Source organism: Crinia signifera, chromosome 2 (assembly GCF_055691185.1).
Source record: "Crinia signifera chromosome 2, ASM5569118v1, whole genome shotgun sequence".
NCBI lineage: Eukaryota > Metazoa > Chordata > Amphibia > Anura > Myobatrachidae > Crinia > Crinia signifera.
Genome location: NC_139218.1, coordinates 73,843,216 through 73,915,304, shown reverse-complemented (window position 1 = coordinate 73,915,304; position 72,089 = coordinate 73,843,216). Strand labels below are relative to the sequence as shown.

The following is a 72,089-nucleotide window of genomic DNA, read 5'->3' as shown; positions in this document are numbered from 1 at the left end:
ATGGCCACCGCTAAAAGTGAACACTGGCAGATTGGTGCCAAGAGGGAGACTGAGGCAGGACGAGTCCTACTCCTCCCGTGATTGGTGCTCGGTGCCGGCGCGTGACGTAATGACGCACGGCACCGGCCGCTGCAAACTAAGCACTCTTGGGAACGCCGGGGGGGAGGGGAGCCGGCGGTGCAGCACAGGGGCCCGGGAGCCAGGAGGAGGATGCGGTGCACATAATTGAGGCTGACGCCGGCTGAAATAAAAAAATCGGTACATTCGGTACAATTAGAATTTGCCGGTACAGTCTGTTAAAAACCGGTACTGTACCGGCAAATTCGGTACAGTTGGAGGGTATGATAATACTGTACAATATGTTTACTGTTCTGGGCTTATGTTACTAAGCCATCCACCAATTTCTCCTATGGAGACACAAGTGAAAGTAAGTACCAGTATCCAACAAAATTGCACATGTGCTTGTCCACTCGATAGTTCTGTGCAAATGTTGCAACTGGTCAGGCATTCGAATTCGCCCATCCAGATGTGTCAGTTCCTGCATCCAATGAACATGCGACCAGCACATCACTCATACACACAGTGTCGTAACTAGACGTTTTGGTGCCCTGTGCCTGAAAGGCAAGTAATGCTCCCCCGTTACTGGAAATAGAGACAGTGCATGCTGCAAGCACTCGCTAAAAATTGAGGGGTATGGCTTCATGGGGAATGGGCATGGTCACATAATAGTACCAATTCACATTACACCACACAGTACTGTCCATTATTCACACAGTGCCAATTGTACACATTGCTCCAGATAGAGAACTTATACAAATTGTATTAATTGTACAAATTGCTGTTACACTCAGGGCCGTAACTAGAGGTAACCTAGCCTACACAGTGGAGAGGCACCAGGCAGGAGAGGTGTGATACCCACTCTGAATCCTGCACCTGGAGTAGAAAAGGCGCTGGCGGGGTGCAGATTTCCCAAATCCCATTAAAATCAATGGGTGGCCGCTGATTAGCTGAGAGAGCCACCTGTCATGGCTCGCAGCCAATCAGCGGATTGATTTCAATGGGACTTTTGAAATATCCAGCCCACCCGCTGCTGCCTGTTCTCTGCCGCTTCTCTGCTCCTCTGTGCCGGCCTCTTGCTTCGCAGTAGAAGGCAGCAGCAGGATAGCACATAAAGTATGCACCCCTCCTTGCGCTGAAGACTGCGCCGCCGACACCCTCGTGCTGCTGACTCCATAAACACTCCTGCACTGCCAACACAGCCAACCACACACTGAGGATACCACTTGCACTCCTGAACTGCCAACAGAGCTTCCACCCTGCAATGACAACACTGCCGGTCAGGGCCGGTGCCACCACTAGGCAGCTCTAGGCATTTGCCTAGGGCGCCGGCACCTGGAGGGCGGCAGTTCGCCCCTCACCCCCAGCACTGTGGTACCTGTGTAAAAAAAACTTCCGTCCCCGGCGTCCCTGCTGAGTGCTGGTGCGTGCAGGGGTGTCCGTGCCGCCGTGGGAGCCTGCGGCGCTGTTATTGTGTATAAGCTTGTCGCGCCCGGCGGGGTCCCTACAGTGAATAGAAAATAACTAGCGCTATGCGCGCGGCGGTGCGGGAAGCGCTAGTTATTTTCTATTCACTGTAGGGACCCCGCCGGGCGCGACAAGCTTATACACAATAACAGCACCGCAGGCTCCCCCGGCGGCACGGACACCCCTGCACGCACCAGCACTCAGCAGGGATGCCGGGGACGGAAGTTTTTTTACACAGGTACCAACCTTCCCCCCCCCCCCACCCCGACTCGCCTGGGGCGCTCCGGTGCTACTCACCTGCTGCCGGTACTACTTCACTGTCCACACCATTGTCGAACTGAGAACACTGCTGCCACCCTTGCAGTAATAGTGTGTTCATCTGGATGCTTGGAACTTTTTAATCCTCTGTCTACATGTTAAAATATAAATAAACAGGGAGCTCTACAATACACATTAACAATGTGGCGTGAGGAACAACTGCGGCTGTGGAGAGAGTTATCTCTCTCTAAGCATGGGAGGCCCCTTATAAATTTTGTCATGGGATTAACAAACTTCTGCCCTTCGGAACTGTGCCTGGAACATGTTAATAAATGTTTCTATTGTTGCCCTTATTATATTATGATAGGCATATTGCCACATTTAGATGCAGCCACCCAGTATTCAAATGTTAACAGCTGTAGAATGTCTCACCCATTACATTGTTATTAGCCTACTAATCTCTTGCTGTTTATACTGTACAGTGATTGCTTGTGGACCAACTGAGGATTGTAGTTATACAAAAAAGCCTGGTAATGGTTATGTTGAATGGTTGTGCAGTTCACGAGTTTCTTACATACTATATATCAGGGGTGGGGAACCTTTTTTGTGCCAAGGGCCATTTGTATGGGGAAAAAAGCCTTCGGGGGCCATATGTAAAAATGTATCTTACAAATTTTCCTGCTGCAGCTGTCCCACGCTCCGGCGGCTGCCGCTGAATAAGACTGACAGTCTCCGGCTGCTGTTGATAAAGAGGAATCTCGCGAGTACTACCAACCTCTCGCGAGAATTCCCCTGTACTTGACTCCCTGCAAAGCTGCCAGGCGGGTGGGAGGGCCACTCAGACCGGCTACAGGGGCCGTATGCGGCCCCTGGGCCTGAGCTTCCCCACCCCTGCTATATATTGTATTACAAGCCACGATATATGCATAGTACATAGTATGGAATGTTGCATGAATATTCTGTCAGTGGTTCTCAAATTGTGCGCCGTGGCATATTGGGGTGCCTTGGGTTGGTGGTCTTTCATGGGCCTTGGGTTGGTGGTCCAGGACCAATTCAATTTAATTATGGTCAATATAATAGGCGCACATGGGTTTATATTATAACCTCTGCTCCATGTCCTTTTTAATATTACTCTTTTAGGTGATATTATTTTTTTTATAATTTTATCACTTCCCCCTTAGCTATTTTTCCTTATTTTTGTATTAAAAGGGGTATCCTATGAATAGGCACCCTCATATTGGAAATGTGGGAGATGAAAACTATTGTTCCACCCTATCACCATGTTCTATAACACATTTGTTTATTTGTTGCATTTAATAGTGTGTTTTAATATGAATATCTCGTCATTTATTATCCCCGAGTTTTTTAAATGTATATTACCTGTTTGTATTTCATTATTGCTCACATGCTGTAATACAGAGCTTGAAAAAAGAGGGACTTATGCTGGCCACACATCAGTCCAACTTCCAGGAGCACATCAGCCAGCAGCACTGCAGCCAGAGGCACCGCAACCAGCTGTGTGTGAAGTGAGTGGGGGTTTAGGGGTGGCCAGCCTTTACTGTTGGAGCTGTTCTCATTAATTTGACAGGCTTAAGCTCCGCCCCCAGATGAGTAGGGCAGTGGCGTAACTAGTAAATTGGCGGCCCCCTGACGATTTTGGCAGGGCTGCCCCTTCCCCTCGCCCGCCTTACCGCCCACCCAATTAAAGTTAAACACGACCCCCCTCCCCTCTTCTCCTCCTCACCCCTCCGCATGCCGCCGCAGATCGCCTCCTTGTGCGCCCAGCTGTCAGTCTCCTCCTGGCTCCATCTCCTCCTGCGGTCCCAGCTGTCAGCCTCCTCCTGGCTCTGTCTCCTCCTCCTGGCTCCGTCTCCTCCTGCAGTGTTAATGAAAACTGACCCTCACAAAATGGCCCGCAGACCGGTGCCCACACTTGCTCAGCGTCTAATACTGGGCTATTGTTACGCCACTGGAGTAGGGAGCTGCAGTGCTGCATGTTATGTGGTCAGCGTTAATGGTGGCTGACAATGGGGTCTCTGGGACATGTGTCCAAAGTCCTACTTCAGAAGGCCATCCATGTTGGAGGAAGGGACAGTCACAGGAGAAAGTTATTACAGTGTCCCAGCAGGGGGCGGGGCTACCCGGCCTTGCTTCCAGCAGTGCAGTAGAACATTGGGCATAGAGCATTGTCTGTAAATCGGCGGACTTGCAGACAACTTCATTGGATATGCACAATAAATGTATAATGAATAAATAATTTTCACAAAGATAAAATAATGTTTTTTTCCCCATAAAAACATTGTACCCAAAATTATAAATTTAAAAGAAAAAAATCAAATTATGTAAAAATTAGATAATTAAGTTTTTGTCTAATTTGAGAGTTAGGACTGGGAAGATGAGGAGTCAGGATTGGAGGGGGGTGGGTCAAAATTTAACAAACCCCCCCCCCCCTAAAAGAAAAGTCTAGATCCGCCCCTGTGTCCTCATAAGTGACAGGGGAAGTGAGTGCAGGTAATGGCTGTCCCGGTGAAGGTTACTCACTGTGGGGGTCTCACACCCCGGATGATTGAGCATCCAGCAGTGGAGGAGTTGGTCCCCGGGAATCTGAGAGAGGGTAGGCCGGTACAGCGTGGTGTGTGATGGTGTCTGGCGCCATCTTGGGTCCTGGGGTCTAGCTTGGAGACTGGTGCGAGCAGAAGCACTTTGAGTTGCGGGTGAGTGACGAACCGGCTGTGAGGTATACAATCCATCCCCGCCAGGCTCCTATTTGACTTATACCTACCTCTACAAGATTCCCTGCGGTGGGTGCCATACATGGGTACCATTGCAGGTTGAGAAATTGAGCAATAATACCATTTATAAATATATTATTAACGGCAAAGTACTGCATCTTTACATATAATCCCTGGATTATTTAAGTGGGCTGGATCAAGGACTATGGGACTTATTCTGATTTGGTCGGTTTTTCCCGTACGTGGACGGTGATCGTAAATGCGCCTACAAAACATCCGCCTGTTTTTGACCCAAAATGCACAGTGCGTTCGCCAATCGAGCGGTTGTAGCACCGTACATTTTTGGTGCACACCCCCGTGTACGCCCATGTTTACGCCCAGTTTCCCTTATTATTCCGGTTGCTCCCCTAAAAAAGCCCCCATGCCGCCCACAATGTCCTTACTCTTGCGAAAAGGTTTTTACGCACGGAGAGACCCGTCCGTGAGCGGTGTGAGGTCGCCGCACCTGCACATTGCGAAAGCTACACATGCGCAGATGAAAAAAAAAACCCGGTCCGCCTATTTACGGTCCCACCGTAGCGAGCAGAATAAGGGCCCAGAGTAACACCTTGTGCATTTAAATGAGCAGTTTGCATTAGCTACCTACCAAAGAACCAGTGGTCGCCATCAGGATATCGCCTGCTCTTGCTAAAATAGAGCAAATCAATCTACAATATTTCAGCTGCATATCAACTATTGGAGGGTATTTGCCAACAATCCCGTTATCCAGAAAACATCAGTGGAGCAATTTCCCAATTGATAGTATGAAATAATTTCCTGTTATGGATAATTCTGTGACATTTGACTTAGAAATCCTGCAATATACCACTTGATGTCACACATGTGACACGTCCCCCATCCTTTATTTTTAATTTTTATGTATTTGGTTGTATATTATCTTCAGTTATTATATTGATTTTTACATTTATCTTAATTAGAGTTAATAAACTATTATTTTATATTACTGTCTAAACTATAATCATTCAGCCAGCGCTGGCATACTTGGCATTAACCCTCTTTGATGACTGCAGGTACGCAAGATTCTTATGGTCTGTGAGAATGGTCACCTAAAACTTAGCTCTCTCCTGCCAATGCCTCCAATCCTCAAGTGCAGACTTAATGGCCAGGAGTTCCCTGTTACCGACATCGTAATTACACTCGGCTGAGGAGAACTTTCTTGAAAAGAAAGCACACGGATGCAGGAGACCGTCTTCCTTATCCACCTGGGAGAGGACGGCTCCAATCCCAATCACCGGAGCATCCACTTCTAGGATGAAGGGAAGATCCGGGATAGGATGGCGTAATATCTTGGCAGAGATGAAGGCTAACTTTAACCTCTTGAATGCTTCCACAGCGGAAGCAGGCCAACAAGAAAGATCCGCCCCCTTCTTGGTCAAAGCTACAATGGGCACCACTATGGAGTATATTCGCCCTTTGGACAGCTTGGCATGGGGAAGGAGAGTTATAGCACAATCGTAATGCCGATGAGGTGGCAAGGTATTGGCCTCCTTTTTAGACAAAACATCAAAAAATGAGGCATACTGTACTGGAAGACCTGGGGTCATAGGAGTGACCACGCGAACAGGGAGGTCGAGACAATTTGACATACACTGTTTTCCCCATTGTATCAACTCTCCCGTCTCTCAATCAAATCCGGGGTTATGTGTTCTTAACCATGGTAAGCCTAAGACTACTGGGGCTATAGGACAATGAACGACATAATTATTAAGATTATTTTCCTGTATGATTAACCCCAATGCTTAACTCAAGAGGTATAGTGCGATGAGTTATAGAACCCCTAGGCAAATGGTTACCGTCTAAGCCACAGACCGAGATCCCCGAAGAGAGTGAAATGAGAGGAATCTTATGATCATGAACCACCTCTAGATCAATGAAACTCCCCGCCGCCCCACTGTCCACAAAAGCTTGACATTCCCAACTATGTATCCACAATCAAGACAAATCGGAAGTAATTAAGAGTTATTGGGGGGTACTACTGATAGGCCTGAAAGGATGTCCCCCTGCACCATCAGGCATTGGAGTTTCCCTGATGCTCTGGACAGGCATTCACCAGATGTCCTCAGCCCCCACAATAGAGACAGAGTCCCAGTGAACACCAACAAGCCTTCTTTTGGGAAGACAAACGGGTCACCCCGAGCTGCATGGGTTCCCCAAGGTCAACACACTGTTCCTCAGGAGTACTGGCACTCTGGGCACGTAGCGAACTCCGCTCCGAGCGTCTCTCTCGGAGCCGCCGGTCGATGCGAATAACCAGCTGCATGAGCTCGTCCAGTGAACTCAGAGCTGGATATTGCACCAGAGAATCCTTGATATGATCCACCAGGCCTAGCCGAAACTGACTTCGCAGCGCTGGGTCATTCCAGCCAGAGTCATTGGTGAAATGTCGGAATTCAGAGCAATAGACCTCTGCCATATGACGGCCCTGTTTAAGGGACCGGAGGTGGGTCTCAGCTCAGGCTGCCTTATCCAGGTCATCATACAGGATGCCCCTTGCTTGAAAGAAGGAATCCACAATACGGAGGGCTGGACTGCCTGCCCTCAGACCAAACGCCCACATCTGTGGATCCCCCTGGAGGAGGGAAATTATTAAACCCACTCTCTGAACTTCAGAGCCAGAGGAGAGGGGCCGCAACCGAAAATACAGTTTGCATCTCTCCCTAAAGTAAAAAAAACTGATTCCTATCCCCAGTGAATCAATCAGGAAGATTCATTTTAGGTTCCTTGACCGGAGCAGACATTACCGGCACAGTCCTCGTAACCTTTTCTTGCAACTCCACCCTTAAAGTGAGGTCTTAAATTTGCTGGGTTAAAAGGTGGATCTGGTCAGCAAATATCTGATTCCCTGGATTGGGATCCATAATGAAAACTGACAGGGAAGGAAAGGGCTTTTTGGCTGGTTATAATGTTATGACTCTGGGGAAAACCACAGAACCAGAACCCTAACTCCGTTGCCTCTAGCCATGGTCGGCTGGCGCGTGCCGCCAGCTCTTATGTAGGTCTTATGTAGGACAACGCATCCGTCGAGGTGGAGAGATGGCAAGAGGTGAAACTAACTAATGACCACACAGGACGGGATACCCCCAGAGTCTCCAGGGGAGCAACAATGCTCAAACGGTGACACACTAATACAAACGACCAGGTGTAACAATACACAAGAAAATATTGGGGGTTAGTGCTGAGCTTTGCCCTGGTGTGTGTAAAATTAAACATAAATTGTATCTGACACAGTGATGCAATATAACAATGCTTTTACTGAGAAGTATCGAAAATGAATAAAATACAAGCAAGGTTGTAACACAATGATTGTAGTCTGCAACAGTGGTTTAAATGATATAAATACTTCTAGACAACTTTCTCCCCAAAAAGCTTGCGCACCGGGCTTGCTGCCCGTCTTGCCAAGGTGATTGGGGGTAAGCAGGGCGATTCCTTTGTTCAAAGTAAATTGTCCCAAAAGTTTGGTTGATGGTATTGCAAATGCAGAAAGTCTCTGTCTGAGTGCGGCGTCCCGCTGCTCAGGCAAATGTCAAGATTCGGGTACCCCTTTAAACTTGCCACGGTGTGGGTGCGGGGTGCGGGTTTTCGGAAGCGTTTACTGGTGGTGCAGCCTAGGGTGTGCCAGTGTGCAGTCAGCCTGTCAAACATGTTACCGCCGCACGCGTGTGGTGCCCAGAGCGTGTAACGGTCCCGGTGTCTTAGGTGTGTGCACTGGAGCGGGTGACAGGATCACCTCACCTTAACCGATAGTTTCGGTGTGTGCGTGGTGTCCCGCCGCCCGACTGGGAGCCCTCCTGCCTCTCGTGCAGTAACAAAACACAAGATGATACTGTAATAATAATTGCTGAGAGGCAACAATGCACAAAGAGATGACACCAAAAGATCAAAGAATAACAAGGATAGCAACTCCTGACTTATCTCTAAAGATGGTAACGGAGACCAGCACAGGAGCTCCTCCAGGCGGAAAGACAGAACAGCTGCAAGACTGCGAGCAAGTGCAGGCACAGGGCTGGACTGGAACTGTGGACGCTGCTGACAGGCTTGACTTGGAATCGGGAACACTCTAGACCACTGGTGGCCAACCTGTGGCTCTTGAGCCTCATGCGGCTCTCCCCCTTGTAAAGTGCGGCTCCTGCTCCCACTGCTGCCCGCCGCCCACCGTCTGTCCCAGTCCCCCCTGCTGCCGGTTCCCTGAATCCCTTCTCCTTCTGAGGGGAGGAGAGCGCGCATCTCTCCTACCCCTTACTGTGCATCCTTGTGACTGGGCCGTCCGCCAATCAGAGCTCGTGGGCCAGCAGCCAATCAGGAGCTGGCCAGTGAGCTTTGATTGGTGGGCAGCCCAGTCACAGGGAAGTGAGGGGGAAGGAGACGCGCGGTGTGCTGTGCTCTCCTCCCATCGGTGACATGACAGGAGGACTGCAGGGGGACACCAGACTGTCCTCTCCCCGCCTGGTAGCAGCAGCAACAACGGTGAGTGCTGCTGCTGGGAAATTTGCACTGTGGAGGCATAGCAGTTTGTGGCACTGTGGGGGCATATCAGTTTGTGGCACTGTGGGGGCATAGCAGTTTGTGGCACTGTGGGGGCATAGCAGTTTGTGTCACTGTGGGGGCATACCAGCTTTTTGGCACTGTGGGGGCATACCCGGCACCGTGTGGTGCATACCTGGCACCGTGGGGGGCATATGTGTATCTGGCACTATTGGGGGCATATGTATATATGGCACTGCACTATTGGAGGCATATTTGTATCACAACCACCCAAGGGGTCAAAATAGACTACGCCCCTGCGCATGATGTCGGCTCTTTAGCTTGACTACCAATATTTTTCGGCTCTTTACCTCTGACTGGTTGGCCACCCCTGCTCTAGACAGTACAAAGGCACCAAGAACTATAACCGCGGCAGCGTCTAACAAAATGTAATAAAAACATTTATACATACCAATGTCACATGGAATAATAACCATCGCAATCCCTCCTCGTTCTACTAATTCTTTTTATCCAGATGCACTGAATTGCATTTTAGGAGAAAATATCTAAGGGGTAAATTTACTTAAATTTTCTTATTTATTTATTTATTTACCACCTTCTAAAAGATAATACAGTGGATAGAATCTGATTATATGCAGCATCCCATCTTCAATAGAACTCCCATCTTAGTAAAAGTTGAAATGATTGACGAGTTTAGTGGTAGTTATACCCCTTTCACACCACACAAATATAGTAGCTCGGGTCGACCCAAGTCGGGGTGCATTGTAAAAGGGCCATGTCAAATATACCAGGTCAAGCAGCCCGGCAATCCGACAAGGGATAAAAGCACCCAGGGTGCTGGGCAGTGTCAATGGGTAACCCGGGACGAGCGCACCAGGTCCCATTCACTTCTATGGAGGACGCAGCAGCGTCCTCTCAGTGCTGCCTCCTCACCCGCCCCAGCCTGATACAACGCCGTCCACCCCGCCGTCCAGATGACATCAGCGACATAGCAATAAAGCGAGTCACTGTGAGCAGCAAACAGCTCAAATGCTCCGTCACTCCTGGGACGGACCTGTGTCCAAATCCTGGCTGCGACCCGGCATTTGCGATGTGAAAGGGGTATTAGCAGAACTTTGACATTTTTACATTTCTGCCATGCATATTTTCAGGTAGACTTCCAATGATAGGTTCATCACCCTTTTATGGGGACAGTTTGCTATTTACTTGACAATCGCATTACTGCAAGAAGAACAATACTCAGCGCAGACTCGCTTTTCATGCCTTCATTTCTGTGCCTTACGGTTTTTGCAGATTGTTTGTAAGCTTATATTTTCATACTTGTCTTTTTACAGTAAATATATTCAGTGCTTCTGGCTGATAGTGAGTTAACCCGCTGTACTGTATGTCCTTCATATGTAAATAAGCTTGTGCATTAGTCCTGAATTACTGTAGTTCTCCACATAGCTTTTCACAGTTTGTTGTAGCAACCAATGTTCCTGTTCTATGAATATACAAAACTGAGGAAGACATGGCAGCAGGTTCAGCAGGTCTCCCGTGGCTTGAGGAAACAAGGCAGCAGATTCAAAATCTACAGGTAAAGGAAGATTCAAAACAATGTAAACTGACAATTTACAACTGCTCTGGGCAGCACGGATGGTGTAATGGTTAGCATTACTGCCTCACAGCACTGAGGTCATGGGTTTCATTCCTACCATGGCCCTAACCGTTCGGAGTTTGTATATTCTCCCTGTGCTTCCGTGGGTTTACACTGGGTACTGCAGTTTCCTCCCACAATAAAAATTAGACTAATGGGTTAATTAATTGGCACCCAACAAAAATTAACCCTAGAATGTCTGTGTGTGTGTGTGTACATGTGGTAGGGAATATCGATTGTAAGCTCCACTGGTGCAGGGACTGCTGTGAATGTTCAATTATGCTCTGTAAAGCGCTGCGGAATACGTGTGTGCGCTATATAATAACTGATAACAAATCAAATAAGAAATAATAATGTTATTCTACAAAATTATATCTGCAAATGCAGCTTTTTTTTACATTTTCCCTAAAAAGTGCACTGTGAATCATTTTGGAACTGCAAGAATAATAGTGATTTATTAAGAGTTATTTATCTAATACACACAAGTAACATAGTGGTGGTAGCAGCGGCGTTGGGAGGTGGCGGAGTATAGATGCACATAATCAGATTATTTTTTATTTGTGAAAAAAAACAGATTTGGTTGCAGAGTTTCATCTCAGGGACTGGCATTAATTGCAAGCTTTGTCCGATGCAACTATCAGTTATCTCAATTGTGGATTGGGCAAATTTTATCACAGCACACCTGCATTCTCAGATAACGGATGGTGATATTTTATCAGAAGCCAGTTAGTCTCACAGTAAAGCTGGGTACACATATATACAATCCAACCGTTTGGCTGACTGTACTCCCGTCGGACCGTCCACAAACAACAGCCGATCACGCGCGTACACACCTGTACAATTTTACTTGCGACGTCCGATGTACTCCCGTCCAAACAGTCGCAAGAAAAAGATTGTACCACCGTACACACTCTCTCGATTTGGGCTTTTGACACGATATATATGAACAAAATTATCATAATGGGCTGGGTTAAGGGCATACCAAAACAAAGAGGCGTGAGTACAGAACCTAAACAAAAGTGACGGGGTACGCGTCTACTAAACTTCAGTATAGAAATGCCGGTCTGGTCCCGCAGTTAAATTTGAGAGGCACAAGCAGACAGACAATAGCCCTTAAAATGGCCAAGGATAATACAAGGCACAGTTGCTAATATTTCAATATGCATTACATAATGTGACACACACGGAGCACCAAACTTCTATAAAGCCGGGTATGCGACTAGTCAGTTTGCGGTAGTCACCCTGCCAAACGTCTATAAAGCCGGGTATGCGAGTATAGTCAGTTTGCGGTAGTCACCCTGTAGTCGCATACCCGGCTTTATAGCAGTTTGGCAGGGTGACTACCGCAAACTGACAAGTCGCATACCCGGCTTTATAGAAATAATGAACTACAATAGTTACAATATAAGTACATAGATTGCATTCATGAAGTTGTAATGGCTGGACGAACATGCATATTAGATGTAAATGTGTAGCAGCAAATGATATCAGAAATAAAAAGGGGAGATTTATGAGGTGAATATACTGAACACAGTTTATTTAATCAGTAATAGTGCAATGTTACAATGTTGTCAAAACAAGTCTAGATGGTAACAATTGGAAGCAACACATGTAACAATGTTAGATAAAAGGGTATGTGCACATATAATGTCTGAAAATGGTGAATGTTAATGTGGCTATTACAAAACAATATGCATTACATAATGTGACACACACTATAAAGCCGGGTATGCGAGTATAGTCAGTTTGCGGTAGTCACCCTGTAGTCGCATACCCGGCTTTATAGCAGTTTGTTCTGAACATGAATTTCCCAGACATGGTACACATTGGGCCTTATTCTGATCGGTGCGGATTTCGCCGCATGCGGTCGTCCAGCCGATGGTTATCGTCTGCGCATGTGCAGAATTCGCCGCACGTATTCCTTACACGCCGCACAGGGGGCGTAGTGGGGCGTGAGGGGCTACTTAGCCTCATTACCCTATGCATACGCCCCGCGTTTCATGGGCGTTCCCATGCAAACGCGGGGCGTATGCATAGTAATGAAGCCGTGACGCGTGTGTAGGGGGCGGGCATCTGACATCGCCGGATGTCAGCTGCCCACCCCCATACATGATTTCACACGGACAAGTGTCCGTGTGGTCTTGGGTGGCGGGACCTAGTGGAGCGTGCGGCCCTGCATTCGATGTTCGGCGACCATCGAATGCAGGGGCTGCTCCCAAGACGGAGGAGGCGTATCCCCGTCCACTTTCATGCGGATCGCCACATATCCGCGTACGGACGGAGGTGGCGATCCGTATGGAAGGCGGGGATTCGCCTGCACGGTCGTGGCCGCATATTCTGATCGGGCCGCACCGATCAGAATAAGGGCCATTATGTTACTCTGTGGTATCATGGGCAGCTTCTCATACCTCTTCACCCTGATGATCTGGTCCCTCATGGGCTTGATGTTCTGGAAGCTCTGCTGTTTCACCAGCATTTATGAATAGGCGCCTGCAGGGAGAGGAGAGCATCCCTGCGATGTGCTCTGCTGGCTGCATGAACAGTCAGTCAGACTGAGCTGCGCAGAGGGGAGAGTATCCCCCATTAAAATATATGTGGAGTGCTGGGGAAATGGAGGTTTCTCCCTATACCCGCTGTGTGCGGCCCGTCAGTCATACATGACGTCAATAATCTGCTAATCCTGGCTGTTCTGCAGTAGCATTACACCGTCTAGGGTATACTGTAGCATACACTCCTATACAATTGTCCACTGCTCACTGATATAAGGTGATGGGGCCAAGGACGGTCAGTGGTAGGTTTTTTAGGGAAAACTGTTTTACATAGCAGCTGTCCCCATTTTAATTGATCCAAAATACTGTATCCATCCACACAATGTGAAGCAAGTCTTATACCAAAGCACCAGGGAACAGCAGAATGACACAAAAATGTTGTGAGTCCTATTTATCAAGCGCTGAGAAGTTCCCTTACCCCCAAAACAATGCCATCTTTAGATAATTATCCATTGTAGGATATTAGCTACCTTTTTCGCAAATTGTTTGCTGGAGAAGGATTTTTTGCTTCTTCCCTGGCATACGCTACCTGACTTATCACTGCGCCAATTACAGCTAGTTCTCAGTTGCGTCCAAGGGCAAAACAAACTGCCGGTGTACTATATTCTGCACATGGGTACCATTAAGACTGCAGAGGTCATTACTTATATGTCCAGGGTCTCCAGCACCGAGGGCGACGAGTCCACCTCGATCTCCTTCCTGTGGAAGTCCTCAATGGTGGGGTCATACTTCTCTGTGAATGATCCGGTCAGAAACTGGACAGTGAGGGCGTCTAGGGTCTGTGTCCCGTCTAGCGTTTAAAAGGTGCTCTGTTCTTAACATGAATTTCTCAGACATGGTACACATTATGTTACACTGTGGCAATGTAATGTGTAACATAATGTGCACCATGTCTGGCAAATTCATGTTCAGAACAGAGCACCTTTTAAACGCTAGACGGGACACATAGTGCTCGGGCATGAGTACCGGAGATGCAGGGTAGCTCGGGCATGAATGGCAGGCTGTAAGCGGTGGGAAGGCAGAGCGGTACCTGGGCAGCTTACACTATGTTGCATCAGCCGGCATTCCTCTGTGCCCCTGCATCCGTGCTGCCTACTCCGCTCCTCCGTCGCTGCACCACGGTCACTGGTGGGTGCTCCACGACTATGGGAACCGGGGCAGCGGCGCTCTCACTGTGACAGGAAGTCTGAGGCGACTGTTTCCCGACTATACGGGCGCCTCCATAGTGTAAGCTGCCCGGGTACCGCTCTGCCTTCCCACCGCTTACAGCCTTCCATTCATGACACGCGCTACAGCTACCGGCTATACTTGTAGGTCCCGCTTGCAGGTCAGAATATGTGTTACCAATAATTGTAGCTGATGCTGTGACTGATCTAGTGTCAGTCCGGTTTGTTCAATAATATATACTGCAGTTATTACTACTATTAGTGGAAGACGCTATTAAATGGCTATAACTCTGTTCAGCGGTTTTCAATATGTGAACAGTCCCGGGTGCACTAGACAGTCAAATATTTCGTGGGTATCGTGTATAAAGGATCCCATGTACCAAGGCAAATTACGTATATTTTATAATGGACGCTTACATTTAGCTGTAATGATTTAACAGCTATGCGGCTTGACACTAAGCAGCATTCAGACAGGTTTGGTAGTATACCCTATCAGTTATCATTAAGCGTAATTTCTGAGGCAAATATTATCACAATTTAATGTTATTATCAAAACGTTCTCATATACAACAGTACATCGATTGTTAAAATAAAAGAAAGAAAAAGGACAACATTTTACTCCTTGATATTGAGCGGCACACATCCACCCACTTCCCTGGGCAGCCACTAGGAAGTATAACCTACTTTCCCAGGTGTCCAAGAGAGTACCCCGAGATTCAACGTAGCAGCTGCTGGGGGTTTATTGGGGGAACTTAATCTAAATTCCTGTTAATGTGGCTATTACAAAACAATATGCATTACATAATGTGACACACACGGAGCACCAAACTGCTATAAAGCCGGGTATGCGACTAGTCAGTTTGCGGTAGTCACCCTGCCAAACTGCTATAAAGCCGGGTATGCGACTACAGGGTGACTACCGCAAACTGACTATACTCGCATACCCGGCTTTATAGCAATTTGGCAGGGTGACTACCGCAAACTGACTAGTCGCATACCCGGCTTTATAGAAGTTTGGTGCTCCGTGTGTGTCACATTATGTAATGCATATTGAAATATTAGCAACTGTGCCTTGTATTATCCTTAAGGGCTATTGTCTGTCTGCTTGTGCCTCTTAAATTCCTTTATGTTGTGACAGCCTGATATATCATGAGCAGCGGAGCCGCGGCTCCGTGAACTATATTTACCCTGTCACCTCCACACATGATTTATTCATGTGTGCGTTCTGAATGCAATGTACTTATTATAGTGTAACTATATCTGTAGGAGAGATCATGTAGCTATGGAACGCCCACATGGGCGTTCCAGCTTTGGCAGTATAGTCGCAAGGTCGGCAGCATATCGATCGAACGTGCGTACACACTGCACTTTTGTTCCGATATGAGGCCGTCCTGTCGGATGAAAATTAAACTGCAAAGAACCATCGACCGACCGAGTATGGACGGTCAAGACAGTTTTTTGCCGTTTATCGCTCGTACGGGACAGTGTACACACATATACAATTGAACGGCTGTCCGACCCAGAACGGAAGAACGGCCCGACAATTGTATATATGTGTACCCAGCTTGGATTGTGGGGAAATCTAGAGAACCAATAACAACACCACACAGATTAGGCCCTGAATGGAATCAAACCTATGAGCTCAGTACTGTGGTGAAGCAATAGTACAACGATAATACAAGTAATAGGGCAATTTACTGGTTGTTGCAAAATACATTTTAAAACAGAATTTAACATTTAATATGTTTACATAGTTGTCCATACACATTGGGGGCGAGATGTACTAAAGGGAAAATGCGGTAAAACCCCCGTTTTACCGCATTTTCCTATGTACTAAAACCCGTTCGCCACGTCACCGCAGGGCAGGGTATCGCCACCTTTGGGTGGCGATACCCTATAGAAGCCTATGGGCTTCTTTTCGCCGCCCGCCGCGTCGCCGCAACCCCGCCGCCTCGCCGACCCCCCCTTTCCCCCCTCCCTTGGGCTTACCTTCTTGCAGGTCCTCCTGGACCCCGGAAGGTAAGCCCTTCCTCCCCCTAGCAACGCAGCCGGACGTCCTTCCGGCTGCAGGGGGAGGAGGAAGCGCCGGGGACAGCTTGCTTAGCTGTCCCCGGCGTGAAAACTGCAGAAGCCGGCAGGGAGGTGACGGAGACCCCCCGCAGACCACAGTACAGGTATCGCGGGGGGCCTCCGTCACCGCATCGCGATGCCAGCCGCATATGTTAGTACATATGCGGCGGCATCGCGGCAGGGGGGGCGCGAAGGGCGGCGATGTATTTTAATACATCCCGCCCTGGATGTTTTTTTTCCTGCGTGTATGAATAACGATTATAGGGAAAACCGATGGGCTGAAAATTGCTCAGTACGTACACACTGAGCGTTTTTCACCCGTTTTTGCGATTTTCCGCGGGGTGGATGGCTTTCCATAGCGGGATGCTTAGGAAAGCCGTCCACTCCCTTGCTCATCTGCTGGTAATACCAGCACATGAACGGCTGGCCCAGCGATGGTGCGGGAAGCGCACATCACCGCTCACCGCTCATCGCTGCCCCGTACACACTGGGAAGCTCTCAAGCCGAAAGTCGCTCAAACGAGTAAACTGAGCGGCTTTCAGCTAAAAGTTGTCCAGTGTGTATGGGCCTTAAAAGTTAATTATCGGGCACAGTATAAGTAAATGTTTACACTCCTATACATATTCCCACGTCCTTGCCCGCAGTGGACAATCCACCTATTATGTTATGTCCATTACATTGAAGATGGAATGTTGCATATAGCAATCAATCAGATTCAACTTTTTTTTAGCACCTTCTAGAAGATAATAGATAGAATCTGATTGGCTGCTATGGGCAACATCCTATCTTTGGGACTCCCTGCCCGGCCTGCTCTACTGAGAAGAGCAGCGGGGAATAGATTCTGTGCCAAACGCACAGCGTCTATTACCGGAGACAGGGGCTGTGGGCATGGCCAGCAGCTCACAGAGCTGCTGACCATGCCCCCACCTCAGCAAAATTGGGCATGGCCTCACGGGAGGGTTTTGATAATAGGCCACGCCACACCCCTTGACCACGAGGTCATGTCCCTAAATTTTGGGTGCAGGACTCACGATTTCAACTTCCCCAAGGTTGAGAGGTATGGCTTAACTGGCGTAATTGTACTAACAAAACATGTACCTTAGTGTGTTTTCTTTGTGTGTTTGAGAATTTAGATGAAAAAATAACATCAGAAGGAATGTTGACAATGATTAAACATTCTCCCTATAGCAGTATATAAAATAAAAATGATATTTACTGGATTTCACTTTCCAACGCAAACAGTAGTCTCGCAGTTTCTCTGTATGCCTTCCCTTAAAGAATAATTTCACTCAAACTCGAAAATTCACATTTGAGTGAATTAACATAACACCGCTGCTTTTCATTTTTAGAAGCTTCACTAAATCTACCTCTAGGTTTTGTAGGATTGAAGTGAGTGTGGCAGTCCACCATCATTGTCCGCACTGCCAGATTAACTATGAAACATAAACATAGTCCTATTATTATTGCCGTATGGTGATGACCATCCACCCAGCTGGCCACATGTCTGCAGTCAGTATTAAAGTGCACTTCTGTCTTCATCAAAAAATTCAGCATTTGTTAAGAGTGTCATTAGCCTACGTGCCCAATTACAGGGCCGCTGAGACACATTGCATGATAACCTTTCTGGGAAACAACTTTGATTGTGAACAGTGGGTCTAATTCAGACCTGATCGCAGGACAAAATGGGCAAAACCATGTGCACTGCAGGTGGGGCAGATGTAACGTGCAGGGAGAGTTAGATTTGGGTGAGTTATTGTGTTTCTGTGCAGGGTAAATACTGTCTGCTTTAATCTTACATTGAAATTTTGATTTAATCTTGAAAACTCCTCAGTCAAATCTAACTCTCTCTGCACATGTTACATCTGCCCCACCTGCAGTGCACATGGTTTTACCCATTTTGAGAACAAATTTGTCCTTAGTCAGGTCTGAATGGGATATGGTCATTGAGTGACCAGCAAGTAGGTCGACAAGCATTAAGTCAAAACCACTAGGTCGACATGCCGGAAGGTCGACATGATTTAAGGTCAGCATGCAGGAATGTTGACATGGGTTAGGTCGACAGGGTCCTTAGGCCAACAGTCAAAAGGTCAACATGGGGTCCACTAGGGCATGGTGGGAGAATAAAATAGTGTGCCGAGCGTAGGGAGGCACCGTGCCCGAAGCATGGCGAGCGTATGCGGTGCTACGTTTCAGTGTCCATGTCGACTATAAAAAAAAACATATCGACCTATTGACTATCGAACTTCCCCCTGTCGACCTTCAGTCATGTTGACCTAGTGGTGTCGACTTAATACTTGTCACCCTACTTGCTGGTGACCCTATGATCCATACCCGTCTGAATTAGGCCCACAAAGTGCCGTGGCACACTCAGTCTAGTTTTGCTCAGCCAGTCTAATTTATCCCAAACATGGGAGGAGTATGAGTAAAAACAAAGGATGAGAAACATGCTCTGGTCCAGGTACAGTAGTTTTGTTGATACATTCTCTAGTTCCATTAACACATACTTACCCAGTCTCCCGAAATGGCTGGGAGGCTCTCAAACATCTGGTGGTGCTTTGAGGGAAAAGGGGTAATGGCTACGATAAAGCAATCGCGCAGCCATGCCATCTCCCTCAGCTTCTTGCTATGCATCCCACCCTCTTCCCGCCTCTTATGTCAAGCCACGCCCCGGCACCTCCCATTGCCTCCATCTTAACTTTGAATGAAGATAAATGCTCATTTTTTTGCTTATTGTTTGTTTTGCAACTTCATAGGAGTGGAGAGAGTTTTCAGACAAATTGTGTGATGCCGTACAGCAGCAAATGAATGAAAGTAGCATTAAATTCTTCAATGATCTGTCAGAAACAGAGAAGTTTTTTGTTCTGGAAAAAGCAGCAAAAGTGCTACACTCAGGTAACCGTTAAGGAATTATCATTATTTCTATCACCGAGAACAGAACTACACACTGTATATATCAGCATACATCCGCATAGCATACAGTATGTGGGCTTTCATGTGCACTCAGAGGCTTGTAAAACATTTAACCGCACAGGGGCGAATTCAGCTGGTGTGAAATCATATCTGTCTCTGCCCCCTTGTGAGATCCCACCTTGCAAATGGTTTAGCTGCATCCGTGAAGCTATAGGCACAATAATTTGATTTACGCTCACCGTCAAATGTTTTTTTGCCTCGGGCCCCTGGTCTTCGCAGCCCCAGTGTAGCTCAGGACTTCCTCGGAGGCAGCGATCAAAACAGCTACTGCTGACCTGTTGCTGACGTCATCCTCCCTCCCCTACCAGGCGTAAGCATGACTGCTTTTTCCCTGACACTCCCAGCATTTTGTTGAGCGCGCCCACCGTTTTTGTGGGCACGCCCATGAAACGTTCGTGATCCACCCCCAGATGGCCACTCCCTGCATTCGGATTGCAAATAGAAAACGCTAATGTGTAGAATGAGCATACATCACCCACTGCTTCCAATAGAAATCATGGGTACTCAGAGTGAGGTAGGGCAAATACAGCTGTCCTGGGTCTTGGCCTGTCTGGGGGGCCTGGGACAGCTTAAGAGGTAGCGCAGCAGTCACCATGTGGGGTTTCACAAGAAACAATGTGCAGAGCGGGGAATAGCAATTAGCCAAGCAAGTACAGAAGTCATCTGATGTGCCAGTGGCCCTGGGTGCTAACGGACTTCAAGTAGGACACATTGGGCCTGATTCAGAGTTTATTGCTAATTAGGGATTGCTAATTAGGGATTTCACAAATTGAGTGATTATCACATGACTGCGCGTGCTTTTCGTACTCATCACGCATGCATGAGCCCCATTAGCGACAGAGAATGCTTATGAATTGTAAATGCAAATCAGAAGGCTGACTGGCAGGAAGCAGGTGCATGGGGGTGTTTGGTGGATCGTAACCGTCCCTTTTCTGGGAGTGTCAGAATAATTTCAATAAATGTTAATAAATAAATATTATACCTTCCAGGCACCATCTACAGTCAACTAACTTCTAGCATCAGCTCCTGTTTGGAACAGAATATACACAGCTATGTTGCTCAGCAACTGCATGATGGTAACATTCTAAGGAGTCAGTCAGATCTGGTGGCTTCTCATATCCAGGATGGAGTCGTGAGTGGAGATTTTTTCTTTTGTGTACACAAATTCATGTAGCAGGTAGTTTCAAGTAGAGAGTTCACATAGTCTTGGATGAACACTCTGGTACTTTATTAGATGGTCACTGCAGTTCAGTGGTGCTCCAGCAATATTTTGTGCAACACAGACATGTGCAACTCAATTACCAGGTCTTGACTTAACCAGGAAGGGAAGGAGCCACCACCTGAACTTCAGTAGGTTAACACTCTCCTCATATGTGGCAGTCTTTCACTCATCATCCCAAATAGGAAGACTGGCACTTCTATTCAAATCATATTAAGATGAAGTAATCCTAGCCAAAAAACATAAAAAATGGCTGGATGTTGCATGAGCCAAGACAAACACAAGATATTCCTGCTAAGTAATACCCAACTATCTCTAATGACCAAGAGGTTCCAAGTCAAACAGCACACAGTGGCAGGGCATGGCACATGGTTCCATATTATGAGGCTGGTGTGCAGACTCTTCTTCACCAAAGTATACACAGATGTCTTTTCCATCATGCCTCGGACCCCATTTTTGTTCAAGGAAGCCAGTGCTCATTGGCAAGAAAATAATGCCAATAAATAAGACTTCAGAAATTTCATCTAAGGGCAATCAGCCTTAAGATCTTTTATGGCAGATCACAATTTGTTAGATGGTAGTGTTTTTTGAGTAATAACAGGTCCCGAAACTTGGATCTTTACATAGGATACGGAGACCAAGGGGGGTATGCAATGTGCCGCCGCTATTTCCGACGTGGGAAATAGCGGTGGCTCCCTATTCAATGCTGTCATTAACGATAGCATTGTTGCGGGATCATGGCAGAACGGGCCCGACGTTCTGCCGATAACGGCCGTGGATTGTCGTTATCCGGGTCGCAGATCGACAATCCAAGGCCGTTTTGTGACCACGCCCCCTTTGTGCCCATCGGCAGGCGGGACATTGAATCCCGCCTGTCGTTATGCGGTCGATCTGACCGCAAACGGGCCAGGATCACGGCTGTCGGAGGGGATCAACAGCCGTGATCCCAGATTGCATACCCCTTCAAAAGGCAAAGTGCAGAGTGGCACACACCATCATCTCCTCTCCCCAAAAAGGGTTGAATGAGCAAATCAAAGACCAAATTAATGTTCATTGTCTTTTTCAACTCAAACGGTGTGGTTCACAAGGAATTTCTACCAACCAAATTGTCAAAGGTGCATTTTACATGGGAGAAAAAGGGTCCTCTGCGTCCCAAGGAGATTGCAACTACCTGGGTTCTCCATCACGACAATGCAACAAGTCACACATTGCTGCAAGTGAGGGAGTTTTTGACTAAGCACAACATGACAATGCTGCCTCAACCATCCTACAGTCCTGATCTTACCCTGGCTAAATTCTTTTTTTCTCTTCGGCCTTAAAGGATACCATTTTTAGATCATAGACAAAGTAGACGTTTGTCACGACAAGGGCACTCAAGAATGTTATTGCCTTCCAGGAGGTGTACCAAGCTTGGCAGACACGCTGGCAATGGTGTATCGATGCTCAAGGGTCATACTTTGCGGATTATTAACCCTATGTTTCTGAATGTTCAATAAATAGTTTTTCCCAGGTTTAGTCTCATTACTTTCTAGACAGACCCTGTATATTACGTGAAGGTTAAATTACTGCATTTACATGTAGCCCACAAATACTGGGAAACTTTTTTTTTACACTGCAATTTAGAATGTAGTTTGGATACACCCGTTTATTTCTAAATGCCCCCCACCTAAAGTACAACATGGTTTTACCAACTTAGAAACAACCCCAATGTCTGTAGTGTTATTGCATTTGTAGCATTTGTAGCAGAAAATGTACTTTATCTTATAAGGGGCCATACTTATCCTTACAGTGGTATTAATTGAGCATTCCACATTTATACTAACATAAATAAATAGAAAGGCATCAAACAAATGTACATGTGCTGTAAACTCATATTACATTAGAGCAGAACCCTTTCATAGAAACCCCCCACCCTTGCAAGTCTCCTATTATATACCAGTGTTTCTTTTACAGTATCTTCTCGCCACAGAAGAATATGTTGATACTAGGTGATTCATCGCGCCCTACGGGCGCTCTTCACACCGGCGTAAGGGGCTACGCCCCTTAATTTGTGAACATTTGTATTGTGAGAAATATGGTTAGAATTGTATGAAAGATGCCCTGTATTGCAGCTTCTGGCAGTGGGTGAGGGTCCAGCGTGGCAGCACAGGAGTACCGGACGGTGGCCCTGAGTCAGTGTCTCCTCCTACTGGGTGGGAGTTAGGGTGCATGAGAGCAGGAGGCTGGGATATGAGGCATGGTAGGGGTATGTGGGCAACACAGCGTCAGCGATTACCCAGTGGTGGAAGTTACGGTTCAGGAGAGCAGGAAGCTGGGTAGTGATAGGGGTGTGTGGGCATACGGGGGACTAAAGAGGGTGGTGGACACTGTGCAGCTTCTGCCAGTGGGTGAGGGTCCAGCGTGGCAGCACAGAAATACAGGAGTCAGTGTCTCCTCCGACTGGGTGGGAGTTAGGGTGCATGAGAGCAGGAGGCTGGGCGGTAAAGCATGATAGGGGAATGTGGGCAACACAGGGTGAGCGGGTCTCCACTGGCGGAAGTTACGGGGCAGGAGAACAGGAGGCAGGGCAGTGTCCTCCCACATTGATGGCAAAAGTATTCAACATCGGCAATAAACCATCGATTATTTGAAAATCATTGATGGTCGATGGGCATCCCTAGAACTGGAGGAGGGTGGGGGACAGTATGCAGCTCCCGGCAGTGGGTGAGCGTCTCCTCCCACTGGGAGGGAGTGAGCGTGCATGAGAGCAGGAGGCTGTATAATAGTGGTATGTGGGCAAGACATTGATAAAAGTTGTGGCGCTGGTGCAGAGGGCAGTGGGGAAACCTGCAGTGCGGCAGCCAGGGCCGGATTTCCCACCTAGGGGCGGTACCTGCTTGTGGTGGTACAGGATCCCCCATTGTCACGGGGGTACGTGAAATGCGGGAGCGGGGGCCGCGGTGGTCCGCTGGGGGGTGGAATTGCCGGAAGGGGGTCTGGGGGGTCTGCAAATTGCGGGAGGGGGGGTGGTGTGTGGGGATCCGCGGTAAGCGGGAGGGGGCGGGGGTCCGCAAATCGTGGGCAGGGGCGCGGGGGGGCTTGAATCGTGGGGAGGGGGGTCCGCAAATTGCGGGAGGGGGGTTGTCGGGGTTAGTGAATTGCGGGAGGGGGGGTTGCGGAGGTCCGTGAATTGGGGGAGGGGCGCGTGGGGTGCCGTGAGTCAAGGGGGGGTGGTGCGGGGGTCCGTGAATCACGGGAGGGGTCATGAATCGCAGGAGGGGGTGGTCGTGGGGGGGCTGCGAATCGCAGGAGGGGGGGTGTGGGGGGTTGCCGTGAATTGCATGAGGGGGGCGTGAATCAAGGGAGGGTGGGCGCAGGGGGGTGGTGCGGGGGTCCGTGAATCGCGGGAGGGGGCATGAATCGCGGGAGGGGGGGTCGTGGGGGGTTCCGAATCGCAAGAAGGGGGGTATGGGGTGTGCCGTGAATTGCGTGAGGGGGGCATGAATCGCGGGAGGGGGGGTCCCCGAATGTGTGAATTACGGGGCGGTGGCAAATCGCGAGAGGTGCCGAGGGGGCCCGCAAATCGCGGGAGGGGGGCGCTACGGGGGGTTTCGTGAATCGCGGGAGGGCGGGTCGTGGGGGGTTGCGAATCGCAGGAAGGGGGGTGTGGGGGGTGCCGTGAATTGCGTGAGGGGGGCATGAATCGCGGAAGGTGGGATCCCCGAATGTGTGAATTAGGGGGCGGTCGCAAATCGCGAGAAGTGCCGAGGGGGCCCGCAAATAGCGGGAGGGGGGCGCTACGGGGGGTTCCGTGAATTGCGGTAGGTGGCGGCGCGAATTGCGGGAGGGGGGGGATGCCGTGAATCGCGGGAGGGGGGGTCGCGGGGGGCCCTTTTAATGCCGGGAGGGGGGGTCGCAGGGGTCCGGCGAATCGCGGGAGGGGAGGATGCAGGGGTCCTGCGAATCGCGGGAGGGGGCTCGCGGGAGGGAGAGGTCGCTGGGGTCCCGCGATTTGCGGGAGGGTCGCGGGGGTCCTGCGTTTCGCGGGAGGGGGTGGTCGCTGAGGTCCAGCGAATCGCGGGAGGGGGTGGTCGGGTCTGGGACGGATATTAGACAGCACTTACATCGACAGCCATTACATCGACACCATTAGTTCGACAGCTCAATAGGTCGACATGGTTTTAGGTCGACATACCATTAGGTCGACATGTCATTATGTCGACAGCTCATTAGGTCGACATGTTTTTAGGTCGACAGAGTCTATGTCGCCAGTCAAAAGGTCGACATGGGTTTTTTCACTGTTTTTTTGGCCGAAATGTCGACACAGTCGACATGGACACAGTTTAAGGTGTACCGCAGCCGCTTGCTATGCTTCGGGCACGGTGCCTCGCTGCGCTCGGCACACTATTTTATTCTCCCACCACGCCCTAGTGGATAGTAGGGCATGAAATACCGCCTGTCGGCACATGTCGGCTCAATAAACAGTGAAAAAACCCATGTCGACCTTTTGACTGTCGACATAGACACTGTCGACCTAATGGCAGTGTCGACCTAAAAACATGTCGACCTAATGAGCTGTCGAACTAATGAGCTGTCGACATAATGACATGTCGACCTAATGGTATGTCGACCTAAAACCATGTCGACCTATTGAGCTGTCGAACTAATGGTGTCGATGTAATGGCTGTCGATGTAAGTGCTGTCTAACAATAGTCCGGATACCGGGGTGGTCGCGGGGGTCCCGCGAATCGCGGGAGGGGGGTCGCGGGGGTCCCGCGAATCACGGGAGGGGGGGTCGCGGGGGTCCCGCGACTCGCGGGAGGGTGGAAAGCGGGGGTCCCGCGAATCGCGGGAGGGGGGGTGCGGGGTCCCGCGAATGGCGGGAGGGGGGGTCACGGGGGTCCCGCAAATCGCGGGAGGGGGGGTCGCGGGGGTCCCGCAAATCGCGGGAGGGGGGGTCGCGGGGGTCCCGCAAATCGCGGGGGGGGGGGGGGGGTTGCGGGGGTCCTGGCAGAGGGTAGGGATGTGCAGGAGTAATGGTGGATGGTGGCTGTGGAGTAATGGTGGATGGTGGGCGTGTACTGTAGCCCTGGCTGGGCGGGGGGAGGTGATGTCAAGGGGGTGGAACGTCATACACATGAAAGTGAAACTGTTCTACACAGGAACGTTCTCCACAGGGGTTGAGTGACAGATCTGGCTAAATATATAAGAGATATAAATAAATTAACTAGTAAAATATAAGCATAAATATTATAAATGCATTATTATTATTATTATTATTATTATTATTATTATCATTATTATTGTTTATTTGCTTCATAAATTCCCATTTATTGTATAACAACTGAGTTAAGAATCTTTGAAAATCACATGACTATAAGGAAAGTACAAAAATGGCTTCCTTCACACTGCATAGCAGACAGGTGCTCTTGTACAGTATATTAAACATTACAGGTTGCTCTTGGATACAAGACATTGAGTGATGCGTATTCTTTCTGTAGATCAATATTCTGGAAACTAGACCGAGCATGAAGGTAAAGCTACGTGCTATGTTTAATCACCCAATACCTTTGGTTTTGAGAACATTAACTTGGAAATTACAACTGTCCAATATAAAAGGTAAAGTTGAAAATTATTTGCTCACAAACCATTTTTTATTTACATTAACATAATTTTAAAGTTACGTAGATTTGTTATCAGTTTGTTTCAGTTTTGTAGAGATGCTGCTAGGTACAAGAGGTGCAAGAGGTACAAGAGGAGCAATTCAGTTGGGTGGTGTACAACAAGTTGTGAATAATCTAGAATTCTACTAACCCCACAATACAGACGGGTGCCGGACGAGGTCCCGACAGTTGGGATCCATACAGGCATTTAACGGACGTCGGTATCCCGACTGTCAAAACACAGACAGACGGGTTCCTGACAGCCACCTGCTATTTACCCTCGTGGGGGTCCACGACCGCCATAGAGGGAGAATAGAATAGGTGGCAAATGCAGCGTGCTACCGTGCCCGCAGCATGGCGAGCCCACAAGGGGCTTTGTTGCGCTCACCATGCCACCACATCGGGCTAATGACTGTCGGGATCCCGACTGTCGGACTCGGACCCCTATACCACACCCAATACAGACACCCTGCATACATGCACAAAGCTGTCCATACTCCTAGAGCTCTGCTCATGTGAAAAAGGCTTCACTGTGAATGTGCAGGCCCCAGGCATGCTCACAGGAGCAGGGCAGCCTTCTCATGATGCAAATCTCTCCCATATGCACCTGACACCTGACACCTCCTCTGTATGCCCCTAATACCTCCCTCATATGCACCTGACACCTCCTCCGTATGCCCCTGACACCTCCCTCATATGCCCCTGACACCTCCCCCATGTGCAACTCATAGCGACTGTAAAGGCTTTAAGCAATCTAATCTAGTCACATTATTGGAACTAGTAAATAATGGTTGCGTTAAGAACAGCCGGATGAGCAGTTCCATTTGGCAGCTTCCACAAAACCATGTTTCAAAATGGATAATGTACCCATTCTGTAAATTACTACAAATGTTACAAGTAATCTTGGAGATCTGTGACCAGTAAAAAAAACCACATCCTACAGGTGATTTGATATAAGATAACTCCTAGGTGACATAACACAAGCTCATTTATAGATTACAGTAGGGATATCTCATACCACATACTATTCAGATGTAATGGTCAGGTAAATCTAATCTCAAATATCTGTTGTTCCAGTGCGGATGGAATATTTGACACAAGTGTCCAGGAACAAAGTCCGCTCTGTACTAGACAGGGAGATAGGGCTGCACTGCGAGGCTCTACTCACTAAGGAACAAACACTGCAGCACCTGAAAGATAACAAGAGTAAGTATTGCATGAGGTCCAGACACTGTGGTATAGCCCCTTACATCCTACATAGATGTGACTATATACACCCATCACTGCATAGATTTTCCTTTTCACTTATTTGTTGTTATGTCTTTAAAAACTGTCATCCATTTTCATATCCTTAGAATCCTTGATCACTGATCTTGGTGGTTAGTTATTATCACAGCAAGCTTACTACAGACAGTGACTACCAACACATAATGGGCCATATTCTAGTTCACTCTTTCTGACAAAATCCTTCTTAGATGGACAAAACCATGTGCACTGCAGGGGGGCAGATGTAACATGTGCAGAGAGAATTAGATTTGGGTGGGGTTTTACTTCAAAATGAGATCTATATTTAAGTGTTAAAATAAAGCAGTCAGTATTTACCCTGCACAGAAACAAAATAACTCACCCAAATCTAATTCTCTCTGCACATTTTACATCTGCCCCACCTGCAGTGCACATGGGCCCTTATTCTGATCGGTGCGGCCGGAGCCGATTATGCGGCCAGGACCGTGCGTGCGAAACCCCGCCTTCCATACGGATCGCCAAATCCGTCCGTATGCGGTAAGAAGCTGTCCGAACGGACCGCACGTGTATTTTTCACGGAATACGCCTCCTCCATCTAAGGGAACCTCCCCCATCATTCGAATGCAGGACCGTGTGCTCCACCAGCACCCGCAACCTCAGACCACACGGACATTTTTCCGTGCAAAAGCAGGGATCTGGGCGGGCAGCTGACATCCGGCGATGTCATATGTCCGCCCCCTACACGTGCGTCACGGCCGCATTACCATACGTACGCCCAGCGTTTTCATGGGAACTCCCATGAAACGCGGGGCGTATGCATATGGTAATGAGCCCAAATAGCCCTTCACGCCCCTCTCCACCCCCTGTTCGGAGTGTTCACATATCATGCGGGATTTGGCCGTACGCCCCGCTCGCACATGTGCAGAGACGCCTCTGCACATGCGCAGACACAAAACATCGGCGGGCCAAACGCACGCGGATATATCCGCACCGATCAGAATAAGGGCCATGGTTTTGTCCATCTAAGAAGGATTTTGTCAGGAGTGAACTAGAATAAGGCCCAATGTACCTGCCCTTTTAAGCTTGTTATTAAATGGCACCCTCTCTGCCATTGGGAGCACATATTCACGTAACAGGTTACCTTGTTGCTGTATTTTTAGGTGTTGGAAGGTGCATGCGGAACCTGATGTCTTATTATCATAAGCAGAGCAAGGTCAGCCTTTTTGAAGAAGACTATCTTCTGCTTGTGCCTCTTGTACAGACTGTCTATGACACGTCTAAACCTAGCACCTCACTGGAATCAAACTCTGCTCTGTTGGTTGAAGAATACATCACTTTCATGAACACACGGCCATCCATTATGTGCAAGATTGACCCAACCAAGGTAAATGCAAATACCGGATTTTTTTCTTGCATTTTCAAATATGCCACATATATTTGTTTTTAACTATGTATCGGTATATACAGTACCAACTGTCCCATAAGTCACTTGTGGATGAGTGTCTTGGAGAAAATATAAGCCTTTATAAACTAGATCCTTGTTGAACACATTTATATGCTTCTAGATGTCAGTAAAATTATGCCGTTTTCTCACTGAGAGTGAGAAAGACACGGCTTTTTCCCAGCATTAAAATGCCGGGGACTGCCGTGCTGGACCCCCGTTCTCACTGCAAGGCAAATTCCCGGGTGAAGATGTTCTACCCGGGAATTTGCCTTTAAACACGGGTTTTTCGGCAGTGTGAACGGGTCAACCCATGTCTGCATACCCGGATCTCAGACACGGGTAAAAAGAAGGGTTTTACTCGTGTATGAGATCCGGATATGTGACCCGTTCACACTGCCAAAAATCCCGTGTTAAAAGGCAAATTCCCGGGTCTACATGCTAGACCCGGGAATTTGGCTGCAGTGAGAACGGGGTATTAGTAAATCTGATAGAATAAATGACAGGACTGCGTTACCAGAAATGATGGCAACATTAACCAAAAGGAGCAAGATGGAATACATTGTCCAGAGCTTCTGTTTCCTTTGTTTTGCCACCCTAAAATGAAATGGGTCTATATACTAAGCCTTGGATGGCGATGAAGTGGGGTATTTAAAGCTAGCCAATGTTTGCAATAATCAGAAATATCTTCCAGTACCTATTCAATCCCGACTGTTTTTGCCCAAGACCCGCCACTGCAGATTCTGCATTCACAAAAATGGCAGATGAATTTGCAAATTATCAACCGTTATTCGCAGACGTTAATTCGCAGAGAAGTTACAAATTTTGAGAAACTAAAAGCACCATGGTAAACGGTGTATTTCACTTACTAAATCCTCTGATGACAGCTTGATGCAGAGAAGATTTTGAAGTTATAAAAGGAACAAAATATACTTATTATTATTATTATTATTATTATTATTATTATTATGAATAATAATATTAATAATTCAGTGTTCTATATAATGGAAAAATAGAAAATTCAGTTCTGTACAATATTTATTTGATCAAAAGAAATAACTTCGGCTTTCATTTATCCAATACAACTTTGTAACCAAATTAAACAAATTAAATCTTTCCCTCAGAGACGGTCATGGTAGTGCGGCAATGATTTAGCAATGTACTTGCTGCCAGCTGGCAGACAAATTGCAGATCTAATCTAATAGTAAAATGCAGACTGGCAAACCCCAATTCATAATCCTTGCTCCAATATTTAATGAAGTGTTATAACATCCAAGTTACAGAGTTCAGTATCATCTCTTAAACAAATGAAACTAAAATCTTAGCAGCACCAAACAAGTAAAGTAATGTGTTCAATTTCCAGGAGCGTCTGTTATTTATTATATTATTATATAATTATATATTTAAAGTTATATTATGTTTTACTTTCATGCTTTGTTCTTGCATAGGGCCCTTTCTGGATGGGTGTGGTATGGGGCTACGATAGTGGGGATCCCGACAGTCAGTATCTCGACATCGGGATCCCGACTGCCGGTGCTCCGACAGGGGGGCGAGCCACAGGTTCTATTCTCCCTCTATGGGGGTCGCAGACCCGCACAAGGGAGAATAGCCCCTGTGAGTCGGGATTCCCCTCTGTCGGAGCAATGGCAGTCGGGATCCTGACATCGGGATCCCAATTGTCGGAGCGTCATCCGGCAGCCTTCTGGATGCACTGTGTTAATGTTCTACTACAATCAGTCTGCCCATGCAGAGCTATATTTGTGTTACATTTTCTATCCATTTAAGGTAATATGCTTGTGTCAAAGCCTTTGTTGTGATTTTATGAAAAATAAATTCATACAACCATGTAGAATTTCGATTCCTACTGCTGTTACCATACATCCAATCTCACAGAAACCCAGAAGTAGATTTTGCACTAGGGTCTTGATTTTTTTTATTACAACATTAGTGATTGCCGCCAAATTTTAAAAATAAATATTCATTTGTCCTCTGAACTAGGAAGGTGACAAGAAAACATTCCAATCAATGGCATTGTCATTAAAAAACATTGATCAACAGCTGGCACAAACCATCCAGAATACATATTCAGCTGAAGGTGAGCAACATCATTAACAATCATTCTCTCTTTACAGTTTTCTAGCATGAATAATGTATATGGGTGAATAATACAGCAAATACTTGAAGCATATCCTATCCTGTATTATGCCAACTAATTGGGCAGATTGCCTTTCCCATTATTCGGTATGAGGACTGTGGTTGTACAGATCAAGCCTCAAACAGAGCAGCTTTCCTAAGCTTGTTTCCAATTGGCTAACCCTATCAGAAGATGGCACTAGCCACTTTGTACAGTTGGATGCATTAAAGTTGACTCCATCCACTAATGCCGGCATTTAAAAATATGGGGCCAAATGTAATAGGGTGTGAGAATCAGAAAGTGAGAGATTTTGGGAGAGTTTTCCCATTATTTTTATTTTTAAAGAAGCAATCATTTACACTGAAAACCAGGTTGAGTTTGCCATGTAATTGATAATTGTCGTATTAAAAATTTAGAAAACTATCCCAAAATCTCTCACTTTCTGATGGTCACACCCTATTATATTTGGCCCATGATGTCTAAGCATGACGTTATGGCTGAGAATGTGCTGCCAGAAATCACATGGAAGTGAGAGTGATAGCTATCACCTATCTGTTCTTCACTGGGACAGCCTCTTATCTGAGTCACTGTCATGGTGCTTTAATATCATACTTTATTTATGTGATATACAGCAATAAGGAATGATAATTAATGCAGTCATTTTTTTATATATATATATTAGCCAATTAGTGTCTGAGCTTTTCACTCAGCAGTCAAACAGCGTTTGTGTATGTCATGCAGGAAGATAATTCTCTGTAGCATGAACCGCATGGAAAGCTAGCTGGCAAACTGATATACATGCTTACTATATATACTACAACATATATACACACTAAGCTATTTTGAGCTCAAAGTCGCTCACTTTTCCCATTTTGTGTATATGGGCGGGCGGTGAACATTGATGCGTGCTTCCGCATCATCGTGGTGCCCGATGTCCGTTGGTCTGTTTTACAGGCCGAGTGGACCACGTTCCATCGTCTCCTACTTTGGAAAGTGGTTCATCCCCAGTGAAATTGCTGGTCCCAGGGCCGGCGCCACCACTAGGCAAATCTAGGCATTTGCCTAGGGCACCGGCCACTGGAGGGTGGCATTTCGCCCCCCCGTGCCACGGGGGTACCTGTCCTGCGGCTGTGTATATAAAGCTTGCGGCGGCAGCGGGGGGTCCCTGCAGTCAAGAAATAACGAGCACTATCCGCCTGGCTACGCAGAAGCGTTTCTGTTGTGGAAACACTGGCCGCACGCTGATTGGCTGAGATTCAGCCAATCAGCGTGCGCCGTGCGGCCAGTGTTTCCACAACAGAAGCGCTTCCGCGTAGCCAGGCGGATAGCGCTCGTTATTTCTTGACTGCAGGGACCCCCCGCTGCCGCCGCCGCAAGCTTTATATACACAGCCGCAGGACAGGTACACACACCCCCCCACACACACACACACCCCGACTCGCCTGGGGCGCTCCGGTGCCTCCGGCCCTGGCTGGTCCTGTGATTTTTACGTGATCGTTCAGCATATACACTGGGCAAAAACGCCCAGTGTGTATGCACCTTAAGGAGCTGATAAGAGAAATCTCTGTTAAATACATCTTGGGCTTGATGTGCATAGAAGCCAATAGATTCTGGTGCTTAACCTGGAATCTACTGCTAACGTGCATTAATTGCAGCTTTACTGGGCGGATGTTCTAACATCCGCTGCCCTGTATCGCCTGGCACCGCATTCCTAATAACTGCATATGCGCTAACATATGCGGTTATTAACGCAAGGGACAGCTCGTGCGATAAGAGCTGTCAATTGCAATGCGGCCAGACCCGAGGCATGCTGTGAGGGATCCGTGATGGATCCCTCACACAGCGCTGTGGTAAGCAGCCCATAGGCTCCTGCAGGGAATCGCCAGCTTTTGCTGGCGATTCCCTCCGCAGTGCTGATTAGAGAATCCAGAAATGCGGTAAAAACCCTGATAACGGGGTTTTTACCACATTTCTGATTTAGAGCATCCCCCCACTGTGCAGATAAACTGCATAATAATTGAGTAGCACATAGGTAACTGAGGGGTAGATTTATTGAGCTCGGTGAAGTGATAAAGTGTCTGGTTTTTATCACCGGCCAATCAGCTCCTACCTGTCATTTTTCAAACCAAGCCTATAACTTCACAGTTAGGAGCTGATTGGCCTATGATAAAAACCAGACACTTTATCACTTCACCGAGCTTAATAAATCTGCCCCTGAATCTGACCTATATATTTCTGACTAATAAAAGAATAATTGAATGATCTGCTGCACTATACATTGGAATCATTGTTCTACCCAGGAAAGTCAAACTTCCACAGAAATATGACCAGTGAAAATCTTATGAATTTGTATTAAGTTATTGTTTCAAAAATGTGTTCTATGAAGTATTAAACTATTTTTATTTCTTTCAATTTCTTTTAGTACTTATCTTTGATGAAGAACTTACTTTGATTATTTCATATAATTATTTCTCTTTATTTTATTTTATTATAATACAGCTGAAAACCCAGAGGAAGCCCTGACATTGGGTATGCAGAGAATGGTCCAGCCGGTCTTCCAGGTGCTCTTTGTCGGTACTGATTACTCAATAACCTTTTGTGTAAAGATAAATAAATATGATTACTGATGCGTATTGGAAAAATAAATGTACATATGCATACAGAGCTGGATTAAGGCTTTGCGGGGTTCTTGGGAAACTTAAGATGGTCTAAAATTATTGTTAATTAAAATATTAGCTGTAAATGCAAATATCAAAAATCAGAATCGGCACTCTCCTCTCATTTTTCATCAGCCTCCAGTGCCCTCTGTATTCCATTTAGAATCCTGATGTTAATAGCAAATTTTAGTGAATTAAAACATCAATACAGATACAGATGACATAATAGAACAAATAATACACATAAAATACAATTGTTAAAATCGTGGTTAAAAAGTCACAGTGAATAGATTATATTTGGTATAGTAACCTGAATACTTGGATGGTCACCTTTTTTAACCGCCAGTACTGGGGAAGTCCTTCCAAATGGTAGTGAGGATATACGTGGATTTATCCAATGTTTTGCAGAAACAAGATTTCTCCCACTGCTTTGTAATGGGACCGGGTCCTTTAGGAGGTGGCTTTCCTCCAGAGAAAACTCTGTGCCGCGGTGAGTAGTATCTGGATGGAGCCTCTATTGTAATGATTTGGCTGAGGGTAGTTTCCCCTGGATAAAAATGTTTTGATGCCTCAGTATTGTGGGTGTTGTATCCAAGTACGTTTTTTGGAGTCAGGGTGCAAGTACCAACGCGTTTCACCGCTAAATGCGTCTTTTTCATCCTTGAATTTTTATCCAGGTGAAACTACCCTCAGCCCAATCATTGCAATAGAGGCTCCATCCAGCTTCCACTCACCGCGGCACAGAGTTTTCTCTGGAGGAAAGCCACCTCCTAAAGGACCCGGTCCCATTACAAAGCAGTGGGAGAAATCTTGTTTCTGCAAAACATTGGATAAATCCACATATATCCTCACTACCATTTGGAAGGACTTCCCCAGTACTGGCGGTTAAAAAAGGGTGACCATCCAAGTATTCAGGTTACTATACCAAATATAATCTATTCACTGTGACTTTTTAACCACAATTTAACAATTGTATGTTATGTGTATTATTTGTTCTATTATGTCATATTAAAATAGCCATTTGACTTATTACACCTGTTATATTAATATTCTTAGCGCAGTTTACCTGTTCCTGTATCCACCTTTGTTCACTGGGACTGACTATCCCATCATCTAACTGCTGCTTTTGCTAAAGCACACTCATATCACAGCGCCCTCCTCGATAACTTGTCTGTATTAATTCACAAAAATTGCTTTGACAAATCCCCCGAGTGCCGCTGTTTATTTATATCATGATATTGTATTTATATACATACACACACATATATTTACAAATACATATATACAGATGTAGCCACGCTCATCGTTGTCACAATGTGTATGCACCAGCATATGCATTGTGGCATGCAGCACTATTTGTGATGAATAGGGCGCGCGTGTGAGCACACTAGTCGTGCCATCCGTGCCTTGATGTGCATGCACCGTGTGACATTTGTGGCTATATTTTTGTGTATATATGTATACATAATAACAGAAAACAGGAGAGAGAGAGCCTGCATGTTCCTCTCTCTCTTCAAGCAGCCCACCTCCGCTGACTACACCCGCCATGAGATCCTCCTCCTTATCTGCAGCCTGCATGCCCTGCCAGTCACTGAGCCGCAGGCTGCTTCTTCAGGTGCTACTGGATAGCTGAGCCATTGCTCAGCTGTCCTGTTCTCCTATAACGTTCCGGTGGCCACAGTTGTCGTAAGGGCAGCGGGGAGCTCTGAATGCAGCACAGGAGGTCGGATCGGTAGGAGAGATCCGATCTGTGGCTGGGGGGGGGCTTTCAGAAAGTGTGGCTCAGGGAACTAAGCTCCATGTACCCCATTAATCCATCATAATGCAAAACAAGCTGTACCTGCCATTAATAATCATTAACAACCTTATTCCTTGTTGACATATGCTCCAAGCAGTAGGATGTTGTATTAGACAAGCCAGAACATATTTATCCTAATCCACGTACATCCAAGTCTTTTATGCAGGAGGAGGATGCATGAATGTTCCAACCACTACCTCATGATGTCATACCATTTCTTGTTACAGGTTATCTGAACATGAATTCTTTACTGTATGTCTGGGACCAGTACATAATAGGACTTGATGAGCCTGGTTATAACTGTCTTCCAGCCATTGGTTTGGTCTTTCTCATATTACTCAAGAGACAACTTACTGGCTGCAGCTCAGTAAGTATAACACCTATTTCAGTTCAGGTGCTCCACTTGACAACCCAATGGTAGGCAGGTGTGACAGTCAATGGATGGCCCCATATGAAAGGACAATAAGACATCATTAGCATGGTTCGAGAGTGACTGCATACATGGTCAGATGCATTAATTGTCCAACCAAATTTACTGTGTGCAGTGATCAATGTATGGTACATTCCTTTCTCTCCCGTTCTATGTAACAGTAAAATGTTTGTCAATTATAATGTGATTTGTCCGGAGTGAGGTTGCTTTTCCCTAATTGGATCTTAAAATTGCAGCATGTATGAGCACCTCAATTTCTTTAAGATGTACATAATAATTTGTGCTGCTTTATCATTACTACGTATATGGCATAAACCAGAATACTAGCACACCACAGGCCTTACTGTAAGTAGGGTCTCCCATACTTTCCTACTCTCCCGGAATGCCTGGAAAAGTCGGGTGGTCCTTCCAGCTCATTAGGATAGTGGGCAAGTCTCCTGCATCTTGTTTCCCTTTGTCCGGACCCCCTACCTCCATTGCTTACCCCAAGATGGTTTGCGCAATGAAGAAGGAGGAGAACCAACTAATCCAGCCTCTGCCCTCCATCCGCTTTCTTACCCCACTCTTGACGCTGCTGGGGCTTGATGGCACGATCTAAGCCCATTGTAAAAAACAGAAGAGCTGTCCTGTTGCCGGTGCAGTTGCCCTGCCTCTCTCTCATTTTCTCTCTCTTGCTCCCTGTCTCCCTGTGGTGCGGGAGACCAGTCGATCAGGCACTGAAGAGGTTATCCGCAGCCACTACTGCAGGTACACCACAGTGCACACTGGGAGGGTGGGATGGAATAAGGAGTTATAAAGTGATGCCTGTCAAACCCCTTTCTCTTTATCCTCCCTACCTCTGTCCCCACAGTTCCCCTCTCTCTTTTTCCTCCCTTTCCCACTCTCTCTTTCTCTTCCTCTCTCTCCTGTCCTGTCTATTCTTGTATCTCTCCCTTTCTATCCCTGAAACCCTGGCTCTCCCCCTTCTCTACATGACACCCTATCTTTCATCTTTTCTCTCTCTCTCTTACACCCCCTTTCTCTTCCTGACACCCTCTATCTCCCTGTCTCTCCTACTTTCTCTCCCTGACACCCTGTCTCTCCCTGTCTCTCCTCCTTTTTCTCCCTGACACCCTCTCTCTAACTCTCTCTCATTTCTCTCAATCCACCTTTTTCTCCCTGATACCCCATCTGTCTCTTGTTTTCTCTTTCGCTCCATCACTCCCTGACACCCTTTCCTGTCTCTCCCTGACACCCTCTCTCTCTCAAATTGTCTCTCTCTCTCCCTCTCTCTCTCTCTGACATCCTAAATCCTTTCTCACTCCCTTTCTCTCCCTGACACCCCCACTTTCTCATTCTCTCACTCTCTCTTGTTTTGTCTCTCCACTTTCTTTCCTGATATGCCCTCTCTCTCACTCCCTATCTCTCCCTGACACCATCTCTCTTTCCCTGCCTTTCCCCCATTTTCTCCCTGGCACCCTATCTCTCCATTACACTGTCTCTTGCACATTGTTTTTCTGTATCTCCCTGATACCCTCTTCCTCTCCCTGACACCCTCTCTCTCATTTTCTCTCTCTCCTTGACACCCCCTTTCTCTCCCTGACACTCTCTTGTTCCCTCTCCGTGCCTCTCCCCCTTTATCTCCCTGACACCCTTTCTCTCCCTGTCTATTTCCCTTTCCATCCCTGACACGCTCTCTCTTTTTCTCTCTCCCCATTTCTCTCATGACCCTCCCTCTCTCATTTTTACGCTCACTTTTCTCCCTGACAACCTCTCTTTTTCTCTCTCATTTTCTCTCAATCCACGTTTCTCTCCATGATACCCCATCTGTCTCTTGTTTTCTCTATCGCTCCATCACTCCCTGACAACCCCTCTCTCTCAAACTTTCTCTGTCTCTGTCTCTCTCTCCCTGAAAGCCTCTCTCACTTGCTTTCTCTCCCTGACACCCTCAATCTCTCTCTCTTTTTCTCTCTCTCACTCCCTGTCTCTACCCCTTTCTCTACCGAGCACCCTCTTTCTCATTTTCTCTCTCCCTGAGCCCCCCTCTCTCTCCCACTTCTTTCCTGATATCCCCTCTCTCTTATTCCTTGTCTCAATCCCTGTCTCTCCCTGACATCATATCTCTTTCCATGCCTCTATCCCATTTTCTCTCTAGCACCCTATCTCTCCATGACACCTTCTCTTGCTCATTTTTTTCTCCCTCTCCCTGACACCCCTTTCTCTCCCTTACACCCTCTTTCTCCTCGTCTCTTCCCCTTTCTCTCCCTGACACTCTCTCTCATTTTGGTACTTGTGTAGTTTCACGGCGCCTGATATATCGGATGCGATCCAATGCGATTTTTTACCTGTTCATAACCCCACTATCCACTACGCATGGAGTTGATTGTATATAGTGTGGCGAGCGCAGCGAGCCACCAAGCCCGAAGTGTGGCGAGCATGGCGAGCCCCGCGACTCTATGCGTAGTGGATAGTGTGGCATGAACAGGTAAAAAAAATCACATTGGATCGCATCAATATATCGGCCGATATCGCATCCGATGAAAAAGTTGAATGAGACTAGACCTTCTGTGCGCCTAGGCAGCCTTAAGGGAATTACACCAAATTGATATCCCTAAAATATCAAATATGGACAAAATACAAAAACAAAGTGCAGGTGTTCTTCCCAAGTGGCGCCCTAGTAAGAAGAGTACGTCCCTGTTAATAAAGGGACGATCCTCTTCTCCGTATGTGTAAGATATTGTATAATACCGCCACGCTCCTTCTGATCGGAAGGGGATCCTCTTCTCCGTATCAGATAGACCAACCAAATGATTGTGTATTCCTGGACCACCCGCAGGTAACCAAATTTCCTCCCCGATTATGGATACCGGAAAAAATGGATATAAAGTGGCACATAGTAATACTGTTTATTCAAAAAAGAGCATAAAATTACAGTGAGTGAGGTAGACAGTGGCTAATTACCAAGTTGGTGGAGAACTAGGGTGAACCAAGTTCTCAAAAGAGCATGGAAAGGAAGGTAGGTACCTGGGATGTACCTCCACGGCCAGGCTAATAGGTAATAGATCCAGTGTCCGATCCTCAGTAAAAACAACAGGCAACAGGAGCTCCTGTTGCCTGTTGTTTTTACTGAGGATCGGGCACTGGATCTATTGTCTACCTCACTCACTTGCCTAATAATAATTAGGGGCCTAATTCAGGTTGGCTCAGTAATTAGCATGTGTAGACCCCCCACCATCGGAACGGGGCCAAATTCGGCCCCTTCCGAGCAGGGGCGCCGATTTACGTTTTTGCCGGTGGGTGCTCGTGGGTGCTCAAGGGTGCCCCCCCCCCCCAGTCCTGGATGTTGGTAGGCAGGCGGTCCTGGCAGCACCACAGCGGGGTCCTGGCAGCGGATATGCCATCAGCAGCAGGGTCCCTTGCGGGAGATGGGAACTAGCAGCAGTATTAATACCGCTACTAGTTCCCATCCGCCACAGGGACCCCCGCAGCTGATGGCATATCCGTTGCTGGGACCTGCCCCGACGGCGAGCAGCGGGTGAGCTCCAGCCGTGGCCCGTGGGTGCTCCTCACTTTCCATGGGTGCTCGGGCCCTGGAGCACCCACAGTTTCGGCGACTATGGTTCCGAGTGGTACAGAATCAGGTCCTAAATTTGTTACTACAAAAAATGAATGGCGTAGTACAGCTTTATAGGCATTTATGTTTCAGTTAACTTACACATAACAATAATTGTATTATTATAATCTTCTTTGCTGCAGCAGAGCGATATGGAAACAGCTTTGAAGACAGGAGGACCAACTTTATCTGTGCAGGAATTTCAGATGGTAATAAACAAACATTTTTATCAAGCTCTTTTTAGTGCACTGAACAAAGGAGAGAGCAACCAGCTTCCAGCGCATGATCCAACACAAGGTGTGTGATATATGTTGTTTGTTTGGCAATTGTTTGTTTATAAGGAGAATCACCTATCAATATGAAGCTAAATGCGCACATTTTATGAAAACATTTTTTAATACTTTTTCATGAAAATCACAAATGCATCAATGGGATGTCCTGCATTTAGAATATTCTACATTTGCTTTTTGGCACTTAATCTTAATTTAATACATAAAGGGCCTGATTCTGGTTCACTCACAAAAGCAAATTCTCTCTCTAATGGACCAAAACATGTGCACTGCTGGGGGCAGATGTAACCTGTGCAGAGAGAGTTAGATTTGGGTGGGGTTTGTACTTCAAACTATATTGCAGTGTAAAAATAAAGCAACCAGGGCCGGCGTCACCACTAGGCAAATCTAGGCATTTTCCTAGGGCGCCGGCCACTGGAGGGCGGCATTTTGCCCCCCCCCCCCCCCCCCGTGCCGCCCGGGCACCTGTCCTGCGGCGCTGTGTATTTAAATCTGGCGGCGGAGGCAGCGGGGGTCCCTGCAGTCCATTAGAAATAACAAGCGCTATCCGCCGGCTATGCGGAAGCGCTTCTGTTGTGAAAACACTGGCAGCACGGCGCACGCTGATCTCAGCCAATCAGCGTGCTGCCAGTGTTTTCACAACAGAAGCGCTTCCGCATAGCCCGGCGGATAGCGCTCGTTATTTCTAATGGACTGCAGGGACCCCCGCTGCCTCCGCCGCCAGATTTAAATACACAGCGCCGCAGGACAGGTACCCCCCTCCCCCGGCACCGGACAGCGCCGCAGGACAGGTACCCCCTCCCCCGGCACCGGACAGCGCCGCAGGACAGGTACCCCCCCTCCCCCGGCACCGGACAGCGCCGCAGGACAAGTACCCCCTCCCCCGGCACCGGGGCGCCCCCACCCCGACTCGCCTGGGGCGCTCCGGTGCCTTGCACCGGCCCTGAAAGCAACCAGTATTTACCTTGCACAGACACAAAATAACTTGCCCAAATCTAACTCTCTCTGCACATGTTACATCTGCCCCACCTGCAGCATGGTTTTGTCCATTAGAGAGAGAATTATATTTTGCGAGTGAACTAGAATCAAGCCCAAAATGTAAATGATCTGAAATGGCAATTAATGTATATACAGATGTAGCCATGCTCATCATTGCCAGCCTGCCACGACTGTTAAAACCTCTATAATCGGACCCCCATAGAGGGAGAATAGAGCTTGCAGTGTGTGGAGTGCTGTCTGAGTCCCGGCACTCAGGATTCCGACGTCGGACTAACGACTCTCGAATCCAAATTGTCAGAGTGCTATACCACACCCAATTAAATGCAGCAACCAATCAGATTATGTCTATCATTTCTCTGTTGCATCCTAGAAGATGATAGACAGTTTCTGATTGGTTGCTATGGACAACATCACCTCTTCTCACTTCTAGAAGTTTTGGTGGTACTTATGTATTATCTGGGCTCCCATGTTAAATGCACCCCAATTTTTCATAGCCCTACTATCCAACTATGCATGGAGTAGATTTTATATAGTGGGCGAGCGCAGCGAGCCACCGTGCCCGAAGCGTGGCGAGCGCAGCAAGCCCCGCGAGGGGACGCGGTCTCATAAGAAAAACGGGAGCCCAGATATTACATAAGTACCATTTTGGTAAATTTACCCCAGAGTTGAAATGCTTCCCTTATGTCATATGAAGTTATTCTCCTCCCACATATAAGGATGGACACCAAAAGAGAATACAAACAATAGTGCAAAAACCATTTATAGGTTAAAATGTTTAATCACGCAATGCACTTACAAATTTAAGATGCATATATAAAATCATAGAACAACTCCCATAGGCAAACAGCGTCAGATGGGTGATCACTCTACATTTCCAAGGATAGCATGGGCAGTGAATCAGCAGGATGACAGAGTCCACCAATATTCACCTATACAGAGTCCACCAATATTCCAGAGGTTGCCCCAGGTAAAGCCACAAAGAGCCAATGCATAATGTGTTGCAGACCACGCCGGTCCTTCTGGTCAAGGCCACATTTGATACCAGTGGTGCTGGAATGCACATCTTGCCATTTAGCACTGAAGGGTGTACAAGTGTTTATGGTTAAATAGAGGAGTGCTGCATGTTTTGCATAATATTTCTGTTTTGGTTACATGCTATCTGAGGGTTGGATGATACCAGACTAAGTTATATTCAAATCTAGCTGACAACGCCTATATTTCACAGCAGATTTTTCTGAGAACATTGCTTTATTTTTTGTTGTGTTTTTCTCGCCCAGTTGTGTTGTCAGTCACCGATGACCTCTGCACCGATGAAGTCTGCTGACCTCCCATACACACCTCTCAATGCTCTGATATATCTGCAGAAATATCAGCCACCATCTGTGCGATATGTCTCTGAACAATGCTGTTCACAGGCATTTTGCTGATATATATCGGACAGTGTACACCTAGCTTTACATTTGAATGTAATGCTGTGTACATACGGTGAGATTTGACGTGAGATTTGGCATGAGATTTTGACTATATAGTCAAAATCGCATGCAGATCACATGCAGATCGCACAGGTTTTTAACCTTGCGATCCCGATGTGCGCTCCCGTGACAGCACAAATCAAAACCCAGATAGACAGGACAGCAATGACTATATAGTGAAAATCTAATGTAGATAGTATGTATATAGTAAATAGTACAGAGATAGCAAAGATTGCATAGCACTCGAATCTTAAGTCGAATAGCAAAGGAATCTCACCGTGTGTACACAGCATTAATGTGTTTTATATATTGTTTATTAGCATTTATTTGTATAACAACAGCATATTGTACTGCGCTTTTCAACTGGGAGAGAACACTCAGTGAGTAACCGAGGCGAGGTTAGCGTTATGCTGGTGATAGGGGGTTAGGTTTCGGCACCAGTTAGTGGATTTTTGGATTAGGCTCCAGGGAGGGCGTTTATGGCTAGACGTTGGGGAGGGAGGGTTAGGGTTAGGCAATGAAGGGGGTAAGGTAAGGCTGCAGGGAGGGGGGGGGATCTAGTTAGGGAGACACTTAGGGTTAGTTTATGGGGGAAAGGTTAGGGTTAGGCTGCGGGGTGGAGGGGTTAGGGTTAGGTACTTAGAAGGTAGGGTTAGAGTTAGGCTGCAGAGAGGGGGTAGGCTTACATGGAGTGGTGTGGGAGTTAAGGTTAGGCACAGCAGGGACAGTTAAATGAAAACTGTGTACATATACATTTAAGATAGATAGATAGATAGATATCTCTCTCTCTCTCTCTCTCTCTAGATATATATATATATATATATATATATATATATATATATATATACACACAGGCTGGGGGACAGTGGCATTTAGAAGAAAAACACAGGACAACAAGCAGTATGTAGAACCGACGTTTCAAAGCCCGTAGGCTTTTTTATCAAGATGCTCTCACCCAAGCACCTTGATAAAAAAAAAGCCTAAGGGCTTTGAAATGTTGGTTCTACATACCGCTTGTTGTCCTGTGTTTTTCTTCTGAGTGCCGCCGTCCCCCAGCCTGTATCACATAGAGCGGTGCACACACACCAGCTCTACAGGAAGGCACCGGAGCTACTACGGCCATTATTGCTTCAGCACATCCAGGAGTGCCACCCCAAGAGCAACTATATATATTTATATCTAGATATATATATATCTATATATATAGATATATATATAATTATATGTAAACTGTTTATACACACATACAATGGTAAAAGAGTACAAATCTGTACTGTAGTTATTTAAATTCTATTGATTCTCTGTTTATCTTTTTTTTTTCTACATTTGGTAAATAACTTGAACTTGGGCCCATTAATATGTTTATTTAACAAAAATTTAAAAAAAATGAATCAGTGTGATCACGTCTCTATTTTTAAGATACCCCGCACTGGAGTTACATGTCCAAAGTGACAGCGCCTCCAAGAAAAATGCCACAGGATAGGCGATACGCAAGGTAAGTCTAATAAATGTTATCTGCATGATGGAATGTTTCTGATAAAATGTTCAGCACAAAAGAGAAGCTATAAAGAACTTCTACTGAAAATAAGACAATCTCAGACATGTTATCGGTAGTTACATAAACAACTCACCTGGAGACGAGGGTTGAACAACATGTCAGCCTATTAGTCATATGATGTTGACATAATGAATCTGTCTGTGGATTGCAGAGAAGAACGGGAAATATCTAAAAGACAAGTTGCTGAGGCAGAACGGAGAGAAGAAATAATGAGGCGTCAGCAAGAAGAGGAACAAAAAAGGTGATAAAACAAATTTTGAACGAGTAATCCTAAGTAAAATAGAATTTGCAGAAAATCATATTACAAGTGAAAAAAAGAGACTGTTTTCCAGCGCTTAGGTGGTTCCCATAAGATGAATCACCAATCAGTGATTAGAGGAATGTCACAATGTTATACCACCATTAATTTGTTTCCATGGGTGGTAGATAGACAACTCCAAATGTAATCCTCCTCCATAAGCGGTACCATAAAATAAAAATAAAAACAGATAGTGCAGACTGTAAACACGTATCTATTTTAATAAAGGTGTACACTTACAATATGGGGCAATAATAAAACACATGGAAATCCAAAACCCGGGGCAATGCAGGAAACGGAACGATCTCAGCAGCAGGGCAATCCAGTCTAGATCTGGCAAAAGTTCTTCTTACTGGGTGTCCGATAAACCAAGAGTCCCAGGTCCAAAGTCCAACAAGGTACAGGTTAACATACGCCAAACGTGTTTCGGATTGGACTGATCCTTCGTCAGTAGCGTGCTTAACCTCACTGTATAGGCACTTTAAGTACCTTTTTAAATTGCATACATTTCCGCGTTAAATAAGTGATAAATATACTATGGGATTAATTTAAAGTTAGATGCAAATGCAGCTAAAGGGGATACATACGGTTGACCGGTGGTCAAAATATCACCGCTGGCATCCCAATGGAGGGAAACCCAAGAGGGATACAAGTAAGTATACTTACCTTTCCCCTAACCCTCCCTTCTACCAGTCTAACCCTAACTCTCCCCCCTCTTATCCACCACTAATTCAAGCTTTGACAATACTTAGAGATACATGTATAAGTATCAAGTTGGTATTAAGTTGCTTACTGTGTATCTAAGTAAACATTAAATGCAGGATGCATTAACTCTAAAAATGCAGCCAAACCTACAAAAATGCAGTTTTTGGAGGTTTGGCCAATAACCGCATTTGCACCCAGCTCCAGAATGAGATACATACCAGAGCTTGGATGCTGAAGACAACGGCATCTGTAGATGGTGTTACCCTCTAAAAGCCCTGAATCGTATGCGTAGCGGCAATGTCATAAGCAAGTGGACAATGCGGCCGATTTAACAGTAGTTGCAGTTTTGCTAAAACAGCAAAACTGCCTCTGCAGACTTTTACATGCTGGGGGCCACCCAACACAGGACAAAGCGGGCCAGCATGAAAAGGCCCGCCCTGTATCGCAATTGCAATCTAATGGTCCAGACCATGCTCCTTAAATATCAGATCACCAACCCCACAACACCCGTCACTGTCACTCAAATGTGATTGCATCCTTCTGGGTTTCAATGGCACTGTGAAGAGTTATATGCTGGCTGTGCATGCAAAAATCATGGTTGAAATTTTTGTAGTTCTGTACCTGATCCTAAATGAGGCCCAATGTTTTGAGTCTGAGCAAGCAGTCAAATTGTTCCCAATGTATCCCAATGGTTAATGCTCGGGGACGCAGAACGTGTTCCTGGGAGGTTGGCTAGCCAATACTGGATGTTAACAGTGACTGCAAAAGACACAGAACTGCTTACAAAGGACACTATGGTCAAACACAGGAACTGTACCTGCATAGGGGTTAGTTATTTTAGGTCTACATTCAAAAGGTTGAAAACGAATGGTTGATAGGGTTAAAAGGTCAACAGGATCAAAAGGTCGACAGGGTCAAAAGTTCAACATGGTCAAAAGGTCGACATCGAAAAAGACATGGTAAAAAGGTCAACATTGAAAAGGTTGACAATGGTCGACATTCGTTTTTCATGGGTTTTTTTTGGGGTGTCTCTGTTGACATAGATCTTCATGGACACCGTATCAGTGGCTTGCGGTAGGGTGAGGCACAGCCTTTCCTGTCATACTAACGTACATGCCGGAGTTTTGAGTTTATAAAGTATGTAAAAAATACAAAGAATTTCTATAAAAAAAATCTTATATTTATTATTCTAGTCATTTTTATAGTCAAAACTCTGGAGTAAAAAGTCTATGGCAGGTGAGGCAGTGCCTCACCTGGCTACCTTTTCTTATCTCTTATTAAAACTCAGCAAATCTCCAGCAGTATATACTGCTGCACATGTGTATAATGCCGGCATGTACTCCATGGATCATATATTGGGCCTTATTCTGGTTGGAGCGTCCGGGCCGTACGCGTACGTCCCGGGGTTTTTCACGATCTGCGCATGTGCAGATACGCTAATGCGCCGGCGCGAACACTCCACAACGCTTACGGCCGGTGTCTCAACGTGCGAAAAAACCTGTACGCGAGTGTACGGGTAATGGGGCGGCATAGGGGCGTGTTGATGGGAGCGGCCGAAATAATGAGGGAAAATGGGCGTAAATATGGGCGTACACGGGGGTGTGCACCAAAAATGAGCGGTGCTACTACCGCACGATCGACTAAGGCACCGTTCATTTCGGACACCAAACAGGCGGCCGCCAACCGCCAGCTCAAACCACCCCTACAGATACCGCATGCCAGCGTGCGCCTGAGTTGGCTAATTAACGCTGATTACTACTCAAACACATACACCTGAATGTAATAAGCAATGCTGCAGTCTATTAACTCCAAACCATGATTTCACTGCCTGCAAGCCACACATACAGCACGCAAACACATTGGAAGCTTATGTTTCTATACTTCTCCACATTTAAAGGTTTGTTTAATTTAAAGGTAAGAATCTTTTTATACGCTAAGGTAGGTATTTGCTAAACAGACACATTCACTAGGTGCTTTCATAGACTTTACGCAGTAGCACACTCAATCTACACAAGTCGACATGTGTCAACGTGTTCACTCTAATACTAACATAGGTTTTGTATTTAGGATACAATAACATAAACCACATCTAACACCTACAAAGGATGTTTCAGCAATGTTTGAAGGCCATGACCACTATTTTCCACACAATCTTTGTATAGTACCCAAAATAATGACCTGTACCACTATCTCATCTGCTATGATTTGGATTTGACTACACTCTGGATGTAAGATGCCACCAATCACATTATTGCACTCTCATCTCTCTAACAAAGGATTCCTACATCTGCTTATGACACTGTCAAATCATATATATTTAAAAAGTTATGCATGTTTGTTCACAAGCTAATTTATCATGTTTGGCCCATTCACACATCTTTTTTTAGGGAGGACACATATGCATTCCTACACAAATGTACCTTTTCACCCTTGTTTGTCTGCCTCACCCACTCCATGAGGAAAGCATTGTTCTGGACCTGCTTTTACCTACTACTGTAGGAGCTACCTCACCTGCACACAAACTGCTTTCTCACCTATTAAGTTGCTCTGCACATGTGCTGACACAAACTAATTAGCAGGGAAAAGTTGGATAGGAACATGGGAATGGCCATGGAGAGGGTTACACATGGGAAACTTCGACCACACTTCAACAAATGTTCAAAAATACCCTGGTCAGTAAGTACACATAAATCTAGTATTTGTTTCACACAAGAAATGACACATACCACAATTTAGATTTAATTTGTAAAATAAATTTATTTGCTGTTCAGCATCACAGCTTGACACTTTAATGTGAGAAATCAAATAAACAAATAAAATAGACACACAAATAATAAAACAGCCAGAACAAGAGGTTGCATATCTCCAAACATGTGTTACCCTGCAAATGCAATGGTGAAAGAAATGGGGACACCAGAATACGTACTGCAACAACCAGGGTGAATACTAAGCAAGATACACACCACCAAAAAAAAAAATCCTGCATTTGTAGAGGTCAAAATACGAACTTTCATGCCCATGGCACACAAATGGATCGATGGCCAACTCAGGAAGCGGATGTCCAGTGCAATTAAAACCTTTGGCCTCCAACCACAGAGGAAGTGAACCAGGTCTCATTTGGGCCCTTTTTTGCCCCTTTTAGATGGGGCCTTGGGGACAGGGGCCTTTGGCTCAGCTGGCTTTCGGCGTCTTTCCCTAGTCGACACAGGAGGGTCAGCCGAGGTGGAAGGTTGGGGAGCAGCTTGGGGTGGGGCAGCAGATGGGGGATTGTCCCTTAGGGACCTGTCGGTGGACAGCTGCTCCGCAAGAAGTTCATTCTGGCGGCTGAGGTGTTGGCCAATGCTTAGCATGCCAGCCGCCAGAGTTTCATTAATGCGGTTTAAGGCCTCAACCTGCAGCTGGTTTGTGGCCTTCCACTCCGCCAGAAAATCCGCCACCTGCTGCTGACGGATCGCAGCATCCACCCCTTGCTGCTCGATCCTGTCCAGCGTCACCAACAGGCTCTCATTCCATGTCTCCTGTGGCTGGGGCTGGGGGCGACGTCTTGGTGGAGGCTGGACAACTTGCTCCACCTGTGGCTCTGCAGAGGAAGATGCTGCCGGTACATCCTGGCTTTCTGCTTCTGCTAGGATAAGAATTGAAAACAATGTCACCATCACATACGCAATAAAAAATATCTTTCTAAATACAATGCATTACTGTGACTTACCATCAAAAGCAGCAGCAAAGACCTCCGCCGGGAGCTCACTGTCCATATTGGAGATCCCCCTGATCTCCCCCACATCGATCACGTCACAGGAGTCCAGCTCCAGGGGGGTATACTCCAAATCGTCAGGCATAGGACCTCTCCCGGTGGACATGCTGTGGTTGTACCGGTCAGTCATCTTCCTCTTCAGTGCACTTTTGAAGTCAGTCCACCTACAAGTTTAAAAATACAAATATCACCATGAGATATGTGCACCACTGTGCTACGTGTAGGCTTACCACCTAGTCCCTTTAATTCCGGACACATGTTACTTACACAGGTTCTGTGGCAGTTTAAAATTAGGTGAAGTGGAGTCTTGAAGTCAGCCAGCCACAGAACCTGTGTAATTAATATGTGTCCGGAATTAAAGGGACTAGGTGGTACCCCTAGCTACGTGACATTTCCTAGTGTGGGTGATCTTATGTTTTTTTGCCATATGTGTCCCACACACACACATTCATGTCTCAATTAGGAGGCATCACTATGCAGAAATGACATCATCCATGGCCAAATTAGGCACCTCCACCTGGTGTGAAACTACACATTCCACCATAGCTTGACAATGTGGTTATTATGGAGTAATTTAACTATGGAATGGCATACTGGGATGTGTAGTTTCTCACCAGCTACATGTGCACAGTTTGCTCATTCTTGTTTCAGTAGCATCATATGGAACATGTTACAACAACTCTTTCAAAAACACACTTTCTCTTGTCCCATACTTCACATGAGCAGAACTGTGCCCATAACCTCACATCACACCAATGGTGCATGTTTCATATATCAATGTGGGTTATTAGACATGGTTGTGTTCACATGTGACATTGAAGTGTAGCACTATCTACAAACACACCTTTCTATTAGTCTCAAAACATACATGTAACATATGTACACACATATGACATTATCAGGGGGACAAAGACCAGGGCAATTTTTCAGCAGTCTCCAGCAGGAACTGAGGCCCTTATTCTAGTTCACTCTTTCTGCCCAAATATTTCTTTGATGGACAAAACCATGTGCACTGCAGGTGAGGCAGGTGTAAAACCCCACCCAAATCTGATTATCTCTGCACAAGTAACACCTGCCTCACCTGCAGTGCACATGGTTTTGTCCATCTAAGAAATATTTGGCCAGAAAGAGTGAACTAGAATAAGGGCCTCAGTTCCTGCTGGAGACTGCTGAAAAATTGCCCTGACAAACACACTAACCTTTTCTTCACCGCGTCCCAAGTTCTGACCACTGGTGCCACCTGGTTCACTTCCTCTGTGATCTTGTCCCAAAGGTTTCTCCTTGCACTGGCACCCGGCTTCCTGGTTGCCAATTCAATCCATTCGCGTGCCCTGGGCACTAGAATTCGCATTTCGGCCTCTACAAATGCAGGGTTTCTCTTTTTGGAGAAAGGGTTTTTTCACAATAATTAGATGAATAAGATAAATCTATATTCGTGTATATATAAATGAAGGTGAAAAAATAGAGAGCGCCACACACCTGAAGATTTTTTGATCAATAGAAAATATTTTACTAAATATAAAAATCAATTACATATAAAAACAATAACAACAATATAATAATAATAAATTATGCTCCTTATAAAAATAGGGGAATGATCAAGATTAGTCTTTAGTAGGTCAGACTCAGCTCCAAACAAATGCCTGATTTATTGAAGAGACATAGCTCTATGCGATAATATCACATCAAATAAATTCTTTTGAATAAGTGTCAGTTCATTTGTGGTGGAATGACAAAGAATAGCGTGTCACTTAGATGTCCAATGACAAGGGGTTTTTCCAAATTTTTACGATGATGAGGGACCCTCAAAAGATTTAATGCTCATACTACCTCTGTAGTTTTAGTAGAATAGCCTCTCATAAACCTGCGGTCGCCGGGAGATGGTGGTTCTTCCGTGCGGCTCAAACTACAACCCGCTTGGACGGTCAGCCGTGAACGGCGGGCCGCCGATGGATTGAGCAGGGAGTGAGCCCGCACTGACCTTATGGATGTTTCCAGGTGCTCCGTTTAAGGCTTCCAAGTTTGGCAGGTGCGAGGTCCACTTACGCTGAATCACGAAGATAGAAATTCAGAGCGGCTGCTCGTGATGACAGGCAGTCTGGGCAGAGAGCTGGCAAGGTAGTCAGTGCCTTGCAAATGATCCTTGACGCGTTTCTCCGCTGTAGAACAGTAGCGGTTTCATCAGAAGGGAATAATTTGGGTGCATAGACCCTCCGGTATTTATCAAACAAGTTGTCCAATCAGACAGGACTAATCGGAAGAGCTATTAGAACAGTCCAGGTGTGTATTAACTCATTCAGAGTTTTTAGAAGGTAGAGCGGTGGAGCAAATTAATTACATAACCTTTTAAAAGGAGCATTTAAATTAACTAAGCAAATAAATAAATATACCGTTATACTCAAATATAAATATAAATATGCAATAATAAGAGTATATACAAAAACTTTATATTAGATCAGAAAGAGAAGGAATGGCATCGCTTGAATATATAGAACGTGATGGAGGGATAATTGGATCTAGTTGCTGGAATTTAATCATTAGAGCCATGGCTCAAGTGTTAGAGTGTCAAGCTTCCGCTGTAGACAACAAGCAACTATGTGAGTTCAAATCCTCTTAGGTTTATAATTTTTTCTTAAAATATTTTTAATTTTTAATTTTTATTTTTATTTTATCTTTAACATTTAATGGAGAAATGAATTAGATTGATTGATCTCATGTATTTTTTATATATGAGTAGATTTTAATATAGCTCTGCAAATATTCCATTCAATAGGGATTTTTGCACAAGATGTTTTAAATAAAGATTTAGCTGTCTCCATTCATGTTCAAAACATGATATGGAGGATTTTTTTGAAAGAATCAATCAATTCAATTCAGAAATTTAATGTCTCTAGTACAAATAGTAAAGAGAGAACCGATATAATCTATGGAATTAACAATGAATAACAATAATATTGATAGCAAATAGTTGAAGAAATGATCCATTATATCTCCATCAGATCAAATTTAATGGGAATCAAACAGATTAGCATACATATTCAATAAAGGATTAGTCAAAAGAAGGGGTACATGGATTAATGTATCAAAATAAGTACATCACATTAATAATCACATTATCTATAGTGGGGGTATCTTCAGCATTTTTTATTTATTTTAGAACTGCAATATTGGTTGTATTGTAAACTTAAATTAATTTAAAAAATATAATATATATATATATAAGCAGTAAAAATAACAACGAAAAAATACATAAATAATACTATAAAAAGAAATATAATTTAATACCTAACGGTAGAGCAGATAAAGAACAGGGGATAGGGAGGGGATAAAAAGACTATCCATCAGACATTATTTAACTCAATTGATTCGTTCAAGCCTGCTGGATATAATGTATTTAATGCAAAAATCCAGTAGGCTTCTTTCTTACAGAGATGGTTAAACCTATCACCTCCCCTGGATGTAATATCAATCTTCTCAATACCCTGAACCTTTAGATTCTCTATATTGCCATGATGTCTAGATTTAATGTGTCGAGACAGACTGTGTGCTTGAACCCCCTTCAAAATATTTCTTTTATGTTCTAGAAATCTAATATTCAAAGTACGGGTGGTGCGTCCCACATATTGCGCTCCACATGTACATGTGACTAGATAGATGATATAAGTCGAAGAACAATTAATGTGGTTATTAATAGTATATAGGTTACCAGTAGAGGAGGAACAAAATTGGCTGCCAGTTTTTAGAAATTTACAAGTAATGCACCTAGATCTCGTACACTTAAAACATCCATGGTTTTTAGTGTCATGTGTAGAGTTATTTATATAGTTATCTGTCGAAAAATGGCTGGGTGCCAAACAATTTTTTAGAGAGGTGTTCTTTTTGAAAACCACTCTGGGATATTCATCCAAAGCATCTGCCAAAAATTTATCACTTTTCAAAATTCTGTGGTTTTTGTTTACAATGTTTTTAAGTTGTCTGGAGTGGGTATTGTATTTGGAAACAAAAATGGGTATACGGTCTTCTGAGTAAGCTGGATTAGACTGAGGATTTCTGTTATTAGTTTTAGTTACTTACTCAGAAGACCGTATACCCATTTTTGTTTCCAAATACAATACCCACTCCAGACAACTTAAAAACATTGTAAACAAAAACCACAGAATTTTGAAAAGTGATAAATTTTTGGCAGATGCTTTGGATGAATATCCCAGAGTGGTTTTCAAAAAGAACACCTCTCTAAAAAATTGTTTGGCACCCAGCCATTTTTCGACAGATAACTATATAAATAACTCTACACATGACACTAAAAACCATGGATGTTTTAAGTGTACGAGATCTAGGTGCATTACTTGTAAATTTCTAAAAACTGGCAGCCAATTTTGTTCCTCCTCTACTGGTAACCTATATACTATTAATAACCACATTAATTGTTCTTCGACTTATATCATCTATCTAGTCACATGTACATGTGGAGCGCAATATGTGGGACGCACCACCCGTACTTTGAATATTAGATTTCTAGAACATAGAAGAAATATTTTGAAGGGGGTTCAAGCACACAGTCTGTCTCGACACATTAAATCTAGACATCATGGCAATATAGAGAATCTAAAGGTTCAGGGTATTGAGAAGATTGATATTACATCCAGGGGAGGTGATAGGTTTAACCATCTCTGTAAGAAAGAAGCCTACTGGATTTTTGCATTAAATACATTATATCCAGCAGGCTTGAACGAATCAATTGAGTTAAATAATGTCTGATGGATAGTCTTTTTATCCCCTCCCTATCCCCTGTTCTTTATCTGCTCTACCGTTAGGTATTAAATTATATTTCTTTTTATAGTATTATTTATGTATTTTTTCGTTGTTATTTTTACTGCTTATATATATATATATATATTATATTTTTTAAATTAATTTAAGTTTACAATACAACCAATATTGCAGTTCTAAAATAAATAAAAAATGCTGAAGATACCCCCACTATAGATAATGTGATTATTAATGTGATGTACTTATTTTGATACATTAATCCATGTACCCCTTCTTTTGACTAATCCTTTATTGAATATGTATGCTAATCTGTTTGATTCCCATTAAATTTGATCTGATGGAGATATAATGGATCATTTCTTCAACTATTTGCTATCAATATTATTGTTATTCATTGTTAATTCCATAGATTATATCGGTTCTCTCTTTACTATTTGTACTAGAGACATTAAATTTCTGAATTGAATTGATTGATTCTTTCAAAAAAATCCTCCATATCATGTTTTGAACATGAATGGAGACAGCTAAATCTTTATTTAAAACATCTTGTGCAAAAATCCCTATTGAATGGAATATTTGCAGAGCTATATTAAAATCTACTCATATATAAAAAATACATGAGATCAATCAATCTAATTCATTTCTCCATTAAATGTTAAAGATAAAATAAAAATAAAAATTAAAAATTAAAAATATTTTAAGAAAAAATTATAAACCTAAGAGGATTTGAACTCACATAGTTGCTTGTTGTCTACAGCGGAAGCTTGACACTCTAACACTTGAGCCATGGCTCTAATGATTAAATTCCAGCAACTAGATCCAATTATCCCTCCATCACGTTCTATATATTCAAGCGATGCCATTCCTTCTCTTTCTGATCTAATATAAAGTTTTTGTATATACTCTTATTATTGCATATTTATATTTATATTTGAGTATAACGGTATATTTATTTATTTGCTTAGTTAATTTAAATGCTCCTTTTAAAAGGTTATGTAATTAATTTGCTCCACCGCTCTACCTTCTAAAAACTCTGAATGAGTTAATACACACCTGGACTGTTCTAATAGCTCTTCCGATTAGTCCTGTCTGATTGGACAACTTGTTTGATAAATACCGGAGGGTCTATGCACCCAAATTATTCCCTTCTGATGAAACCGCTACTGTTCTACAGCGGAGAAACGCGTCAAGGATCATTTGCAAGGCACTGACTACCTTGCCAGCTCTCTGCCCAGACTGCCTGTCATCACGAGCAGCCGCTCTGAATTTCTATCTTCGTGATTCAGCGTAAGTGGACCTCGCACCTGCCAAACTTGGAAGCCTTAAACGGAGCACCTGGAAACATCCATAAGGTCAGTGCGGGCTCACTCCCTGCTCAATCCATCGGCGGCCCGCCGTTCACGGCTGACCGTCCAAGCGGGTTGTAGTTTGAGCCGCACGGAAGAACCACCATCTCCCGGCGACCGCAGGTTTATGAGAGGCTATTCTACTAAAACTACAGAGGTAGTATGAGCATTAAATCTTTTGAGGGTCCCTCATCATCGTAAAAATTTGGAAAAACCCCTTGTCATTGGACATCTAAGTGACACGCTATTCTTTGTCATTCCACCACAAATGAACTGACACTTATTCAAAAGAATTTATTTGATGTGATATTATCGCATAGAGCTATGTCTCTTCAATAAATCAGGCATTTGTTTGGAGCTGAGTCTGACCTACTAAAGACTAATCTTGATCATTCCCCTATTTTTATAAGGAGCATAATTTATTATTATTATATTGTTGTTATTGTTTTTATATGTAATTGATTTTTATATTTAGTAAAATATTTTCTATTGATCAAAAAATCTTCAGGTGTGTGGCGCTCTCTATTTTTTCACCTTCATTTATATATACACGAATATAGATTTATCTTATTCATCTAATTATTGTGAAAAAACCCTTTCTCCTCTTGCTACTATAGGCAATCTCCAGAATTGCATTTGGGAGCAGCCATAATATTTGATCCTTTAGGATAATCTTTTGAATACCTTTATGTGTATATATAGATAAAAAGGTAGAGCAATTTTCTAATTATTTGCGCCTGATTGTTTCTGTTGTTTCTCTTTTTGGAGGTGGTATCCTGCTCAGTCCTCACCCTAGATGTTGCAGCTCGTTTTCTGGTGGCCCCAGTTCTCTCACCATGCACCTGCTGGGTCACACCTGTTTGGAGAGATGCAATCTCTTGTTCTGGCTGGTTGCTTGGCCCTTGTGGAGCTGGTGGAGGTTCACCAGGGCCTGTTACTGAGGGGCCCGCTTGATCTTGCAGGCTACTCCTCTCTTGGGCCCTCCTTCTCCGCTCCTGTTCCCTCTTGTTCAGTGCATCAAGCAGGGATTGTGCTGTAGCTCTCTGCAGAGCGTCCTCTGCTGCTGAATCGTCAGAGTCAGACATGTTTGCAGCAATTGTGGCCTGCATCTGACTGAATATTTATGTGTTAATTTCCCGCCATGAACAAGGGGGCGTATATTTTTCCACGCAATATAGATGCAAATTTACGCCGATATTTCCCGCCGATAATTCCCGCTTAAATTACGCAGGTCTCAACGCACCTGATCAAACACCTGTATATGCACATACACAGGTTGTGGAGCATTGTGCTACATCGTGAAATGTGGGCACCTGTCATTCCAATGACGAGTGTTGTCAGCTGGTATCTGTTGGAGTTCGTGTATGCTTTGTGAGTCACATTTCAAAACATCACGTTATAATGCTTTCCTTACATATGTAATGAGTCTGAAATTGTCATACACCAACATGTTGCATTGTGGCCCTTTAGGCAGCGTAGTTATAAGTAGAGGGTTGCGTGTATTATTTTCCGCCTACTGTATATACAGTACTCCTCTCCATGCATATCGGTGCATCGTGCCCCCTTTAAGCAGCGTAGTTATAAGTAGAGGGTTGCGTGTATTATTTTCCGCACACTGTAAATACAGTACTTCTCTCTTCATTGAATTTATGCTGTTGGTTGTGGTGTGTGTATATCGGAACGGTCCGCGTAAGTTTCTATTCGCATCCAGTTTGTTACTGTAAGAGGGATTAATAAAGTTAATACCAAACAAACAATTTTTTACACCAATCAGCAAGCACCAAAAGTGATATATGTACCTGCAATTAATAACTGCGCCATTGCCAATATGACTTCCAACAGAGCTAGGCCATTTTCCACCCCTGAGCTGTTGGCCCTGGTCGACGTTATGGACCGTCACCTGGGGCCCAGGGGCCCATATGTTAGCAATGCCGACAAGCGGCGGGCGTATACTGCTGCCCGCCGCCTGATCTTCTCTACGACCGGCGTCCGCAGAAGCCTGGGGCAGGTTGAGCGGCGCTGGTCAGACCTGCGCCGGCGGCAGCCGGTTCTTCTTAGCAGCCTTCGCCGCCATATTGCCCGATGTAAGTTTTGATTACTAGTATGTCAGCGTTTTTTAGCAATGTTTTGTGTACTTTTTATAAATATGTTCCTGAGTATGGGGGTGTATATGGGGGTGTATATGGGGGTATATGGGGGGTATATGGGGTGTATATGGGGGTGTATATGGGTGTATATGGGTGTATATGGGTGTATGGGGGTGTATATGGGGGTGTATATGGGGGGTATATGGGGTGTATATGGGGGTGTATATGGGTGTATATGGGTGTATATGGGTGTATGGGGGTGTATATGGGGGTGTATATGGGGGGTATATGGGGTGTATATGGGGGTGTATATGGGTGTATATGGGTGTATATGGGTGTATGGGGGTGTATATGGGGGTGTATATGGGGGGTATATGGGGTGTATATGGGGTGTATATGGGGGTGTATATGGGGGGTATATGGGGGGTATATGGGGTGTATATGGGGGTGTATATGGGGGGTATATGGGGTGTATATGGGGGTGTATATGGGGGGTATATGGGGGGTATATGGGGTGTATATGGGGGTGTATATGGGTGTATATGGGTGTATATGGGTGTATGGGGGTGTATATGGGGGTGTATATGGGGGGTATATGGGGGGTATATGGGGTGTATATGGGGGTGTATATGGGGGGTATATGGGGGGTATATGGGGTGTATATGGGTGTATATGGGTGTATGGGGGTGTATATGGGGGTGTATATGGGGGGTATATGGGGTGTATATGGGGGTGTATATGGGGGTGTATATGGGTGTATATGGGGGTATATGGGGGGTATATGGGTGTATATGGGTGTATAGGGGGTGTATAGGGGGGGGTTTAAGTAGTTGATCAGTTTTTGGGTGTAGGATATCAAATCGTTTGCATGATAAATGTCTGAAATATCACAGCAATGATAATTTTGAAGGTTATGAGCATGACTAATGTGAATTTTTCTTTCCCACTTTTTTATGAAACCCAATCTTCGATTTCTATGCCATCAACATGAACATTTCAGCACGGGCAAGGGCACGTATGGAAGCCCGGGAGCAGGCAGCCCGGGACCAGGCAGCCCGGGACCAGGCAGCCCTGGAGGAGGAAGAGGAGGAGGAGGAAGAAGAGGAGGAGGAAGAGGAGGAGGAGGAGAAGAAAGAGGAGGAGGAAGAGGAGGAGGAGGAGAAGAAAGAGGAGGAGGAAGAAGAGGAGGAGGAAGAAGAGGAGGAGGAAGAAGAGGAGACATTGGGTGCAGTTTGGACCCACACCATTTCCCCATCCCCTTCCCCCTCCACAACCCCCACCCCCTCCACAACCCCCACCCCCTCCACAAACCCCACCCCCTCCACAACCCCCACCCCCTCCACAACCCCCTCCCCAACCCACAGCCCCTCCCCAACACTGGAGACAATGGGTGCAGTTTGGACCCACACCATTTCCCCATCCCCTTCCCCCTCCACAACCCCCACCCCCTCCACAACCCCCACCACCTCCACAACCCCCACCCCACCCCCCTCCCCACCCCATTTCCTACCCCCCTACACCTCTCCACCACCCACCCCCAAACCTCTCCACTCCCCACTCACACCCACTACCTCGGGCCAAACTCCAGGACCATCCACCTTGCTCCTGACCCCCCCAACCACTGCACAGCCAACCAGCGGCAACCAGGATGGCTCAAGTAGCCGTAAGTAAATAATGTGTCTAATGTTGACCTACACATTTCTACACATAAACAATCACAACAACCACATATGTGTATCCAACATCAACATTAGTTGCAACATATCACTGCAGGCCGACCATGAGGTGTGTCCTGTCCTTCTCCAGGAACAAGGCTCCCCTTTGTGGTTTTTTTGAGTGTGGCCATGCCTCACCCCTTGAATAATTGACATAACAGTACATCCAATGAGATATCCAACATTAGTGGTGTGGTAGTTATGTGGCTCCAGGTGTTGGGTAACTCCAGTTCCCAGCATGATGTGCAACACAGGGCCGGATTATAATGGAGGCGCAAGGGGTCAGTGCCCCTGGGCCCCCCTCTAGCTAGGGGCCCCCTGTGGTTGTCATGTATTTTTTAAAAATAAAATGTTTAAGTTATGTTTTTTTTTTTTTAGCTAAATGTTTTGTGCATGGGTGGGGTAGTGCTGCAGCTTCACCTATCTGCCAATGTGACAATGATTTATGGTGCTGAGCATCGGGAGCCAAGGCACACTGATTGCACAAGTGTGCAGTGCATTTCTGGGAGTTGACTAAGTCCCATGACACTTTGCACCAGAGGACAGAGGCTGAGAAGTTTGTGCTGAGCTCTGATTGGTGGAGCTCATTACATGCTTCTCAGGTCCATGGAGAACAGCAGCAGCAGCTTAGTCATAGGAGGGTTTTTAATCAGAGGCAGCACTAGGGCTGTGAGGTCTCCTCCAGAGTAAGGGGCAGAGGGACAAACACAGGCTTTTCATGTGGGGTGTGTATATATATATATATATGGGGTCTATTATTATTCCGAGTGCCGCCAACCCCCTGTCTATATATATATATATATATATATATATATATATATATATATATATATATATATATCCCCTGCAGGTAACCATTGACCAAGTTTATTCTGCCTTTACTCTATGTTTTGACAGTATAATATTCGCCCATGCAGTGTGCGGCCAGTAATGACAAGTGCAAGGGGGCCCCCCGCTCTAAAGTACCCCGGGCCCCCCAAAGGCTTAATCTGCCACTGGTGCAACTTAAATGTAGAGATTGTTTTGGTAATAGTGTGTGAGGCCATGCGGATGCATGCTTTACAAACATAGCTGTAGGCCTATAATTTGTACAGCAATGTCCTAAATTTAAAATACTAAGGAGTGCTTAAGCCACAACAATGTCATAACCCTTAAATAGCACAGGCTAATTGTGAGGTTAGAGGACAGTCCCCCAAAACCAAAGTAACAATTGGGATACAGCATACATTCATTGATGAAGGAGTAATTGAATTAATGTTATTTACTATGTACAGTATGTGTGTGTTAACATATTATTTTTTAGTACTGTGTTTACAGCAGACCCATCTTCAATGTAGTTTCTAAATGTATGTGCCCTTCACACATAACTCAGAACTTTTTATTATGTACAAATACAACAAACATTTGTGTATGTTATATATTAATTTTTTGTTTTATCCCTTCATTACAGACACTGAACAGCAGCAGGAGGAGGTGGCAGCCCTAATACGGGAGATCATGCTGACCCTCGTGTACCTCCAGCTCCTTTTTGGGCTTCTGGAGGCCCGCCTTTAATTTTTTATTTATCCCCCCCCCTTTTTATTTTTGTATACAATAAAAGTTTGATTACAGTTCGAAATTGCCTGTGTTTTTAATAATAAATATGTTAGAGGGCGTGTAAGGGTAGGTACATACAGATGTGTACTGTAAGTTATACTTGTAATTTGAGGTGAGGGGTAATGATTGATGTGTGAATGTGTGTGTTTTTGAGTAAAATAACACATAGTGAAAATGCATGAATGTTTAAGGTTGTTCGATTAAAACATCACACATAACATCAGGGTAGGTATACATGTTACACATTTTGGACAAACTAATTACGGACATAATTTAGTACATATACAGAAACACCAACATAACTTGATTTAAAAGTAACAGCAATATGGGGACACATAGATAGTGATTAAAATGCCACATTAGAACATAACAAATATACATGTAATGTGGGTTCAAATGTAGTTTTATTAGGTCTTTATTAAGGTAGACAATTGAGTTAATAGAAAACAATAATTGAATAACAAATAGATTAATTAATCAATTGTCTGATTAGTAGTTGAGAGGCAAGATTTGCAGGTCCATATATGTGAAGGGTATGCCAGCGTGCACGGACGTACGCTCACTCTCACGAGCGGTGACATAAGCTGAGTTTTCCATTGAAAACAATAGGGACCCGTCCGTGCAAACTGGCGTACGCTCAGATCTCCGCAAGAAGTCGGTGGGGAGACGGAGGAAAGACGGCCGTACACGGCGCCGTACGCTCAGTTGTACGCCTGTTGTCGGAGTGCAAGGGCTGGCCCGTCCGCGTACGTTGCCGTACGCTCATTTGTACGCCACTCCCCTTCTACGGTATTTCTGCCCGTACGTAAGCGGCTGATTTGTGGGTGGACCTAACCCTAACGGCCGCGTACGGCTAGCGTGCGGTAATGGCGAACGTACGCACGTTTGGCCGCTCCGATCAGAATAAGCTCCATTATGTGCAAATCTGTCTCTGGTACTTGCCGGTGACTCCACAGCCATTTACCTCACCGCACGTCCCTGACAGTATAAGTGTACCACAGTTCCCCGATGCGCTTGGTACACTTTTAGAATCTACTCTATGTCCATGTAGATGGTAAAGTATGAACAAGTTGTTTTTTTACAAAAAAATCAATTCAGCCGTTTGACTGCTGACCAATAGTTGTTTACCTTTTGACTGTCTACCTAGACCCTGTGGGGTAAATTTACTAAGATGGGAGTTCTATTTCAGATGGGATGTCGCTATGGGCAACCAATAAGAATCTACTTATTTATTTAGCACCTTCTAAAAGATAATAGATAGAATATGATTGGTTGCACGTACTGTAGCAACATCCAATCTTAAATAGAACTCCCATCTTGGGAAATAAACCCCTGTAGATCTAAAACCTGGATACCCCTGCATAGGACTGCTGCAAGTTGTGATGTTACTTCCATTTAAAGGCAAAGAGCCAGAATTGTGCTGCAGCCAGTGGGCGCCTCAGTAGGAAGATCATCCGTTGCAGCATTAGGATAAAGACGCAGAAGTGGTTGTGGCAAAAGGTGCAGTCGCATCTTATATACGTACAGACATCCTATCGGGCTAATTGCTTTATTTTTCTCATTTATTTGTAGTCTTTGGCTCTTATATGTCTATTGCAAGTTAGACGTTTAAGTATTACTTTGTAAATGAGTCATATTGTGTTTGCAATATAGACAAGAGGAAGAAAGGCTGAACCGCCTTCTAGAAGAAACAAAAAGAACATATGAAGGGGAGAAATCTGCCCTTGAAAATCAGATCAGACAGGTTTGCCATATATTTTATATATATTATGTATATATACACACACATGCACACACACACACACGTATTTTTTTACTCCATGGGCGGATGTATCAAAGCGAAGAGTGATGTTTTTGGATGTTTGACCACATTTGTCATATGCACCAATCTCCAGAATGCAATACTTTCTAGAGCTTGCTCCTGTAAGGCAACATCATCTGAAGATGGTATTGCTTAATATCAAGTGGTGTGATATTTTGCCATTGCATATGCATATAGGTCTCTCTTGCAATGGTGGCTGCACTGAGGCTTTATTCGCACACTGATTGACAGTCAGGAATGATTGTGGGAGGTATCAGAATCAGCTGATGCATGCATAGCATGGGACAGAATCTGATTGGATCCCTCTCAGAGGAAAATGTGACAAGAAGCCCCTAGGGTTTTCTATCTATCCAGCCAGCAACTGTCACCCTTACATCTATTTAGAAACATGAAACATTGTAAAAAGACATGTCAAGAGAATATATTTGGAGGAGGAAGCTAATTTTTAGTTTGCAGAGGGGCATTGAAAGCTTTAGCACCAGCCCTGTCTGTGATATATCTCATAGTGTATAGCCACGATATCTGTCAGCTGCTGTGCATCAGTGAATAAACACTGTGCGCATGTGCACAGCGTCTATTCCCACAGTCCAGGGGGGTTGGGGGCATGGCTAGACAGAGCCTCTGGGCCATGCCACCACAGCGTCAAAACGGGGGCGTGCCCCTTGGGAGCGCACCTGTGTCCCTCTTCTAAGAGCCTGAAAGTTGGGAGGTATGCATAGCTGTGTATTCTGGAGAATTGATTAAAAGCACAATAGATAGCTCTAATGGGGCCTACACCTGTAGCGATTTATGGGCATTTTCTAAGCGATTTCACTAGATCATTTAGAAAATGCTCCTACATCACTCCGTGTATACATCGCTATTGCCATGTGAATAGTTTAAGGACATGGAATCTTTAAGTATAAACTATTTGAGTTATTTTGTCTTGTGCTATAATACACACATTTCTGTATGGTAAGAGGCCTGCATTGTTCTGGCTAGATTTTCTGTTTATGCCTTTAATCTAGGAACAGCAGCAGAACTACGAACTGGAGAAAAGAGCAACTGAGCAGATAAATGAATTACAAAGTGAAATCAGAAGGCTATTGCAGCAAAGAAGGGTAAAGATCAATATGTAATCACATTAAACACTTTCCACTATTCTAAACACAATAAAGAAGTTTAAATGGCAATAAAGAAAGGTTTTTTACATGTTGTGCTGGAGTTTTATCTGCTACAAAGACACAGGCAATGCATGTTAATAACATCTTCCTGTCTACTTCTACAGTAACTTACCTGCAGCCATGTACCCAGGGGCCCCTAATAGGGGCCAATGATTCTCTTAACACATTTACAGAGCTCACAATGTGTTCTCTGGAGTCTCTATCAAGACTTTCCACCCCTCAGCACCTTTGGCGCACACACATATGTACAGAAGCGGCCCGGGGTCAGGGCAGCAGGATCCGAGCAGTGGGGTCCGGGCAGCCAGGTCCGGTCATCGGGGTCAGGGCAGTAGAGTCCGAGTGGCGAGGTCAGGGCAGCAGGGTATGGGCAGCAGGGTCAGGGCAGCGGGGTCTAAGTGGCAAGGTCAGGGCAGCAGGTACGGGCAGCTGGTAGCGGCATTTGCCAGGCAGGAAGTGGCTGCTGAATTAAAAAATATATTTTGAAAAGACTGGCCGGCTGCTGATTGGCTGAGAGAATTCTCTCAGCCAATAACCGGTTGGCCAGTCTTTTCAAAATATTTTTTTAAATTCAGCAGCCGCTTCTCGCCCCGCCACCCAGCATCTGCCACTACGTGCTCTGCACTGCTGCCCGGACTCCACCGATCACCAATGCCCAGACCCCGCTGCATGCGACTTATTGCATATAAAAATGCCACATCAAGTGCCAAATCGTATGCAAACCTCTCCCAGGGAGCTGCCCGGGGAGCTCAAGGGCAAACTGGTCGGACTAGTGTATGGGGGACTTTACTCTTTCATGACAGTCTGCTACTACTGCTGTGTACACTGCATGTCTATGTTATTTTATTTATTTTATTATTTTATTTCACAGATTTTTCTCTTTTAGGTGTCTTTTGGTGGACAGTCTGTAGAAAGGTAATAACATACTCAGGGATGGATGATGCCTGTCTGTTTCATCTGTGCTTCTCATTTGTGTTCCTCTATTGTCGATCTGTCACAGACCACTGGGTAGTAATGATACCGATGAGCGGAATGTGATGTGAGTTATCTGTTATGCTGTCTCAGATCACAGAAACCCAGCACTATGCTGCTAAAAACAAATATTGCAAATGTACAATTTTTAAGGATCAAAATACACAATATATACAGATTGAATTAAGTAACATCTTCTAATTAGGGACCTAATTCAGATTAATTCGGTACAGGGCAAATTCGACCCTGTTCCAATGTTTATACGTCGCCCGGCAATGAACGGCCTCGGCAAGTAACACACTTGCCGGCCCGGTCATTGCGGGTGAGGAGGGCTGAGAGTGGACAGGGGGGCGGTGACGGTGGTCGGTCATGGGAACGACCAGAGTTTTATGGGGGTCCCCATGAAAACGCTTGGCTGTTCCCATGGGTGTACGGCCGGCCGATGCCTGCCAGGGGCCGGTGGCTGATATCACAGGATGTCAGCCGCCCGCCCCGTCTACGTCCAGACGCACGCAAATAAATGTCAGTTTCCATTGACTTCTATTTGCGAAGGCAGGAGAAATTATCCGATGGTTGGGGACCATCGAATGATCACTCCTGCAGCGAAGGCATGCGAGGGGATGTGTTCTCCTTACACATCCCCTTGCATGTTAAGGGGGGTGGGTGTTTGGATGGGCGCCATCTCAGGCACTCAGGAAGCTGCAATGTTCGCAGCTTACTGAGCAAACCTGGATCAGGGTCTGACCATACAGTATATCACTGTCCTCTCCAGCTCTGCTGTTCTCCCATCACTGGAGAAAGCTAGCACTATTCCATACCTCACAATTTGTGGAGGTCAGGCCCCCTACCACACCAGAAAATCAAGTGGGGCCCCAGGCAGAGGGGGTGTGGCATTATGATACAACCCCCTTTCCCCTCTCATTCTGGGGGTATGCTCAGCACTACTCGAGTAGCTGGGAAGCCCCCGCATCCCTCCCCACGCTGAATAATAACTGTAGCACTAATCAAGTATATCTGTGCCCAATGTCCTCTTCATGTTGCTATACTTGATACTGATGCCTGACTTATTTTCCTCTCTCTGTACTGTACCTAATCTACCCTCCTTTCCTAGCTATTCCCCTCAACTACCATTAGTGCAGCAGGTGCAGTGCACCTGGATCCCTGAGGACTAAAGGGCCCACTGCTGCCCCTGTCACCCATTGTATATCCCTGTCACCCTCTGCCTCTACCTGTCACCACTGCCGTGTTGCATATTGTGAACTTGGGTTGGGGTGGGGGGGGGGGTGGTGTGTGGGGGCTAAATTTAATTTGGAACCTGGGCTCCCAACCCACAAGTTCCACCTCTGATTCCATTGCTACCCTGTCCCCTACCAAAGAAAGTTAAACTCCTCTCACTAACTTATAAAGCTTTCAACCACTCATTTCTACAAACATCCCCAAATGTGTTTCTACATACTTCTACACACGCACACACGCCATCTCCATTTTGCCAGTGACCATGGGCTCGTCTCCTCCCTGATCACCACTTCCCACTCATGCCTTCAAGAGTTCTACTGCGTTTCACCCAACCTCTGAAATGATGCATCTGTCTGATGTGCCAAGGTATATAATACCCTCATAATAATGATCAGTATATATTTATTTCTAGCCTTTTGCAACAACAATGTGTATGCCAGTGATAGGGCTTTTCTCAGTTAATCACTTAATGGTGAGAACCCATTTTGCGCCGCTAATTGCTCTTCTCTATGGGAAGGCGCCTAAAGCCAGGTACACCCTAAATGAAGCCGACGGACCCGGCGCTGGCCATACACTGCCACTGTGTCTTCCTGCAGAGACTTCCTGGATCTAATTTGGAGCAATCAGTGTACTAAGAAAACATTTATTGTGTGTACCGTAAGTGGGTGGAGATGAATTGTGATAAAGAGATGGATATGGCTTGTATTGCAGTATCCTGGCCCCTCCCCCCTCAGTGAAATCACAGACCCCCACCGAGAGAAAGTCAGACAGTCCGTCAACTTCTGAGCAGCAAACTGGTGAGTGAACTTGTATTAAATGTAACAACCTGAAGAAGTCCATATCTGGGTTGATTCTAGTTGATATACTGTAGCTACAGGGTCTAGATAGACAGTCAATAGGTCTACCCCAAAAGGCCGACATGCAATAGGTTGATAGGGTCAAAAGGTCAACAGGAAAAATGTCGCCATAAAAAAGGTAGACACACAACAAGCTTGACATGAGTTTTTCATGATTTTGCTTTTTAAACTGGCGAGAGCCAGACGGGGAGATGCCAGGTGCCGGGTGGGAGGAGCCAGGTGGTGAGTGGATTTTAAAAAAAAGTGAAAAGGCAGCTGCTGATTGGCTGAGAGAGCTCTCTCAGCCAATCAGTGGCTGCCCATTCATTTGTATTTTTTTTTAATACTTCTGCAGCCCAGCTCCCGGCTCCCTCCGCCCGGCTTCCTCAGTGTCCCCTCGCCCAGCTCCCGGCTCGCTCCACGTGCAGCTCACCTGATTTTACATGTGATAAATCGCATGCAATTTTCACATGTGCAAAATGGCGCATCAAGTGCCTAATCATATGTATGCCCTCCCGGGTAGCTGCCAGGGAAATCAGGTCCGACTTGTCCTAAGGTATGGGGGCCTTTAAGGTGAGATCTGTCTAGGTTTGGTGAAGAAGGGGATCTGACCTTTTGACCCTGTTGACATCTTGCATGTTGACCTTTTGGGGTGGACTGTCTATCTACACACTGTCTATCTAATAATCCACACCCATCTGTTTATGTTGGTCAAATGTTTACATTGTTTTTGTGTGTGTGTCTTTAGTGTAAAAAATGCAAATGAATATAGAAAAATAGCACTTCAGATCATATTTCTGGTCGTTATTTATTATGACAATGTTTTTATCAGCCTTTTCTTGCTAGTAAGAGCATTGCCCATTTAAATAGCAGGTATACATGTTAAACCAATGGTTAAACCGATAAACACATAAAAATGGGTACCACAAACTTGTAGAGACACCCCCCGTACTATACAGGAAAAGTGGGAGACTTTACATTTTTGAGAATGTATTCAGTTATTGGTAATATATTCTGTTATTTAAATGACAGTTTTATTCAACTGATATTCATATCTACCTATTACAGTGTCACCTCATACTACTAGAGATGTGAATGGAAAAACAGCAAATACAGTGGTGCTTGATCTGTTACAACAGATGATGGAGTCGGCGGATGCACGCAAGATATTTTTTCCCACTAGTAACACTGAAGAGATGTATGTTTTGTGATAGCAAGTATCCCTATATAAGGAAAGGATAATGATGTGTGCAGCAATAGCGCCACACTGTGGTCACATGGCATATTGCATGAAAGCTTCTAAAAATTAGGCTTTGAATTGTCACACTTTATAGATCACTGTTTAGTTGTGAAATGTAGCTTAAATATTTAAAGTTCCAGTCATACATGTTTCCTCAGAAATATCCAAATTATGATGCTTGAAAGAAGTATATAAAATAGGCTGTTTAATGGTGACACCACCATGTGATAAGTGATAATTATTAATATAATGTAACTAGTTATCATCCCGGCAAAATGACAGAACAACAAAACATTAATGTCATCCTTGGGGGCTGCGGGTGCCCAAATAGAGCAAATTGCTACTCCGAGTGCCATCTAGTGGCCGCCTGTGTGATAAATAGTTGAATTCCCTCCATAGGGGTGAGCTTTAGCCTGTTATGTACATACCCCAGGGCTGGGCAATTGCGGCCCTCCAGATGTTGATGAACTACACATCCCAGGATGCTTTGCATTAGTTTTGCTATGTGGCCATGCTGAAACTGATGCAAGGCATGCTGGGATGTGTAGTTAATCAACATCTGGAGGGCCGCAATTGCCCAGCCCGGACATACCCTAAACAGATTACATGACAATAAAATATGTGACAGGTGACTAAAAACAATGACCTACAGTATGAAGCCAAACAAGCATGTAACAAATGGTGCAATGTAATGGTTACTCACAGGGCTTGGCATCAGGTAGAACACAGTGAAGCATAAAAAAAGAAAATACAAGTTTTTCTTACTGCTTTGTGATTTGTCTTTTTCTGTGTGTTATACTTTTGCTTCATGTTTTTGAGTTGGCCTCATACTTAACTACACTCCCGAAAATGGCTTCCTCCTCCCGCATTTAAACACACACACACACACACACCCTGCATCAGCCCCAGCATTAAAAGCTCTTTGGGGAAGGTGCGGCTAAAATGATGCAAACGCGTCATTTAGGGCCTTATTCTAGTTCACTCTTTCTGACAAAATCCTTCTTAGATGGACAAAACCATGTGCACTGCCGGGGGGCAGATGTAAAATGTGAAGAGATAATTAGATTTTGGTGAGTTATTTTGTTTCTGTGCAGGGTAAATACTGGCTGCTTTATTTCTACACTGCAATATAGATCTCACTTTGGAGTAAAACCCCACCCAAATCTAATTATATCTGCACAAGTAACATCTGCCCCACCTGCAGTGTACATGGTTTTGTCCATCTAAGAAGGAGTTTGTCAGAAAGAGTGAACTAGAATAAGGCTCTTAGTACCACCCCCTCCCCAAAGAGACGAAAATCGCTGCATTTACTGGAATGGGGGCGGGCTTAATGGGGCAGGGGTTAATGACAGCGAGCCCCACCTCTGGAAAAAGCTGCAGAGAGTCTCCTCTCGGGGCTTCTGCCAGAGAGGAGACAATCAAAGTAGGCAAGTATGCATTGCATACTATTGTACAGAGAAGGTAGTTGGAAGTGCAACATTGTAATTGAAGTACTTTTGCACTCTTCTCATCAGTCACATTAAAATATATAAACAGCATCTGTGTAAAGTACTGTATATTGCAGGAGCATATAATACTCCTTTCATTTTAGCACAAGCATTCTGTGAACGCGAACACACATCAACCTGGGATTTTTCATGTGAAAGTTCTTTACCAGGGTCGGGCCAGAGAGGAGCATTTGCCCTCTTCTTTACCAAGCACATTCTTGACTAGCATATCTGAAAGTGATGTTACAAATTTTTGGGACAGTGAAACTTCAACTAAAAAGGAAACCTCTGTTTATTACCTAGACCAATGGTGTGAAAGAAAAAGTGAAATAAAGCCTTCAACCTGCGCTAAATCGTAATGGGAAATAGTGTACTTCCCTTGATTGAATATCCAGAGAACTTCTGTGTTGGATCACCAACTTTCAGATCCTTTTTCAAGGTGACACCTTGAAAAAGGATCCAGGGGGATCTGAAACGCGTCGGTGAAAGGTGACCTGGTGCGGACCTTGGATTCCCTTCAATCAAGGGAAGTACACTATTCCCCATTACAATTTAGCGCTGGTTGAAGGGTTTATTTCACTTTTTCTTTCACACCATTTGCCTCTGGGGATATTGAAGAAAATCCCTCTTTGTCTTAAACCCTTTCTAGCTGCTCACTGGTTGCGCACGGTGGTAAATACTACATATTGCTATTATATTTATTATATTTATTACCTAGGCCAGTGGTTCCCCAAATTTTTAGAATCACAGCACCCTAGAGCAGTGGTTCTCAACCTCGGTCCTCAAGTACCCCCCAACAGTGCATGATTTCCATGTCTCCAACCAGAATCACAAGTGGATCTTTTAAAATGTCAGTGAGTAATGAGCGCACCTGCGCACCTTCTGGGTGACCTAAAAAATGTGAACTGTTGGGGTCCTGAGATCTGATATTGAGAACCACTGCCCTAGAGTATCAGAATTTTTTTCACAGCACCCCTAGACCAAAAGTTGCAGAAGCTAAATATTAAATTAACTAAATTGTGATTATAGATCATCCTTGGGTTCAGTTACTTGATAAGGGCAGATTTGCTTCTGTTTGTCCAAATATTTTATGATTGCCAGCCACAAGAACTGGTCCTGCCTGTTTACATTGACCATAAATAATTTGAATCAGTCCTGGTCACCCCAGCACCGACACTCGGATCATTGGCCTGGACTTGGTGTATGGATCTCTGCAAACCAATGTCAGAGTTACGAGCAGCTGGAGTGGTGTTATACTTAAAATTTGATGGTCGAATATAATTCCTACTCACAGAGGAGTGGTGACAGTTAATACTGTAGAAAACAAACTAGCTTCAGGTAGTTAACTGGACCTGGAACATCTTCTCTATGGAACCCTGCAAGGGGATTTGGGTTTAAATTTAAATGACGGGCCAGTCGCAATGTTGAATGAGATCTGGAAGAACTACCAAATCATGAGAATGGATTTTGCAGTGATGGCCCGAATTATCAGATTTGATGGTCAGGAATATTGGACTTGCACTGATGGTCGAGAGTATCAGACTTGCACCGCTGATGGTCGAGAGTATAGAGCTTGCACCAATTGTTGGGAATAAAGGATCAGACTGGAGTACTGACCAGGCTGGATCAGGAGTGATAATACTGAGTATCCCAAGGCAATGCAGATGGTAGTTCAGATAATAATAATAGAAGCTCAGAGAATCCAGGAACAATGAAGTAACTGTTTACTCATAAAAGCTGTATCACTTATGGCACTAGCAAGATGACACTGTGAGATCTGGGAGCTTTATACCCGTAGGTGACACAGGATTGGCTGAAAGTGTCAGCTGGCACTCAGTCTGCATGGAATTGGTCAGACAAGTAACCTGATGGGCAGTAAAAGGGGACTAACCTTAGCAGCATCTGCACTGTACTTACTGGCTGGACACTGTGGCATTATAGGCAGCACGCAGCCCACGCGTCAGCACTACAGGTACCAATGGCCTGTCCAAAGTGCTGAACGCTTTACAACACATGCTGTCATCATTGCTTTGTACAAAAGGGGTTTAATAGTTAAGGATATTGCTGCTAGCAAGATTGCATCTTAATCAACCATTTATTGGATCATGAAAAACTTGTTCAGAAGGTTTCAGGGTTCCCACGACTGTCCAGCAAGCACCAAGGCCATCTCCTAAAGTTGATTTAGCTGTGGGATCTAAGCACAACCAGTCCTGAGCTTGCTCAGGAATGGCAGCAGGCCACTGTGAGTGCATCTGCCCGAACAGTGAAGCAAAGACTTTGGAGGTTGGCCTGGTGTCAAGAAGGGCTGTAAAGAATACTCCAGGAAAAACATCAACGACAGACTGATATTCTGCAAAAAATACAGGCATTAGACTTCTGAGGACTAAAGTAAAGTCAGTTTCTGTGCTGAATCCCCTTTCAGATCAAAAGCAGAACTAGCATTGGTGCAGCAGGTGCATTGCACCAGGGCCCCTGAAGACTAAGGGGCCCATTGCTGCCCAAACCAGCAACTACTTATTGGGTTGGGGTAGAGGAGGGAACCCAAATTATATATTTGCACCTGGGCCTGCCACACACAAGTTCCACCACTGTTTCAGATTGTTTGGTGCATCTGGAAAAAGGCTTGTCCAGAGAAGGAAAAGTTGAGAACTACCATCACAATTTTGCCTAAGACCACAGCCATGTATAAAGAATGGATCCAAAAGGATCCCCCAAGATCAACTGCTCCCAACCATCTAAGAACAGTTTGGTGACAAACAATGCCTTTTCCAGAATGACTGAGCACCTTACCATAAGGCAAAAGTGATAACTAAGTGCAACAAAACATCAAACTTTTAGGTCCATGGTCAGGAAAATCCCCAGACCTTAATCCCATTGAGATCATGTGGTCAATCCACAAGAGGCGTGTGGACACACAAAAACCACAAATTCTGACAAACTCCATGCATTGATTAGGAAATGGGTGGCCATCGGTCAGTATGTGGCCCAGAAGTTGATTGACAGCAAGCCAAGGCGAATTGCAGAGGTATTGAAAAAGAAGGGTCAACACTGCAAATATTGATCCCTTGCATAAACTTAATGTAATTATCTATAAAAGCTTTTGACACATGAAATGCTTGTAATGTTACTTCAGTACATACT

General features: G+C 45.2%; 1 protein-coding gene and 1 long non-coding RNA gene across 2 annotated transcripts; both read left to right on the top strand.

The window, feature by feature from the left end:
* Positions 1–20,462: 20,462 nt before the first annotated feature.
* LOC146058764 (uncharacterized) lies at positions 20,463–27,510 on the top strand. Its single transcript, XR_014469944.1, has 3 exons — positions 20,463–20,579; positions 26,147–26,264; positions 27,386–27,510. It is a non-coding gene; the product is annotated as an uncharacterized LOC146058764 (long non-coding RNA).
* A 1,217-nt stretch (positions 27,511–28,727) lies between these two features.
* Positions 28,728–67,432, top strand: LOC146058407 (uncharacterized). The gene is made up of 12 exons (XM_083170688.1): positions 28,728–28,937; positions 30,993–31,089; positions 33,628–33,702; positions 35,811–35,950; positions 39,749–39,902; positions 43,786–43,861; positions 44,076–44,165; positions 61,849–61,939; positions 63,025–63,117; positions 64,064–64,092; positions 66,097–66,182; positions 67,290–67,432. The coding sequence occupies exons 1-12, from the start codon at positions 28,728–28,730 to the stop codon at positions 67,430–67,432; spliced, it is 1,284 nt and encodes a 427-aa protein (XP_083026814.1).
* Positions 67,433–72,089: the final 4,657 nt, after the last annotated feature.

Bases quoted from the DNA above. Each gene is read 5' to 3' on its own strand.
- LOC146058407 (XM_083170688.1), top strand. From the start codon at position 28,728: ATGCGGAACCTGATGTCTTATTATCATAAGCAGAGCAAGGTCAGCCTT. The intron at 35,951-39,748 runs GTAAGTATAACA...TCTTTGCTGCAG, and splicing joins AACTTACTGGCTGCAGCTCA to CAGAGCGATATGGAAACAGC. The intron at 39,903-43,785 runs GTGTGTGATATA...TCTATTTTTAAG, and splicing joins AGCGCATGATCCAACACAAG to ATACCCCGCACTGGAGTTAC.